General features: G+C 42.4%; 7 protein-coding genes across 15 annotated transcripts; all 7 read right to left on the bottom strand.

Moving 5' to 3' along the window:
* Positions 1–26119: 26119 nt before the first annotated feature.
* LOC146972721 (tripartite motif-containing protein 16-like) lies at positions 26120–27839 on the bottom strand. 2 transcript variants are annotated; one of them, XM_085803435.1, is made up of 2 exons: positions 27342–27818; positions 26120–27308 (listed from the first exon to the last, which is right to left on the bottom strand). In XM_085803435.1, exons 1-2 carry the CDS (start codon positions 27816–27818, stop codon positions 26151–26153), a joined length of 1635 nt encoding a protein of 544 aa, XP_085659561.1. In that variant the 3' UTR covers positions 26120–26150. The 2 variants fall into 2 exon arrangements, with proteins under 2 accessions (XP_085659561.1, XP_085659562.1); XM_085803436.1 differs by having other exon boundaries at positions 26120–27839.
* Positions 27840–30584: 2745 nt separating this feature from the next.
* On the bottom strand, positions 30585–32285 carry LOC146972720 (tripartite motif-containing protein 16-like). Of its 3 annotated transcripts, none has more exons than XM_085803114.1 (2): positions 31185–32273; positions 30585–31154 (listed from the first exon to the last, which is right to left on the bottom strand). In XM_085803114.1, exons 1-2 carry the CDS (start codon positions 32271–32273, stop codon positions 30600–30602), a joined length of 1644 nt encoding a protein of 547 aa, XP_085659240.1. In that variant the 3' UTR covers positions 30585–30599. The 3 variants fall into 3 exon arrangements, with proteins under 3 accessions (XP_085659240.1, XP_085659241.1, XP_085659242.1); XM_085803115.1 differs by having other exon boundaries at positions 30585–31763; positions 31797–32273; XM_085803116.1 differs by having other exon boundaries at positions 30585–32285.
* Positions 32286–34197: 1912 nt separating this feature from the next.
* LOC146972719 (tripartite motif-containing protein 16-like) lies at positions 34198–36141 on the bottom strand. Its single transcript, XM_085803113.1, has one exon. It carries the CDS (start codon positions 36139–36141, stop codon positions 34486–34488), a length of 1656 nt encoding a protein of 551 aa, XP_085659239.1. The 3' UTR covers positions 34198–34485.
* A 4377-nt stretch (positions 36142–40518) lies between these two features.
* LOC146972718 (tripartite motif-containing protein 16-like) lies at positions 40519–46373 on the bottom strand. Of its 3 annotated transcripts, none has more exons than XM_085803110.1 (2): positions 45146–46373; positions 40519–41716 (listed from the first exon to the last, which is right to left on the bottom strand). In XM_085803110.1, exons 1-2 carry the CDS (start codon positions 46371–46373, stop codon positions 41280–41282), a joined length of 1665 nt encoding a protein of 554 aa, XP_085659236.1. In that variant the 3' UTR covers positions 40519–41279. The 3 variants fall into 3 exon arrangements, with proteins under 3 accessions (XP_085659236.1, XP_085659237.1, XP_085659235.1); XM_085803111.1 differs by having other exon boundaries at positions 40519–41759; positions 45150–46373; XM_085803109.1 differs by lacking the exon at positions 40519–41716 and having other exon boundaries at positions 44070–46373.
* A 1118-nt stretch (positions 46374–47491) lies between these two features.
* Positions 47492–49847, bottom strand: LOC146972717 (tripartite motif-containing protein 16-like). Of its 2 annotated transcripts, XM_085803108.1 has the most exons (2): positions 48759–49847; positions 47492–48728 (listed from the first exon to the last, which is right to left on the bottom strand). In XM_085803108.1, exons 1-2 carry the CDS (start codon positions 49845–49847, stop codon positions 48177–48179), a joined length of 1641 nt encoding a protein of 546 aa, XP_085659234.1. In that variant the 3' UTR covers positions 47492–48176. The 2 variants fall into 2 exon arrangements, with proteins under 2 accessions (XP_085659234.1, XP_085659232.1); XM_085803106.1 differs by having other exon boundaries at positions 47492–49847.
* A 4588-nt stretch (positions 49848–54435) lies between these two features.
* LOC146972716 (tripartite motif-containing protein 16-like) lies at positions 54436–55978 on the bottom strand. 2 transcript variants are annotated; one of them, XM_085803105.1, is made up of 2 exons: positions 55697–55978; positions 54436–55663 (listed from the first exon to the last, which is right to left on the bottom strand). In XM_085803105.1, exons 1-2 carry the CDS (start codon positions 55958–55960, stop codon positions 54506–54508), a joined length of 1422 nt encoding a protein of 473 aa, XP_085659231.1. In that variant the 5' UTR covers positions 55961–55978; the 3' UTR covers positions 54436–54505. The 2 variants fall into 2 exon arrangements, with proteins under 2 accessions (XP_085659231.1, XP_085659230.1); XM_085803104.1 differs by having other exon boundaries at positions 54436–55978.
* A 3371-nt stretch (positions 55979–59349) lies between these two features.
* Positions 59350–61026, bottom strand: LOC146972715 (tripartite motif-containing protein 16-like). Of its 2 annotated transcripts, XM_085803102.1 has the most exons (2): positions 60538–61014; positions 59350–60504 (listed from the first exon to the last, which is right to left on the bottom strand). In XM_085803102.1, the coding sequence occupies exons 1-2, from the start codon at positions 61012–61014 to the stop codon at positions 59350–59352; spliced, it is 1632 nt and encodes a 543-aa protein (XP_085659228.1). The 2 variants fall into 2 exon arrangements, with proteins under 2 accessions (XP_085659228.1, XP_085659229.1); XM_085803103.1 differs by having other exon boundaries at positions 59350–61026.
* Positions 61027–70398: the final 9372 nt, after the last annotated feature.

The raw sequence follows: 70398 nt of genomic DNA, 5'->3' as shown, positions 1-70398 counted from the left end.
AAAACAGAGTGATAGTTGTTGTTGATGATGGTGGCGGTGGCGGCCATCTTGGACTGTGGGCCTGTTTCCTGCTGAGACACGTTCATGGCTGTTTCCACGGTGACATGAGCAGCTGATAAAGTTATATAGTACAACATAAAAACTTTATTATAATGTCGTAAAAACTCATTGATCCAAACAATAAAACAATAAAAACTAGAAGCTGTTAATAAACAAACTGAACCGCAGCTTGATTATGACACACACACACAAACACACACACACACACTCATGCACACACACGTCTTCAAGGAGCGGCTGTAAACATTACTGTAACACACACACACACACACACAGAGTTTACACAGCAGCAGCCTCAGGGTCCAGTCTGCGCTCTGATTGGCCGGCTGCTCCTCTCTTCCTGCGACGCCATTGGCTGCTATAGGAGCTGGAAATACTGGAAATGTGTTGGCTGCATGTGCTGTGGTCGTTCTGCTGCACACACACACACACACACACACACACACACACACACACACACACACACACTGTAGGGAAGTTACAGAGATGTTTTGAGTTTCAGAAGTAAAAGTATCTCATGTTAATGCAATGCTTGTGCAATTTTGCTAATAGTTTATGTTTATGAATTACTTCTTTTTTATATCTATGTTGAGTTTAAGTTATTTTATTTTTATTTTTTATTGGTTTTTAAGCAATAAAAAGAAAGACAGACAAATGTACAGGATGATCTTTAAAGGTTGAGTTCATCTATATTACAATAAAAGACCTCATCTCATGACATATCCACTATATAATGTACAATACACATATAAACACTATATACACTATATAATATACAACTAATGATACTACTATAACTACCACTACTAATAATAATAATAATATTTGCTGATAAACTGTTAATAACAGCTGAGTAGACTGTTTTTGAGACGCTGCTGTACCACCATCTGCCACAGGGGGGCAGCACCAGTACATGATATATATATATATACATATTGTATGTAGGAGCTATATAAAGTCTACATCTGTGTGTGTGTGTGTGTGTGTGTGTGTGTGTGTGTGTGTGTGTGTGTGTGTGTGTGTGTGTGTGTGTGTCTGTGTCTGTGTGTGTGTGTACATCATTCTTGTGTCATTTCTTGGAAACTCTTGACTGATGTTGTGGCTGCTACAGTTACACTCTGTTATGTAACATGTTAAAACATGTGGAGGCAGTGTGTATAGTGTGTAGTGTAGTGTGTGTGTGTGTGTGTGTGTGTGTGTAGTGTGTAGTATATGCATGTCTTTGTATTGTTGTGAGGACACGACTCCAAAAGGCCTTAGCGAGGGTTCAGACCTGGATCAAGGTTCAGGTTTTGTTTAGAGTCAAACTACCAGGTGAAGTGTTTTGATCCAAAGGTTTTAGAAAAAGAACTTAAAGGGATAGTTCAACATTTTGTCAAATTGGCCCATTGCCATAATCCCTATAGTCATAGCAGTAGGTTTGTTACCTTTAATTGTCGGTGCAAGATGTTTTTAGAACGGCGGAGCAGAGCCGTGAGCTGCTCAGAGCTACGCTACGGAGGCTCATTATGGGATTTCTTGGTTTCCCTCATCAAACTCATCAAATACACAATCCAACAACTCCACAACGCTCTGGTGGACAAGTTGTGACCTGCACATTCACCACGCTATGAGATAATAACACAACGTTACCAGACAGAGTTGTTTTAGAGGGAAATACAGAGACTGCTTGATGAAAAACTGTCCCTTTGCATGAATTTACCTATAAAAATCTCATTATACTTAAAATAAGACTCATCACATTAAAAGTAGCTTGTTTTTAGACACGTTTTATTTCTTTCAAGCAGATTTTCACTTAAAACAAATAGAAAAATCTGATAGTGGAGCAAGTTTTTCTTCCTTATTACAAGCACAAAACAACTTGCTTTCACTGGCAGATTTTTCTACTCATTTCAAGTGAAAATTAGTTTGAAACAAGTGAAAATGATCTAAAAACAAGTTAATTTTTAGGTGATGAGTCTTATTTTTAGTGGAAAAAGATTAGTTTTGACTAGAAATTAGACATTTTGACAAGAAAGAAGACAAATATTCTTGGAAAGATTTTGAGTTTTTGCTGTGAATTAAAACGGAGACTAAGACCAAATAAAAACTGGAGCTGAAATAAAAAAGCAAACTGAAAAACTAAATAAAAATCAAAACTATAATGAACATTTTAAAACTATAATGACCTTGGTCAGAGCTGAATGTGAACATAGATTGTGTCTGTGCAGCTTTAATGTGAGTTTGTCAGAATAAACTCTGAGCGAAGTGAGAACACGACGACGTCTCTGCAGACAAATCTGAGTTTTCTGACGTGAAGGACGAACTTGAAAACAGGTTGAGATGAATTCAGACCAACACAATGTGTGCGCTCCGACCTCAGGGTCACTGCTGCTGCTGCTGCTGCTTCTCCCTCCACGGCGCTGTGATTCACGGCGGCGGTGGATGTGGAGGAGAAGTGACTGCTCTCCTTGATAAGTTTTACAAGCTGCTCTCAAAGCCTGTTTCATCTGAATGTATAAATCTGTGTGAGTGGCAGTAAACACGTCACATAAAGGAGCGAGTGAAGCAGCTGATGGCTCGGGCAGCTGGCCAGATGTTTACTGAGGAGCTCACACAGTCTCCAGGTGTCTGAGCTGAAGGTTACACACCATTTCATTACAGGAAGCACGTGAGATTTATATAAAAAGCTCCGGATATATAAAGGTAGATGTTTGTGTTAAAGCTCCTTCAAAATAAAGGTAGATGTTAGTATTGTAGCTCCTTCAAAATAAAGGTAGATGTTAGTATTATAGCTCCTTCAAAATAAAGGTAAATGTTTGTGTTAAAGCTCCTCCAAAATAAAGGCAGATGTTTGTGTTAAAGCTCCTCCATAATAAAGGTAGATGTTTGTGTTAAAGCTCCATACAGTATAAAGGTAGATGTTTGTGTTAAAGCTCCATACAGTATAAAGGTAGATGTTTGTGTTAAAGCTCCATACAGTATAAAGGTAGATGTTTGTATTAAAGCTCCATACAGTATAAAGGTAGATGTTTGTGTTAAAGCTCCATACAGTATAAAGGTAGATGTTTGTATTAAAGCTCCATACAGTATAAAGGTAGATGTTTGTGTTAAAGCTCCATACGGTATAAAGGTAGATGTTTGTGTTAAAGCTCCTTCAAAATAAAGGTAGATGTTTGTGTTAAAGCTCCTTCAAAATAAAGGTAGACGTTTGTATTAAAGCTTCAACAACTTTGCTGGATTCGGTTTCTCTGGGTGTTTTATTCTGAAATCTTCTCTTTTTTTAAATTGGATCACTTTAGAAAACAGTCAGCCAATCAGAAGAGAGACTCAGAGGCTCCTCCTCCTCACTCTTGATTGGCTGATTGGATCCATTCTCTTCTGAAGATCAAAAACATCCCAGATGTGACGTCCTCTGATTCTTTTGGATGATCTGTATCAGAGATTTGAAAACATGCCAAACACTGATTCATTTTCTGGTTGTAAATGTTTTGTTTTGTTTTGTTTTTTTCAAAATAAAATTTCATGTTTAAAACTTTTATTGTGAAAGCCCAGATCACACCTGAGCAGGTGAGTCATCACCTGTCAGTCAGGTGGACCAGGAGGCTGGAAATGAAGAAGCAGAAACTCATGTTGATGTATGTAAACCACTGTATGTATTGATGAGCGCTGCCTCCTATTGGATGAGGAGTGAAACTGCCACAGTGACTCAGGGGCAGTGAAGCGCCACCGCCGCCTGGTGGAGCAAACAGGAACTGCAGGACGGGGGTGAACCAGGTTAAAGGTGGAAAAGAAACAAAACAAAACTGGAGAACATTTTTGTTTTTAAGGTTGCCGAACTTGCCGTGGCTACAGATGCTGTGAAAAAAATGGAAAACAGGAACACTCTCCTTGTCCTTTTTCTTCTTTTTCTCTTCCTTCTCCTTCTTCCTTTTTCTTCTTTTTCTCCTCCTTCTCCCTTTTCTCCCTCTTCTCCTTCTCCTTTTTCTTCTTTTTCTCCTTCTCCTCCTTCTCCTTTTCCTCCTTCTTCTCCCTCTCCCTTTTCTTCTTTTTCTCCTTCTTCTCCTTTTTCTTCTTTTTCTCCTTCTCCTTTTTCTCCCTGTCCCTTTTCTTCTTTTTCTCCTTCTTCTCCTTTTTCTTCTTTTTCTCCTCCTTCTCCTTTATCTCCTTTTCTTCTTTTTCTCCTCCTTTTTCTCCTTCTCCTTTTTCTCCTTGTCTTATTTCTTCTTTTTCTCCTTATTCTCCTTTTTCTCCCTTTTCTCCTTCTCCTTTTTCTTCTTTTTCTCCTCCTTCTCCTTTTTCTCCTCCTCCTCCTTTTTCTCCCTCTCCATTTTCTTCTTTTTCTCCTTCTTCTCCTTCTCCCTTTTCTTCATTTTCTCCTTCTTCTCCTCCTCCTTCTCCTTTTTCTCCTTCTCCTTTTTCTTCTTTTTCTCCTTCTTCTCCTTCTCCTATTTCTTCTTTTTCTCCTCCTTCTCCTTTATCTCCTTCTTCTCCTTTTCTTCTTTTTCTCTTTCTCCTTCTTCTCCTTTTTCTTCTTTTTCTCCTTCTCCTTTTTCTTTTCCTCCTTCTTCTTGTTTTACAGCGGCGGCTCGTTCCTCCATCACGTTGCATCTTCTTCATCGTTGTCCAGTCAGTCGTCGTCTGCGTCGCCGTCGCCGGGTCGATGGCCGTGAGACGGGGCTGATGGGTAACGAGACGAGGGGGTGAATCATGGCGCTAACACACACACACACACACCTTTATGCTCACATTCATGAATTCACTAATTCCCCCTCAGGCAAAACTCACACTCAGGTTTTCACAACATGAACATATTCACAAAGGCAATTACGTGAAGCACACACACACACACACACACACACACACACACACACATGACTGATGCTGCGTTCAAAACAACTCAGAGGTCGGAATTCAAAACAACTCGGAAATTTCTGACTTCCGACATCTTTGCGTTCACGCTGCAGGAACTCGGAAGAGAAAAAACATGGATACCTGAAGGAAGTTTGGCATGTTGTGGCTCATCGTTGAAAATACGGAAAATAAATGCAGCAGCAAATGATGTTTATTATGGAGACGCACATATAACGTTATAGCCGTTTATAAAACAGAAAGGTGAAATCCGGCGATCTGATTGGTTGTTAACCGTGGTATAATGAGCATATACCACGGCTACTATTCTAAAGCCTTATCACAGCGTAGGCTATCACTCCGCCTCAGGCAACGTATGACTGGTATGAATGGAAGTTGTTGTCATGTATCCATGACAACGGACTGTTGCAGTCCGTAGCAAAAGACAGTTGATGTTTTTACGATGTTAAAAAACTGACTAAAGTAGTTGAATTGACGTGTTTAAGGTGAACTTTCACCTCCAGAGGGTTAACAATGGTAGAGGGGACTGAGCAGTGACAGAGGAAAAGACCAGATGCAGAACTACTAGGAGCTAACGTCTGGAGAGGTGGGACTAGTTTTTCCACAGTGAGGCTATTTTATTGGATAATATGTATTTCTGGTTGAATAAAACTACATGAAATTGATTGCGTATCCCTCTTTCATATTTCCTTTATTGGTAACCGTTTTATAAATGCTTCGCGTCGGGCCGAACAACGCCCCTTAGCCGTGGTGTAATGAGCATATACCACGGACTGGAGTGATATGTTGCTTAAATAACCGTTAAACGTTATTTCCGTTACATACGAGGAACCACAATTTCACACAATACAACAATCACAGCTTAATATAAACGTATTTCATATAGGCTACTGCAATAATACACAAAAATATGCATTAAAACCTCAACAAATAACTTAAAATGTCTAAATTCTAACCGTTTAAGACGAGGGCCGCCATGTTTTGATGTTGTCGTGACGTCAAGTCGGAAAGTCGGAGCTCTGAAATGATACCCGAGTTTCCGACCTGTAATTTCCGAGTTCCACGCCGTTCAATTTGTTTTCGACGACCCTGAGCTTGTTTTGTCCGACTTACGAGATGTCTTGAACGCAGCATGAAGCTCCTCGTTTTCAGGTTTTGAGGTTTACTCAATAAAAACTTTTATTTCCTTTTAAAATTTAATTTTGAGAACTGAGGGGGCGTGGCCTCTTTGATTGACAGGTGGAGAGGAAATGAGTTACCAAAATAAAAGACTGACAAACATAAATTATCACAATAAGTTACAATACGTCTGTTTTTATTTGTCGAAAACAGGGAAAAATAACGAGCTGTTGACACGGAGATGTACAGTAAACACACACATATGCAGGATGACTCACACACACACACACACACACACACACACACAGACTTGCAGCTGACTTGACAAATTTCTCTCTGATCTGGATTCGTCTGCCTCAGTGTGTCACATTGGAAACACACACACACACACACACACACACACCCACACAGTAAGCGACCATGCGTGTAGTTCAGATGGCTGATGTGACAAATGTACGTGATGTGTGTGTGTGTGTGTGTGTGTGTGTGTGTGTGTGTGTGTGTGTATAGCCGTCTGTCTCTTCTCATCGCACAGATTCGATGCTTCTGCTCTCAGATTCATTTCTGTCAGTTTCTAACATCTGAGTTTGGATGAAGCCTCAGTGTGTGTGTGTGTCTGTGTGTGTCTGTGTGTGTGTGTTCATGTGTGAATATTCCCCCATGTGTTTGTGTGTCGTTTGTACAGGAAGCCTCCCGTCTGTCCCTCCAGAATAAAAGACTTTAACAGCCACTGGACGTTCATGATCCAGGAGAAGATCTAAAAAAACCCATCTCAGTGTAGTTTTCCATCTCCTCTCTCTCTCAGCTTCTCTCTGGAGCTCTAGAAACAACAGGTCGGTGTCTGTCAGCCAATCAGAAGAGAGGAGGGGGCTCTGAGTCTCGCTTCTGATTGGCTGACTGTTTTCTAAAGTGATCCAATAAAAAAAAAAGTAGTAGATAGAGTAGATTTCAGAAGAAAACACTCAGAGAAACCAAATCCTGCAAAGTTGTTGGATGGTGTTGTCCAGGTGGTGGTGAGGGGGCGGGGCTTAGTTGTGACATCACAAAGTGACAGGAAGTCCTGACGGCTGGTTTTAAAGCAGAAGTAAGTGGCCCCGTCGTTTTGGCTAATGCTGCGTTCCAGGCAGGCTTTTGAAATTGTAAATTACAGCTTCAAGTCACAACTTACGACTTTGTAGCGTTCCAGGCAACCCACTCGTGTTTTTCCGACCTGTTTTACCGGTGAAAGTCACTATAATGGCCACTCGTAACTTCTGACCCGTGAACTCGTACCAGATCGAACTGGTACCACTTCACGGTCGGAAAAATACGAGTTTCCTTGAACGCACCATAACAGTCCTCGTCCCTACGTCGCCACATTCACGGCGTCCCTTGGCTGCACACACATGCCGTTCTCTCTCCTCATTGGATAAAAACTGTAGGATACGAGAAAAGTTTTCTCCTCGGCTCAGAGCAGAGCAGAGTGACTGACAGACCCGTGTTTCAGACCAAACACTCTATGTAAGTGATTGCTGTCGGAAGATACAACTATTTAAGACTTATATTAACACAAATATATCACTTACTTCTGCTTTAAGGCTCAGTTTCTGAATACAGGCTGTGTGCATTTCTCTGTGGACTGAGGCTTTGATACTTTCACAGTATTAATATAGAACCTAGAGCTGCTTTATAATCACACTACACATGGACATCTACCTTTATACTGTATGGAGCTTTAATACAAACATCTACCTTTATACTGTATGGAGCTTTAACACAAACATCTACCTTTATACTGTATGGAGCTTTAACACAAACATCTACCTTTATACTGTATGGAGCTTTAACACAAACATCTTTATTTTCATTAACGACTTATTTAGTGATTTAGTTTAATGGGAACACAGTTTGTCTGCCCCTTTTGGTGTGAGCAATGGTGTCAGACAGGGGAGTATACTGTCCCCCTTTCTCTTTAACTTGTATATGGACGACCTATCACGGCAAATCACCGACTGTAGGACTGGCTGTATGATTGGTGATAAAAAAGTAAACCATCTGATGTATGCCGATGATTTGGTTGTGCTTTCCCCGAGCAGTGCTGGTTTTCAACAGTTGCTGAATGTCTGCTCTGTATATGGTGCTGAACATGACATAAAATATAATGCCAGCAAGAGTCACGTTCTAATCTGCCGCACTAAAGAGGACCAAAAAATGTCTTTTCCTGATTTCAATCTGTCTAATCATAATATTGTTCCCTGCAAAAAGGTAAAATACCTCGGCCATTTTCTTACAGAGGATATGACAGATGATGATGATATTAGAAGGCAGTGCTGCAAAATGTATGCGCAGGCGAATACTCTTGCTCGCAGATTTCATTCGTGTACAGATGACGTTAAAATATCTTTGTTTAAAGCGTACTGTACACCACTGTACACCGCATACCTGTGGATTAACTACAAGAAAGCAAGTATGAAAAAGTTACAGGTTGCGTATAATGATGCATTAAGAATCCTACTTAAAAGACCTCGATGGTTAAGTGCGAGTGAAATGTTTGTAAATGCACGTGTCAACACCTTTAATGCAGTACTCAGAAACCTGATGTATAGATTTATGTGTCGGCTTGATGCCTCAGAAAACCAGATAGTTAACAGTCTGACCCACATCAACTGTAGTTCCATCAGGTATCAATCTCTGTTCTGGAGACACTGGTACAGTTGTCTCTTTTTAACTTTATAGTCATTCTATTTTTGATATAAGTGGTGTAAATTTCTATTTCTATGTTTTAGCTTTTTTTATTGTCTGTGTTGTGTTGTCTGTTGTTGTGCTGTATTGTGTCTTGTGTTGTGTTCTTTTTGCTATGGACCCAGAGTCTGAAATAAAGAAATATATATTTAACCCTTTAAAATCCTGTGATGAGTCTCCTTCACCTTCACTTCTCTCTCTCCGTCTGTAGGTGGAGCTGATGTCTCTCCGTCTCCTCCTCTGTCCGTCATCCAGAGAGGACGATAAACCTGACTGATGGAGGACGATGCAGCACACACACACACACACTGTCCCTGAGTGAAGCTCTGATGGCGACGTAAAAATCCAACAGTCTGTAATCTATGTGGAGCTGCACACACACAGACACACACACACACACACACACACACACACACACACACACACACACACACACACACACACACACACACACACAGAGGCCTGACACCGGCCGTCTGTCAGTGATTACTCTGACTGAAGGTCAGGGTGTGTTGATGCAGAGAGCGCTGTTGCCGCGGTGACCTCAGCTCTGACTGACAGGTGTGTGTACAGTCTGATCAGAGGTCAGCAGTGTGTCTTTGCCTCACATACACACACACACACACACACACACAACCACATACGCTCTGATTTGAACGTGATTGTATATAGACGTTACGTTTCTCAGCTGTGTGTGAATCACGTCGGCCCTCGTCCGGCCCAACGCCGGCTGACGATGATCCACCTGAACACATCGTATCTATAGGTTTAATGTAACTGTACTGTAGAATAAACACACATTTTACTGTAAAAAGATCATGATTGTGTTAAAACAGAGAAATACGTTTATTTATATTTTTATTTATGACATAATTTAATGGAAATGAATCTAAAGAGGAGCTGACATCTCCATCCAGGCCAAAGAGACGAGGTCAGAGAGGAGACGGACCAGGTGAGTTGACTCTCGGCATTATCTGCAGAGAAACTCCTTCATTTCACCAATATTTAGTTGTGATAGGCTAGTGCTATTCCCCTCTGAGTCCGGGGTTAGCTGTTATCAACATCCGGGGTCTGTAGGTTGACCTACTGACCTCTGACCTGGATGATGTCATCTCCGAGCGCCGCCCGGCTCATTCTGATAATAATCATTCTGCTTCGGCATTCGGGTCCATTTTTATCTCAACTAGCCGGAGCTTTAGTGAGTCCAGGTTGAGGAGAGGAAGCCTGTGGAAGCTGAACTTCATCCAGCTGCTCATTTTGTTCTGACAAGTCAGAAACACGCAGAAACGAACCGTAGCATTAGCGGTAGCAACAAGCTCAGAGATGACATCATCCAGGTCAGAGGTCAGTAGGTCAACCTACAGACCCCGGATGTTGATAACAGCTAACCCCGGACTCAGAGGGGAATAGCACTAGCCTATCAGAACTAAATATTGGTGAAATGAAGGAGTTTCTCTGCAGATAATGTGTTATTTAGAGGCTGCATTCTGCTGCCCTGTAGACTCCATTATACGGATATACGCGCCTCTCGGCTGGAGCTCATTTCATCACAACCACTTGTAATGACACCAAAGTTATCTGGGGGAGGAAATGATCGGAGTTTATGCTAGAAATACGGTCCAGATTGTAAAAAATGGCAATTATCCTTTAAGAGCACAACCCCAAAAGCAGTGATCGCCAGTTCAATTTCCTATTGTGCTGAATATAATATAATATAATTATTGATTTACAAACTGAACAAATGAAAGGTGGCCTGAGCTCTTCACCTGACAGATGTTTTTACACCTTCATCACATGAGGCATCGACGCTGAGATCAGAGGGTGAAGGTGAGACTGAGCTGAGACAGGTGAGAACACACACACACACAGACACACACACACAGACTTGTGAAGCAGCTGATAGTGACTCTGTAGTGTTTTAGAAAGCGGAGCTGAGTGACTCTGAGCTGCAGCCATGCAGACTGATCATTCAGCTCAGTCCAGTTCACTCCACTTCCTTCAGACATGAACCCACCTGATCCTGCTCACGGTCACACAGGAAACCAGAGCCTCCACGCTCCCTCCCGTCCCATGATGCACTGGGGTTGGACGGAGCAGAGCTGCGTTTACAACACAACAACATAACAACAACAGCACAATGCAACACTTCTTCTCCTCCTCCTCTTCTTCCTCCTTTCTTCAGTATATTTTGAGGCGTTTGTTGCCTGTATAGAGAGACAGGAAATGTGGAGGGTTGGGATGCAGTAAGTGGCCGCTCGATGCGGGATTCGAACCGGGGGCCGATTGCAGTGAGGACTGTAGCCTTAAAGCAGAAGTAAGCGATCCGGTGGTTTTGGCTAACTTCTTGTCAGCAGATGGAGTTAGCAGTCCCCGCCCTCGTCCCTACGTCACCACATTCACGCGCATCCCTTGGCTGCACACACAGAGAGGACTGCCCCTTTATGCCGTTCTCTCTCCTCATTGGATAAAGGTTGTAGGATACAAGGAAAGTTTTCTCCTGGGCTCAGAGCAGAGCAGAGTGACTGACAGACCCGTGTTTCAGTCCAAACACTCTATAGAAGTGATTGCTGTCGGAAGATATAACTATTTAAGACTTATATTAACACAAACATTCCACTTACTTCTGCTTTAAAGGAGAATTCCGGTCATTTTTGACCCCTAAATCGTTGTCCTGATGGTCACCTAGTGTTGGTTGGAGCAAAAAACGCGACTAAAACTGACTAACCCATGGGGGCAATTCTTTCAACCACAACAAACAGTCAGAAAACAATCACATATCTATGGTACATGACTGGAATCCTTAGAGACACCACTGAACTCATATAGTGTAGAGTATAAACAGTATAAACTTTGTGTTTTTGCATGTAGCCACTCACCTCAGATAGCCGAACTCTGAAACATCCTGGAAAGACATTACTATCCCATCGCAGAGCGCCTGCTCTCCCCGCCACAGAAACAAACACTTTTTCCTTGTTGTGATGATTTCTTTACTAAAATAAACGGTCTGAGATATTTTGGACATTACCACTGCACTGCTCCACCGTTTATTTTAGTAAAGAAATCATCACAACAAGGAAAAAGTGTTTGTTTCTGTGGCGGGGAGAGCAGGCGCTCTGCGATTATCTGTGGTTTCCACAAAGCTTATGGATTCGCACCACCAGAAACCGTGGGGGCGGTGTTGCTGCGACTACCCGATACGGAGCCTAGAGCCAGTGTGAGACAGAAGAAGAAGAAGACACGATGGCTGAACTTTTCGAGGAGAAACCGTGCGAGTTGGTGAGGAACTATACCACCAAACAATTACTCCAAAACAGCTGGAAGGAAATAGGAAAAGAATTAAACGTAACGTGGACATAAACTTTTGACTCTGCGTTGCCCCCTGGTGGATGTACTGGTTAACATCCATGCCAACGTAAAGGACGCATGAAAGTATGTGGGCAGTGATGGTAACAACGTTTGAACGTTTGAAAAGCACTAGATATAGATATTTTCAATATATGAACATAAACAAATCAATATACAACAGTATGTTCATATGTGATGATAATAAACTCTGTTCTATATATTATATTGCTTTGTGGGCACTAGTTTCAGAGAAATTAAAGAAGTAAAGAAGTTTGTTATGCAAAGTAATAAAAGTAAAACAAGATAAAAATGTCTGAAAGTTTCTTTTTTAGTGACAATGAGAGTTTGAGGTTGTTTCTTCAGTAAAAAGCTCTTTGTATTATATAACGTTAGAAAAGACACAGGGACCCAATTTCCCCGCAGGGATCATTAAAGTTTCATCTAATCCTGAGTCGTTGTGGCAGCAGCAACCGAGAAGATACAGATAAAAATACAATAAATGGAGAAATGAAGATTTTTAGCTGAGCTCTGTGATGGTGGTGTGATGTCTTTTTTTTTTTCTTACACTGGTCAAAGACCAAAAACTTTTACAGAGTTTTAAAGTAAAGAAGTTATTTTGGGTGATTCTCACTCTTTATGATAAAGACGGAGTCGGAGCAGCTCAGGTAGAACATCAAATCAGAAACTAAATACAAACTGAATGTAGCGCTGAAGTTGCTCTAAAAATGTAAAAACCCAATTTTCTTGCTCAACAGTGTTTGGAGCTATAGGCCTGTTTGATTTATATCATATTATTTTTTATACGGATCGTTTAGCCTTACCTGTCTCCAACATTAATATCATCCTGTTACTGGGTAAATACCTCTTCAATTGTGCAAAATGGAGGAACTACAAACCCTCCTTCCCTGGTTTTGTTAATGAATTTAGTTTTTTTTTTTTTTGTCTCTACAAAGCAAAAATCCCAAGAAATTCCCAGTTATTTTGCTGCTCCGATTTATGTTGAATTAAAATCAGTTGACTCCGCCCCCTTTAGGAGCCCAGCAGACCATGACTCCGCCCCCTTTATGAGCCCAGCAGACCGTGACTCCGCCCCCTCTAGGAGATCAGCAGACCGTGACTCCGCCCCCTTTAGGAGACCAGCAGACCGTGACTCCGCCCCCTTTAGGAGGCCAGCATGACTCCGCCCCCTTTAGGAGACCAGCAGACCGTGACTCCGCCCCCTTTAGGAGACCAGAGCATGACTCCGCCCTCTTTAGGAAACAGCAGACCGTGACTCCGCCCCCTTTAGGAGACCAGCAGACCGTGACTCCGCCCCCTTTAGTAGACCGGCAGACCGTGACCCCGCCCCCTTTTGGAGACTAGCAGACCGTGACTCTGCCCCCTTTAGGAGACCAGCAGACCATGACCCCGCCCCCTTTAGGAGACCAGACCATGACTCCGCCCCCTTTAGGAAACAGCAGACCGTGACTCCGCCCCCTTTAGGAGACCAGCAGACCGTGACTCCGCCCCCTTTAGGAGACCAGCAGACCGTGACCCCGCCCCCTTTAGGAGACCAGCAGACCGTGACTCCGCCCCCTTTAGGAGACCAGCAGACCGTGACTCCGCCCCCTTTAGGAGACCAACCGATCATGACCCCGCCCCCTTTAGGAGACCAATCGATCATGACTCCGGCCCCTTTAGGAGACCAGTAGACTGTGACTCCGCCCTCTTTAGGAGACTAGCAGACCGTGACTCCGCCCCCTTTAGGAGACCACAGCATGACTCCGCCTCCTTTAGGAAACAGCAGACCGTGACTCCGCCCCCTTTTGGAGACCGGCAGACCGTGACTCCGCCCCCTTTAGGAGACCAGCAGACCGTGACTCCGCCCCCTTTAGGAGACCAGCAGACCGTGACTCCGCCCCCTTTAGGAGACCAACAGACCGTGACTCCGCCCCCTTTAGGAGACCAGCAGCAGCAGCAGGTCTTGAGTCTATTGACTCCAATGGGAGAAGTGAACGTGAGCTCAAAGTATAGTCAGTTCTTTTGCTCCATAGTCACTGTAGTAAATATTGGACTCATTTTTCACAAGATACAAATCGCGTCACCAACACAAATTCCCGTCTTTGCATTGACTTTGTGTGCAATCTCGTCGCACGAAAAATCTGCATCACGTCCGATTTGAACGCACCATAAACATGGACTGTTGGACTCTTTACATTTTTTATTTTGGGGTCCTTTTTCACCATTTCCATCTTCTCTGCAAACTAACTTTTCTGTACAAAAAGAGATTCAGAAATCACTGAATGGTTTTCTTTTGTGCATTTAGATATTACAACTTTGTCAGTAAAGATTGTTTTTGGTCCCTGGTCCAGCCGGTCCTGTACTTGTACCTCCTGTGATCGACACTAAACTGAGAGTAAATGAGTGTCACCTGAGTGACCTGGTGATGGCGCTGGAGTCAAAGTCACCACACAAAGAGAACCTGGACCTGTTTTTGCATGAATGTTTATTTATATTATATTCCATTGCTTTTATTCCATTTAATTACATTATTTTAGTCCAGCACCAAATCAAAATCAACAAACTTACAAATCGACAGTTCTCACAAAGAGGAATTCATCAGTATAACACTCCAAAGATGAAGAAAATATATTTTATTTATACTATTCATATTATTAATATAAATTCTGACATTTTACATTGTATCTTGTTGTTTTTATGTATTGTGACATAACAAAGACAACACTCTGTAGTTTCTGCATATTTTTTTGTGCTCATCTATAAAGAAATTGTCATTGTGGTATTTGATTAAAAATGTATGAATAGATATATATTTTTTAAAAGAACAATGAAAATCTTAATATTCCTTCTACATCTTGTCAAAAACTCCTCAGGGTTTAAAACGTTTTTATTATTTATTTTCTCACCAGTGCCTGTGAAATATGTTTTAACTGTTTAAAGTGACTAACTAATGAAGCATTTTAAAGGGGTAGTTCAGCATTTTGTCAAATTGGCCCATTGTGATAAGCCCTATAGTCATAGCAGTAGGTTTGTTACCTTTATTTGTCGGTGCAAGCTATTTTTAGAACGGCGGAGCAGAGCCGTGAGCTGCTCAGAGCTACGCTACGGAGGCTCATGGGATTTCTTGGTTTCCCTCATCAAACTCATCAAATACACAATCCAACAACTCCACAACGCTCTGGTGGACAAGTTGTGAGCTGCACATTCACCACGCTATGAGATAATAAGACAACGTTACCAGACAGAGTTGTTCTAGAGGTAAATTCATGCAAAACCGCTGATGCACGTTGCCTTCAGGGACAGTTTTTCATCAAGCAGTCTCTGTATTTCCCTCTAAAACAACTCCGTCAGCCAATCAGAAGAGAGGCTCAGAGCCCGACAATTAACGAAGCTACTGCTATGACTATAGCGATTATGGCAATGGGCCAATTTGACAAAATGTTGATGGTTCACTCACATTTACCTGTGGCCCCTCTCAGCCAATCAGAGAATGATGGACAGCTGCAGCGACCAATCACAGCTCTGCTTAACTGACTGATCAATATTCACTTCTCAGAGCTTCTACATGTGTGTGTGTGTGTGTGTGTGTGTGTGTGTGTGTGTGTGTGTGTTATGGAGATATGCGACGCTGTAAATCCTCGTCCTGCTTTAGCATTTCACTTATAAGCCTCGTCATGTGTCACACTGTGTGTTGTGACTGTGTGTGTGTGTGTATGTTGTGTGTGTGTTTTAGCATGTTTGCAGTTGAGTGTGTGAGTTAAAAAGCAGTTTTAAGCTTCATGAATGTGTGTGTGTGATAATAATAATCCCCTTTTGTATGTGTGATGTGTGTGTGTGTGTGTACATGTGTGTTGGATGCATGTACTATGTGTGTGTGTGTTGGTAGGAGGCTGCATCCCTCCTGGAGGCACACTTTGAGGACAAAATCCCTTGTATCATATCAACCCTGTGTGTGTGTGTATATGTGTGTGTGTGTGTGTGTGTGTGTGTGTGTGTGTGTGTGTGTGTGTGTGTGTGTGTGTGTGTGTGTGTGTGTGTGTGTGTGTGTGTAAACACATGCCTGTCTGTCCTCCTCGGTGGGAATCTGAGCTGGAAAATCCCGACGCTCCGACACAGAAATCCAGGTTTATGATGACGAGAAGCAGCCGACACATCACAGACCTGGATAATCAGATCAGGAGGAGGAGGAGGAGGAGGAGGAGGAGGAGGAGGAGGAGGAGGAGGAAGAAGAGGAGGAGGAGGAGGAGGAGGAGGAGGAGGAGGAGGAGGAAGAGGAGGAGGAGGAAGAAGAGGAGGAGGTCTGATTGTCAGTCCCTCATTTTTTTGTGTCCTCTGCAGGATTTTCACCTTAACTCTGCTACACATTAAAGGTCCAGTCTGTAAAATTCATGGGTAGTATATTCAGATTTTAACAATAAACCTTGACAATTATTACAGACTGGACCTTTAACTCCCAGCTGCAGAGTCCTAGTGCTGGTTAAATCAATGCCTTTTAACTAGTTAAGTTAACCAACCTTGTAAGATCAGAGCCTCCGACCCGGTGTCCCAGCTCTCGTCTCCATGGCGACACCGCCACACAAACGTAACGCGCCCCATAACGCGTGGTCTCTTGATGATGACAGATAAGACTACACATGGTAACATGGTAGATGATAAATAACCTTATCCACCGCTCCATGGATTCATCTCTCACCGGCTTCGTTGTTGTAAACAGATGCACATGGAGGAGAGGAGGGATAGAGACACAGAGGAGGAGACACCAGACCTGGAGAGGAGGGTTTAATGTCGAACCTTTGTGGCACATTCAGGCCTCCGTAGGCATCACTTCACTTCACCTCCCGCTGTTTCTGGAGGACGGGAGGTGGTGGAGGTTTGACAAAGGTCAGGTGAGGGGAGGTGAGGAGGAGAGGAGACGAGGAGGAGGAGGAAGAGACGAGGAGGAGGAAGAGGAGAGAGGAGGAGGAAGAGAAGGAAGAAGAGAAGGAAGAGAGAGGAGGAAGAGGAAGAGGAGAGAGGAGGAAGAGGGGGAGCAAGAAGATGAAGACAGGGAATAGGAGGAGGAAGAGGAAGAAGAAGAGGAGGAGGAGGAAAAAGAGGAGGAGAGAGGAAGATCAGGGGAGGAGAGAGGAGGAGGAGTAAGAAGAGGAGGAAGAGGGGGAGGAGGTAGAGGAATGATGATCTGGTTGTAGAATAAAAGGTGTGTCTGGTTCTGACAGCTGCTGCAGGTTCATCAACCATCTGCAGAGTCTGCACACACACACACACACACACGCACACGCACACACACACACACACACACACACACACACACACACACACACACACACACACACACACACACACCTCCTGTCACATCACGTCAGCTTTTTACCCACAGATCCCCAAAGTTCAGGACAGGTCTGTGTGTGTGTGTGGATCTGGAGACAGCTTGAGTTGCATATTTGCAAAGTGAAGGTACAAGAGCAGCAGTGTGTGTGTGTGTGTGTGTGTGTGTGTGTGTGTGTCTGTGTGTGTGTGTCTTCACAAGAGAGTTAAAGACAGATTGAGAGCTTGTGTGTGTGTGTGTGTTTGAGGTATTACTTTATGCAGTCTCTCAAGTCTAAGTGTGTGTGTGTGCAAGAGACAGAGAAGGAAATCGAGAGCTTGAGTGTGTGTGTGAGGTATTACTTTGCCTTTACGCGTGTGTGTGTGTGTGTGTGTGTGTGTGTGTGTGTGTGTGTGTGTGTGAGCTGTCGTCCAGGATTTACCCTCACTGAGAGTTAATCTGAGCGTCGGCAGGATTCTCTAAAGGTTAGAGAGAGAGAGACGGAGGAAACACTGCAGCTGACCTCATTTTGAGACACACACACACACACAGACACATACACTCACACACACACACACACACACACACACCTTCGCTCGTCTTTAATGCTGCGTGTGTTTGATGGTGAGTTTGGTTTGTAGATGTGTGTGTGTCTGTACGCACAAAAACAAAAAACTTTCACTCCTCCTCTGAACTGAAGCTGTTGTCGACGCTGCGTTCACTGACGCTCCGGGAATCGAACCGCTCCGGGGAACGAGGAGGGAAAAAACAACCTCCTCCTCTTCATCTTCATCATCATCATCCTCATCATACCTCTAAACTGTAGCAAAAGTAAAGTTTATCTCTGTTAAAGGTAATAATTAATGTATGAATTAATCAAATGTGAAAAAATTAATTGTTTTATTAAAGGGATAGTTCAACATTTTGGCAAATTGGCCCATTGCCATAATCCCTATAGTCATAGCAGTAGGTTCGTTGCCTTTAATTGTCGGTGCAAGCTATTTTTAGAACGGCGGAGCAGAGCCGTGAGCTGCTCAGAGCTACGCTACGGAGGCTCATTATGGGATTTCTTGGTTTCACCTCATCAATCTCATCAAATACACAATCCAACAACTCCACAACGCTCTGGTGGACAAGTTGTGAGCTGCACATTCACCACGCTGTGAGATAATAACACAACGTTACCAGACAGAGTTGTTTTAGAGGGAAATTCATACAAAACCACTGATGCACGTTGCCTTCAGGGACAGTTTTTCATCAACAGTCTCTGGATCTGGAGTTTTGCAGTGTAGCCTAACAACTGCACAACATGATCCAAACAAACAAACCAAACAACCAGCAGTAAAGCAACAACAACATGTGAAGACCGTGACTTTTTACGCGCAGACAGACAGAGAGAGAGAAGGGGTGCAGATCCGATGTCAGGATTAGGGGGGACATCGAAGCGATTTTTTACTTTTTGCACGTATGCAGCTCACACCATGCATGCCACCATAAATCACAACTTCGTAGAGGTTTGCCATATCATTCAAAAAGTACTGCATAGCGAATCATTTATTGTGCTCACCTTTCTATAGATATTTGTCTTAAACAGCCAACAGAACGTATCACAGCTTACTCAACTGTTATATCTTATTTTAAGTGTAAAGAGATTAGTTTTGAGTAGAAATGAGACATTTTGACAAGAAATAAGACAAATATTCTTGGAAAGATGTTGAGTTTTTGTGGAAATAAGTAGAGAAATCTGATAGTGGAGCAAGTTTTTCTTTCTTATTACAAGAACTTGCTTTCACTGGCAGATTTTTCTACTTATTTTAAGTGAACATTTGTTTAAAACAAGTGAAAATGATCTAAAAACAAGTTCATTTTTAGGTGATGAGTCTAATTTCAAGTGGTAAGAGATTAGTTTTGACTTTTGACTATTTGACTATTTGACTATTCTTGGAAAGGTTTAGAGTTTTTGCGGTCTGTGCTGCTCGGTAACTGACGACCTTCAGGTGAGGAGGATGAAGCGTTCGTCCGTTGGCTCGCGGCTCCGTTTGAACCCGGTTCGGGTCGACACCCTTCATCCGCCCGGTGCTTTTTTTGAAGGGAAGCCAAATGGCTCGGCTCCACCGCGCTGAGCTCATCCACTCTTTGCAAACTCTGAATATTAAAACACATAATGCATGCTGTTTCCCCCTCTCTTGCATTTTTTCTCCCCCCCCTCCCTCCCTGTAGTTCTTTGTCGTGTACCGGTGCTTAACACGCTGATTTAGATGTTGGGTGTCAGCCAAGCTGCCCTCAGGCGCTTTTACCCTCTGCGACCCAGTTTATGGAGGCTCCCGCTTCCCCCTCTGTCAGCCCGATGCCGAGCCCACCACAGAGCAGTCAGGTGGCTCCGTGCACCGGGCCGAGCCCCCAAATTACTCTGCTGCTCGCAAAGTGCTGCTCTTCTTCTTATTCTGCTCCATTTAAAGGAGTTTATCTCCGAGTTCTTCAACCAGAATCTGTGAGAACGGGAAGATGGAGGTCGTGACTCAGTGGCTCATTCAGTCAAACAGAAGCTGATGTTGTTGGTTAAATCTGGAGGATTTGTGTAGTTTATTGCCATTTAAATACTAATAAAACCGCTAACGATCAATATCAGTCAACTGTCACTATAAAGGTAGATGTTTGTGTTAAAGCTCCTTCAAAATAAAGGTAGATGTTTGTGTTAAAGCTCCTTCAAAATAAAGGTAGATGTTTGTGTTAAAGCTCCTTCAAAATAAAGGTAGATGTTTGTATTAAAGCTCCTTCAAAATAAAGGTAGATGTTTGTGTTAAAGCTCCATACAGTATAAAGGTAGATGTTTGTGTTAAAGCTCCATACAGTATAAAGGTAGATGTTTGTGTTAAAGCTCCTTCAAAATAAAGGTAGATGTTTGTATTAAAGCTCCTTCAAAATAAAGGTAGATGTTTGTATTAAAGCTCCATACAGTATAAAGGTAGATGTTTGTATTAAAGCTCCATACAGTATAAAGGTAGATGTTTGTGTTAAAGCTCCATACAGTATAAAGGTAGATGTTTGTGTTAAAGCTCCATACAGTATAAAGGTAGATGTCCATGTGTAGTGTGATTATAAAGCAGCTCTAGGTTCTATATTAATACTGTGAAAGTATCAAAGCCTCAGTCCACAGAGAAATGCACACAGCCTGTATTCAGAAACTGAGCCTTAAAACCAGCCGTCAGGACTTCCTGTCACTTTGTGATGTCACAACTAAGCCCCGCCCCCTCACCACCTGGACAACACCATCCAACAACAACTTTGCAGGATTTGGTTTCTCTGAGTGTTTTATTCTGAAATCTACTCTGTGTTTTTTTTATTGGATCACTTTAGAAAACAGTCGGCCAATCAGAAGAGAGGCTCCGAGCCTCCTCCTCTCTTCTGATTGGCTGACACCGACCTGTTGTTACTAGAGCTCCAGAGAGACTCAGACGACCTCTGTTTCCAAACTACCAGCCAATCACACATTTTCTGAAACAATGACGACTGAGCACTGATATTTTATTTTACTGTTAATATTTTAAAGATGGAAATAAAACACGGAGAGTCAAATCTCTGCCTTCAAATCTGCATTGGACTGAAAATGAAAAGTTAAAAAAAAGAGACAAACGGCCGATGATGAGAGAGGATGTGACGTGTGCCATGGCTCCATCCGTACGAATGAAAGTGATGATTCCCTCTGTGTGTGTGTGTGTGTGTGTGTGTGTGTGTGGTTTTGGGCTGCAGTGCGGAGGACGGGCGGTGATGTGTTCAGGGACCCCTGGGTTTCAGTGTCACCCAGTCTGTCTAGTGCGTTCAGGCCTGCTGCAGAGATGAAAGACTGAGCTCTGATAAAACAGACTGCCTGAGTGTCAGCACACACACACACACACACACACACACACACACACACCCTCATTGACATAATGCATTCCCCCAGCGCTAACCTAAAGCTAAGCTAACCAAGCTTTAACCCTGAAGAGTCTCTTTGAAGAAACAAAAGAAATGTCGTCACTCACAATGTCTGAAACTCACAGCGGCCCCCTCAAGAGATAAAAGACCGCACACACACACACACACACACACACACACACACACTCCACATTTCATGTAGATGTGATAATGTATATAAATGAATGGCGCTTCCCACTCAGACCTGTGTCGACCTTAAACCAAACCTCCACCTTCACTCGTTACTTCTGCTTCGTCTGGTGAGTTCTCACATTAATTTTTTAGAAGAACTTGGTTCTTATTTTAGAAAAAAGAGAGAAAAGCAGCTTCTTGATTATTATTTTTCTTCCAGGTGACGTTAAAAATGTTAAAACTGTGATATCAGTCACATATGATCCACAGTTAACACAGTGACACAACTATGCAAAGCAGTGAAGCTAAAATTAATCTAATCTCATTAAATACAAAATATTATGTACTTTATTGTCTTCCCATTTAAGTTAAAAGGATAGTTCAACATTTTGGCAAATTGGCCCATTGCCATAATCCCTATAGTCATAGCAGTAGGTTCGTTAACTTTAATTGTTGCAAGCTATTTTTAGAACGGCGGAGCAGAGCCGTGAGCTGCTCAGAGCTACGCTACGGAGGCTAATGGGATTTCATGAGATAACAACATAACAAGGTAAATTTGTGCAAAACCACTGATGCGCGTTGCCTTCAGGGACAGTTTTTCATCAAGCAGTCTCTGTATTTCCCTCTAAAACAACTCTGTCTGGTAACGTTGTGTTATTATCTCATAGCGTGGTGAATGTGCAGCTCACAATTTGTCCACCAGAGCGTTGTGGAGTTGTTGGATTGTGTGTTTGATGAGGGAAACCAAGAAATCCCATAATGAGCCTCCGTAGCGTAGCTCTGAGCAGCTCACGGCTCTGCTCCGCCGTTCTAAAAATAGCTTGCACCGACAATTAAAGGTAACGAACCTGCTACTGCTATGACTATAGGGATTATGGCAATGGGCCAATTTGCCAAAATGTTGAACTATCCCTTTAAGAGTTTGTGTGGACAGAGAAACAGAAGCAGGACGGGTTCATGTGGCGTCGACAGTGCGATTAGAAATGAGAGCAGGATGTGAGTCTATGCAGATAATGTGTTAATGTATTTATGTATTTATGTGTGTGTGACCTGCAGCGAGCCCATATCATGTGTATATATGTATATGTATATTTTTGTGTGTGTACTCAGTGATGCGTGGGCGTTTTTTCTTTTTTCTTTTTCTTTTTTTTTTAGCCCCCGTGGCCCGGATAAACGCTTGCAGTCCAGTGCATCGCCGTGACAACAGGTATTAGGGTATAATTTAAGCGTAAAGCTTAATGGAGCTCGAGTAACGAGGCCCAGAGCTGGTGTCCTGCCTGTCTCTCCCATCACGTCAGCCGGGCCGGTGGCTCCATCACCGCCCGCCGACACCAGCAGCCTCTCCATAATGTGGAGGAGGAAACGCCTCTCCGCCTCTTCCACCTGGCTGCCCGCGAACAATAGGGCCAAAGTTTAACTCGTGCACATCGCGGAAAAAAACAGCAGAGAAACAACAACAGCAGCAGCAGAGAGAGAGAGAGAGAGAGGGTGAATCTTTATAATGCGATTACGGCCGTTTGATGGTGATGAGCAGTGGTGGACAGTAACGGAGTAAATGTACTTGAGTATTAGATTTATTTGGTACTTATTACTCTTACTTGAATACATTTCCAAGACAAATATTTTCACTTTTACTCTAGTTAATTCCTAGGAAGGCTGAAAAGTGCTGGTTACTTTCAGGTCTGCTCTTTTTTTCTTAAATACTATTGGACAAAACGTGAAAATGACAATTGCTGCTTATGATCCCATTCATTTTATTTGTTTTTATAGGTGTTTCTAAAAGCAGCACATCAGTGCAGCTGGTTTCAAAGAGTTCATTCTCAGAAACAAGAGTTAAAAGGTCCTTAAAGGGACAACGAGGAGTTTCTATTCGGTTATAAAAAAGTCTCACGTGGATGAATCTCCGCTACCCACACTTGTTAATGGGCCCATTTTCGATAAATATATGGTTCTGTCTCTATCGTTATTTTGTTATTATTAGTGGTGGTGAAGTGGCGAGTCATGAGAATAACGCCGCCGAATCGGAGTTTATGGTGGGAACTACGACGGTATGTGATCGTCTTCCAACCTCTGACTTTAATTCTTGATGAATGAAAACATGAGTCTGTCTTGCGCCGGTCAAAGAATTTCACGGTGGCTCATAAATGTAGTGAGAAAACACTTCGCTTTTCCAAAACTCCTCGTTGTCCCTTTAAATTAATTAAGAAAAAATTATAGTAATTCATTGATGTGAAAAATAAGAAATTTACTCTTACGGCGCAAGACGGACTCATGTTTTCATTCATCAAGAATTAAAATCAGATGTTCAAAGAGGTTCACATACCGTCGTAGTTCCGACCATGAACGGCGATTCAGCTGCGTTATTCTCATGACTCGTTGCGAAACCGAAAGTAAAAAACGCTGGTCGGCTCGACCAGCATCTCCGCCACCACTAATAATAACAAAATAACGATAGAGACAAAACGATATATTTATCGAAAATGGGCCCATTGACAAGTGTGGGTAGCGGAGATTCATCCACATTAACATGAGACTTTTTTATAACCGAATAGAAACTCCTCGTTGTCCCTTTAAAGTAAATTTAAAAGCATGTACTTTTGGATACTTAAGTACCTTTAGAAGCAAGTACTTTTTTTACTCTTACTCGACTGAACTACTTTTACTTGTAACAGATCTTATGACCAGTAGAATTTGTACTCTTACTCAAGTACTGGGGTGGAGTACTCTGTCCATCTCTGGTTGTATTATTGTTACCTTATAGACTCAAGAAAACATCCATTCCAGACATGGAAGATGCTGCTCAACATATTTATTTTCAGTTCCCACACACCATATACATACAAAGTGCAAAAATATAAATCACACAAAGTTTATTGTCAACAACATTAACTATATATTCAAACATTTCACTCAGAGAATGCAAACATTGGTCTGTTAGCTGTCACACATCATTCTCTGTAGTGTAATGATCTCATCTATTGATACCTGGAGTTCAACATACACTGATTGTTTCTGTAAAGTTGGGACAAGAGCAACAAAAGGCTGGAAAAGTAAATGATAGGAATAATAAACAGCTGGAGGAGCAACTAGTTAGGTTCATTAGTAACATGGATATGATTATAATCATGATGTTTACACTTTGATTAAAGCTCATAGACCTTATTAGTGAGTGGATTTTAACAACAACAACATTTGATCTGACAAACACATCAATGTAAATGTGATTGTAGATTTCTTAGTTTCCACAGTGAGAACAAAGCTCAGTGATACAGGAAGGTCAAACAACAACAACAACACAAACACATCAACACAAATATCCAACAAACATTTAGAGCTCAGAGAAGTTTCTATTTCCATGTGGAGAAATGTGAGTTTAGGTAAAGAAACATCATCATGAGCAGTGATCTCCTCCACGGCTCCAGCTCCACCTCAACAAACTCAAACATCAACACAACAAGAGAAATGACAACAAGAGGTCAAAGTCCCGCCCACAATGTTTAATGATTGACAGCTGATCTCTGTGCAGTGCAGAGACACAACAGCAATGAGCTATTAGCAACAAACATGGATGCTGTGTCAGAAATCACTCCCTCATTCTCTCCTCCCTACTCACTATATAGTGAATTCAATATAGTGACTATATAGTGACTCACTAGTGAAATAAAAAAACACTTTCGGACACTACTACGCCGCACAGTTAATGATGTATTAAGTTGCGTAATTAAAACGTTCCGACCACGATCGTAACGGCCAGCGTAGGTACCATGGATACAACCATGGTAACGGCCGGTATAGCATAGACCTACGCGTGTATATGTAGTATGTACCAACATAAAAAGAGGAGTAAAGCAATATATTACGCGGTAATATATATATTTACGCATCAAAGATGTTCAATCAAACCCACATAGTTTGAAACAACGTTCAAAACACACACAGCCAGTTTCACAACTAAGCATAAAGTCCGCTAGCTTAATGCTAACGTATAATGTAAAACACCATAGATGGGCTAACAGAAATTAGCCTCCCTATCCAGAGCCTGTGGTCAGTTTATAAGGCTTGTTAGGAAATTTGCTTCGACGTTTGTTTTGGGAGTCTGTGGAAGCCGCGACCGGACAACTCTGACAGCCTGGACACATTTATTGAGAGGCTTCTGTACAACTTGCATTTATTTGGTAGCTACACCGCTCACTACTGCATTTATTTGGTAGCTACACCGGTCACTACTTCATTTATTTGGTAGCTACACCGGTCACTACTTGCATTTATTTGGTAGCTACACCGGTCACTACTTCATTTATTTGGTAGCTACACCGGTCACTACTTCATTTATTTGGTAGCTACACCGGTCACTACTTCATTTATTTGGTAGCTACACCGGTCGCTCTGGGCCGGTGTGGTAACGGCGAACCGTGACCGCAATGCATGATGGGATATCTTGCTCCGGTTAGTGACCATCAGATGTTCACTACATTTCGCGGTGAATTGTGGGATAGATCAGTGCACTATTTAGTGAACATTAATAATCACTAAACATTCGGACACCACTACAGAATGGCCTGGTCACTATATAGAGAGTAGGGGGGGATTTAGGACACAGCCAGAGGCTAAAGAAAGTGATACAATACAGATTTTAACCAACTGCTCCTTCAATGATCTTTGTCTATTTGAGTTTACACAACTCAGCTGTGGCTCCATAACCAATACCAAATCCAGCATGTAGAGGCTGAGTGAATGTGGTCTGGACTCTGTGGAGGAGAGTCATGGTTTCAGAGACGCTGTAGAAGGACAGAATACCTGCTCTGTGATCCAGATACACTCCTACTCTGGAGGACTGAGGACCTGAGACTGGAGTCTGGATGCTGTTGAACCAAGATGTGAAACTGTTGTTTGAACAAACTAATGCCCAAGATTTGTCGTTACCTCCAAACCAACTTTCTCTCCCTGCTCTGCTGATATTCTTGTATGCGACTGCTACATCAACTCCTCCTCCTCTCTTCTCCACCTCCCAGTAACAACGTCCAGTCAGACTCTCTCTACTCAGGACCTGAGCCCATGTAGTGAATCTGTCTGGGTGACTAGAATAAGACTGAACTTTACTCATGATTGTTACTTTCCTGTTTCCCTCAGATAATAACAGTTCTCTGAATGCTGTGTTTGGATCCAGTGTGATTTCCTGTGAATATCTTAAGAAGTCAGCTCTGGTCCTGGGCTCTGGTGGTGGTGACAGTAAAACATCCACTTGAGTCACAGTCAGTGAGACGTTTGTCCACGTGTCTCTCAGAAGGTCCTGTAGTTTGTCTCTGAGCTCTGACACAGCTGCTGTCACGTCCTCAAAGTGTCTGAGAGGACGGATGTTGATGCTGGATGAGTGTGTAGATGGACTGAGTGCTGACAGTGAGGGGTAGTTGTGTAGAAACTGGGTGTGATCCTCTGTGTGCGACAGCAGCTTCAGCTCAGCGTCTTTCCTCTTCAGCTCAGTGATCTCCTGCTCCAGCTTCTTCTCAAGCTCTTTGACTCCACTCACTTGAGTTTCCTGCTGGGATCTGATCTGCTGCTTCAGCTCAGAGCTTCTTTTCTCCATCAGACGGATCAGCTGAGTGAAGATCTTCTCACTGTCCTCCACTGCTTTATCAGCAGAGCCATTGATGGCCTCCACCTCCTGTTGAAGCACCTTCACGTCTTTCTCTCTGAGCTGGATTCTCTGCTGGATGTTTTGTCGACTCAGCTCCAGCTCTCTCTGCCTCTCAGTCCTTTCTGCTGCAGCTGAGACTGTGTCATGGCCTTTATGTTCATCCACAGAGCAGAGATAACAGATACACTGCTGATCGGTGCGACAGAACATCTTCATCACCTCATTATGACGAGAGCAGATGTTCTCCTGGAGCTTCTTGGAGGGCTCCACCAGCTTGTGATTCTTAAATGAAGGAGATTCATAATGAGGCTGCAGGTGTTTCTCACAATAAGAGACCAGACATACCAGACAGGACTTGACAGCTTTGAGTTTCCTCCCAGTGCAGACATCACAGGCCACATCTTCAGGTCCAGCATAGCAGTGATCAGCAGCAGCAGCTTGGAGTCCAGTCTTCTTCAGCTGCTCCACTACAGCTGCTAACATGGTGTTTTTCACCAGAGGAGGCCTCGGTGTGAAGGTCTGCCTACACTGAGGACAGCTGTAGATTTTCTTCCCATCCTCTGCATCCCAGTGGGTTTTAATACAGCTGAAGCAGTAGCTGTGTCCACAGGGAATAGCCACTGGATCCTTCAGTAGATCCAGACAGATGGAACAAGAGAAGGTCTCCTGGTCCAGATGAACTCCTTTCTGCGCCATTTCACCTCTCACAGACGACGACGACGACTGTCTGAGTTTCTGTTGCTCAGAAGTGAAACTAGTCTGAGCTCTGATCTCAACAACATGTGTCTGTGCGGTGAACGGGGCCTGTCGGCTCCTCCTCTTCACCACATGTTGGTTCCACCCATCTTCAAACTGTAGATCTGAAGGGGAGGGAACAAGGAAACACATGATCAGGGAGCAGCAGCTCAGTGTGTTTGAGAGCAGATAATCAGATATTTCCTCATTCCAGTGCGAGGAGCAGCAGCTGTAAATCTCAACTTCTCCTATTTACAATGAAGTCTGGTTATATTCAGTGGTGGACAGTAACAGAGTAAATTCACTTGAGTACTATATCCAGAGGATTTGTATTTTACTTGAGTATTAGATTTCTTTGGTACTTATTACTCTTACTTGAATATATTTCCAAGACAAATAATTTTACTTTTACTCGAGTTAATTTCTAGGAAGGCTGAAAAGTACTTGTTACTTTCAGGTATGCTCTTTTAGTGTTCACACTATTTTTCTTCTGTTCGGCCATTTACTTCCGCCTTTTTACGGTCTTCTTCTAGTCCTTCATACTGTGTGCTATTTCAACAATTCATACATCAAATCGTGTAGCTTTTTCTGGACATTATCGGAATTACTTTTCTCTTTTCAAATATTCATACTTTTTGCAATATTCAACTATTTCTGATTTTTTTTTCCCCGTAGAGAATGCATTGGAACAGTCTTCAAACTCTTCAAATCTTCTTACTTCTTTCAGCCACTAAAGCTTCACCATACTTTCTGCTAGAGACTTCATTCAAATTCTAAGTGGATTCTAAGGAGAAGGAGCTCAACTTTGTAACTTGCTGTTAAGTGCTTTTTAATTTGTTTTAATTCACCAAAAAATAGTCACAGGTCACAAAAAAGTCCTCTTCTTACTTGGTGTGGCTAATTTCTGCACTTTCCTTACTTTTTTTTTTAAAGCAGAAGCCAGTGATCCTCTTATTAAAGGTTTTCTTTGCTTCTCACATACTGTCTGTGTCTGTAGCCTAGTGGTTAGCTCACTGGGCTGAAGACCTGATGATTGTTGGTTCCAATCTTGCCTCAACAACAATTATAGTGAATTATTTTCCCAGTCGTCCTATGTTGACTTCTGATAACTTTCTTCATGTTGAACCTGCTGCTCTCAGCCTGAAATTCACAGAAATTTTAATTGTAAGTCATTCAAGCTTGACTCTCAAGCTTTCTTGGTGTTGACACAGTGTGTTTCCAACAGGTGCAGCTTTGGACTCATTAACTTCAGAGTGACACAGAGTGCAGTTCATCAACAGACAACAGTCTTTGCAACTGTGTGTGCACTGTGGCCTAGAGGCAGAGTGAAAGCCTACTGACCATGAGGTTGTGGTTTTGATTCCTACCTTGGTCAAACATTTGTATGGTGATCACTGCTTGTACTATTTGCTAATTCTGCAATAGCGTCCAGCTGCTTTCAGCATTCACCATCAGGAAATGCTACTTTATCTAGTTTTTTCGAAAATCCTATTGAACACAAGCTGTGTTTGTCAAAGAAGGAAACCCTAACCCCTAAAAGCAGCACATCAGTGCAGCTGCTTTTACAGAGTTCATTCTCAGAAACAAGAGTTAAAAGGTACTTAAATTCATTTAGAAAAAAATATAGTAATTCATTGATGTGAAAAATAAGAAATTTACTCTTACTTTTACTTAAAGTAAATTTAAAAGCATGTACTTTTGGATACTTAAGTACCTTTAGAAGCAAGTACTTTTTTACTCTTACTCGACTGAGCTACTTTTACTTGTAACGGAGTAAATTTTGACCAGTAGTATTTGTACTCTTACTCAAATACTGGGGTGGAGTACTCTGTCCATCTCTGGTTGTATTATTGTTACCTTATAGACTCAAGAAAACATCCATTCCAGACATGGAAGATGCTGCTCAACATATTTATTTTCAGTTCCCACACACTATATACATACAAAGTGCAAAAATATAAATCACACAAAGTTTATTGTCAACAACATTAACTATATATTCAAACATTTGACTCAGAGAATGCAAACATTGGTCTGTTAGCTGTCATACATCATTCTCTGTAGTGTAATGATCTCATCTATTGATACCTGGAGTTCAACATACACTGATTGTTTCTGTAAAGTTGGGACAAGAGCAACAAAAGGCTGGAAAAGTAAATGATAGGAATAATAAACAGCTGGAGGAGCAACTAGTTAGGTTCATTAGTAACATGGATATGATTCTAATCATGATGTTTACACTTTGATTAAAGCTCATAGACCTTATTAGTGAGTGGATTTTAACAACAACAACATTTGATCTGACAAACACATCAATGTAAATGTGATTGTAGATTTCTTAGTTTCCACAGTGAGAACAAAGCTCAGTGATACAGGAAGGTCAAACAACAACAACAACAACACAAACACATCAACACAAATATCCAACAAACATTTAGAGCTCAGAGAAGTTTCTATTTCCATGTGGAGAAATGTGAGTTTAGGTAAAGAAACATCATCATGAGCAGTGATCTCCTCCACGGCTCCAGCTCCACCTCAACAAACTCAAACAAACATCAACACAACAAGAGAAATGACAACAAGAGGTCAAAGTCCCGCCCACAATGTTTAATGATTGACAGCTGATCTCTGTGCAGTGCAGAGACACAACAGCAATGAGCTTTTAGCAACAAACATGGAGACTAAAGAAAGTGATGAACTAAAATACAGACTTTAACCAACTGCTCCTTCAATGATCTTTGTCTATTTGAGTTTACACAACTCTGCTGTGACTCCACTATAATGCCAGTAAAGCCGAACTCCAGCGTGTAGAGGCTGAGTGAATGTGGTCTGGACTCTGTGGAGGAGAGTCATGGTTTCAGAGACGCTGTAGAAGGACAGAATACCTGCTCTGTGATCCAGATACACTCCTACTCTGGAGGACTGAGGACCTGAGACTGGAGTCTGGATGTTGTTGAACCAAAATGTGAAACTGTTGTTGGAGCAAATTAATGCCCAAGATTTGTCGTTACCTCCAAACCAACTTTCATCCCCTGCTCTGCTGATATTCTTGTATGCGACTGCTACACAAACTCCTCCTCTCCACTCCACCTCCCAGTAACAACGTCCAGTCAGACTCTCTCTACTCAGGACCTGAGCATATGTAGTGAATCTGTCTGGGTGACTAGAATAAGACTGATCTTTACTCATACATGTTACTTTCCTGTTTCCTTCAGATAATAACAGTTCTGTGCATGCTGTGTTTGGATCCAGTGTGATTTCCTGTGAATATCTTAAGAAGTCAGCTCTGGTCCTGGGCTCTGGTGGTGGTGACAGTAAAACATCCACTTGAGTCTCAGTCAGTGAGACGTTTGTCCACGTGTCTCTCAGAAGGTCCTGTAGTTTGTCTCTGAGCTCTGACACAGCTGCTGTCACGTCCTCAAAGTGTCTGAGAGGACGGATGTTGATGCTGGATGAGTGTGTAGATGGACTGAGTGCTGACAGTGAGGGGTAGTTGTGTAGAAACTGGGTGTGATCCTCTGTGTGCGACAGCAGCTTCAGCTCAGCGTCTTTCCTCTTCAGCTCAGTGATCTCCTGCTCCAGCTTCTTCTCAAGCTCTTTGACTCCACTCACTTGAGTTTCCTGCTGGGATCTGATCTGCTGCTTCAGCTCAGAGCTTCTTTTCTCCACGAGACGGATCAGCTGAGTGAAGATCTTCTCACTGTCCTCCACTGCTTTATCAGCAGAGCCATTGATGGCCTCCACCTCCTGTTGAAGCACCTTCACGTCTTTCTCTCTGAGCTGGATTCTCTGCTGGATGTTTTGTCGACTCAGCTCCAGCTCTCTCTGCCTCTCAGTCCTTTCTGCTGCAGCTGAGACTGTGTCGTGGCCTCTATGTTCATCCACAGAACAGAGATAACAGATACACTGCTGATCGGTGCGGCAGAACATCTTCATCACCTCATCATGACGAGAGCAGATGTTCTCCTGGAGCTTCTTGGAGGGCTCCACCAGCCTGTGATTCTTAAATGAAGGAGATTCATAATGAGGCTGCAGGTGTTTCTCACAATAAGAGACCAGACATACCAGACAGGACTTGACAGCTTTGAGTTTCCTCCCAGTGCAGACATCACAGGCCACATCTTCAGGTCCAGCATAGCAGTGATCAGCAGCAGCAGCTTGGAGTCCAGTCTTCTTCAGCTCCTCCACTAAAGCTGCTAACATGGTGTTTTTCACCAGAGGAGGCCTCGGTGTGAAGGTCTGCCTACACTGAGGGCAGCTGTAGATTTTCCTCCCATCCTCTGCATCCCAGTGGGTTTTAATACAGCTGAAGCAGTAGCTGTGTCCACAGGGAATAGTCACTGGATCCTTCAGTAGATCCAGACAGATGGAACAAGAGAAGGTCTCCTGGTCCAGATGAACTCCTTTCTGCGCCATTTCACCTCTCACAGACGACGACGACTGTCTGAGTTTCTGTTGCTCAGAAGTGAAACTAGTCTGAGCTCTGATCTCAACAACATGTGTCTGTGCGGTGAACGGGGCCTGTCGGCTCCTCCTCTTCACCACATGTTGGTTCCACCCATCTTAAAACTGTAGATCTGAAGGGGAGGGAACAAGGAAACACATGATCAGGGAGCAGCAGCTCAGTGTGTTTGAGAGCAGATAATCAGATATTTCCTCATTCCAGTGCGAGGAGCAGCAGCTGTAAATCTCAACTTCTCCTATTTACAATGAAGTCTGGTTATATTCAGTGGTGGACAGTAACGGAGTAAATTCACTTGAGTACTATATCCAGAGGATTTGTACTTTACTTGAGTATTAGATTTCTTTGGTACTTATTACTCTTACTTGAATACATTTCCAAGACAAATATTTCAAAGCGCCTTCAGACTGGAATAATCTTCCTTTAAATTTACGCTCATTGACCTCTTTTCATAGGTTTAAATATTCTCTGTCTTCTTATTTTGAGTTAAATTGCACATGTTTCAGATGATTTACATCAATATATTTTTTTTTGTAACACACTGTAATTTCAATTTGAATATTATGTTATTATTTTACATTTCTCTTAGTTTATTTAGGCTATTGCTATGGCCATTTGTGGCCATCGAGAGGTTGTGTCCATTGTTTGTACTCATTTATTTTATGTCTGTGTTGATGTCTGTTGTCTTTGTTGTATGTTTGTAGATTGTTGATTGTGTCTTGTCTCTTTTTGGTTCGTAATGCATATTAGGACCCCCTCGAAAACGAGAGGATTCCTGTCAAGGGGTTTATCCTATTAAATACAATTTCTGAATGAATGAATATTTTTACTTTTACTCGAGTTAATTTCTAGGCAGGCTAAAAAGTACTCGTTACTTTCAGGTCTGCTCTTTTTTTTTTTTTTTTCTAAAATCCTATTGGACACAAGCTGTGTTTGTCAAAGAAGGAAACCCTAACCCCTAAAAGCAGCACATCAGTGCAGCTGCTTTCAAAGAGTTCATTCTCAGAAACAAGAGTTAAAAGCTCCTTAAATTCATTTAGAAAAAATTATAGTAATTCATTGATGTGAAAAATAAGAAATTTACTCTTACTCTTACTTTTACTTAAAGTAAATTTAAAAGCATGTACTTTTGGATACTTATGTACCTTTAGGAGCAAGTACTTTTTTACTCTTACTCGACTGAGCTACTTTTACTTGTAACGGAGTAAATTTTGACCAGTAGTATTTGTACTCTTACTCAAGTACTGGGGTGGAGTACTCTGTCCATCTCTGGTTATATTATTGTTACCTTATAGACTCAAGAAAACATCCATTCCAGACATGGAAGATGCTGCTCAACATATTTATTTTCAGTTCCCACACACCATATACATACAAAGTGCAAAAATATAAATCACACAAAGTTTATTGTCAACAACATTAACTATATATTCAAACATTTCACTCAGAGAATGCAAACATTGGTCTGTTAGCTGTCATACATCATTCTCTGTAGTGTAATGATCTCATCTATTGATACCTGGAGTTCAACATACACTGATTGTTTCTGTAAAGTTGGGACAAGAGCAACAAAAGGCTGGAAAAGTAAATGATAGGAATAATAAACAGCTGGAGGAGCAACTAGTTAGGTTCATTAGTAACATGGATATGATTATAATCATGATGTTTACACTTTGATTAAAGCTCATAGACCTTATTAGTGAGTGGATTTTAACAACTACAACATTTGATCTGACAAACACATCAATGTAAATGTGATTGTAGATTTCTGAGTTTCCACAGTGAGAACAAAGCTCAGTGATACAGGAAGGTCAAACAACAACAACAACACAAACACATCAACACAAATATCCAGCAAACATTTAGAGCTCAGAGAAGTTTCTATTTCCATGTGGAGAAATGTGAGTTTAGGTAAAGAAACATCATCATGAGCAGTGATCTCCTCCACGGCTCCAGCTCCACCTCAACAAACTCAAACATCAACACAACAAGAGAAATGACAACAAGAGGTCAAAGTCCCGCCCACAATGTTTAATGATTGACAGCTGATCTCTGTGCAGTGCAGAGACACAACAGCAATGAGCTTTTAGCAACAAACATGGAGACTAAAGAAAGTGATGAACTAAAATACAGATTTTAACCAACTGCTCCTTCAATGATCTTTGTCTATTTGAGTTTACACAACTCTGCTGTGGCTCCAAATTCAAGCCGAACTCCAGCATGTAGAGGCTGAGTGAATGTGGTCTGGACTCTGTGGAGGAGAGTCATGGTTTCAGAGACGCTGTAGAAGGACAGAATACCTGCTCTGTGATCCAGATACACTCCTACTCTGGAGGACCGAGGACCTGAGACTGGAGTCTGGATCTTGTTGAACAGAAATGTGAAACTGTTGTTGTAACAAACTAATGACCAAGATTTGTCGTCACCTCCAAACCAACTTTCTCTGCTGATATTCTTGTATGCAACTGCTACATAAACTGCTCCTCCTCTCCACTCCACCTCCCAGTAACAACGTCCAGTCAGACTCTCTCTACTCAGGACCTGAACATACCCAGTGAATCTGTCTGGGTGACTAGAATAAGACTGAACTTTATCCATGTATGTTACTTTCCTGTTTCCCTCAGATAATAACATCCATGTGTCTGCTGTGTTTGGATCCAGTGTGATTTCCTGTGAATGTCTTAAGAAGTCAGCTCTGGTCCTGGGCTCTGGTGGTGGTGACAGTAAAACATCCACTTGAGTCTCTGTCAGTGAGACGTTTGTCCACGTGTCTCTCAGAAGGTCCTGTAGTTTGTCTCTGAGCTCTGACACAGCTGCTGTCACGTCCTCAAAGTGTCTGAGAGGACGGATGTTGATGCTGGATGAGTGTGTAGATGGACTGAGTGCTGACAGTGAGGGGTAGTTGTGTAGAAACTGGGTGTGATCCTCTGTGTGCGACAGCAGCTTCAGCTCAGCGTCTTTCCTCTTCAGCTCAGTGATCTCCTGCTCCAGCTTCTTCTCAAGCTCTTTGACTCCACTCACTTGAGTTTCCTGCTGGGATCTGATCTGCTGCTTCAGCTCAGAGCTTCTTTTCTCCATCAGACGGATCAGCTGAGTGAAGATCTTCTCACTGTCCTCCACTGCTTTATCAGCAGAGCCATTGATGGCCTCCACCTCCTGTTGAAGCACCTTCACGTCTTTCTCTCTGAGCTGGATTCTCTGCTGGATGTTTTGTCGACTCAGCTCCAGCTCTCTCTGCCTCTCAGTCCTTTCTGCTGCAGCTGAGACTGTGTCGTGGCCTCTATGTTCATCCAGGCAAAGGTGACAAATACACTGCTGATCAGTGCGGCAGAACATCTTCATCACCTCATTATGACGAGAGCAGATGTTCTCCTGGAGCTTCTTGGAGGGCTCCACCAGCTTGTGATTCTTAAATGAAGGAGATTCATAATGAGGCTGCAGGTGTTTCTCACAATAAGAGACCAGACATACCAGACAGGACTTGACAGCTTTGAGTTTCCTCCCAGTGCAGAAATCACAGGCCACATCTTCAGGTCCAGCATAGCAGTGATCAGCAGCAGCAGCTTGGAGCCCAGTCTTCTTCAGCTGCTCCACTAAAGCTGCTAACATGGTGTTTTTCACCAGAGGAGGCCTCGGTGTGAAGTTCTGCCTACACTGAGGACAGCTGTAGATTTTCTTCCCATCCTCTGCATCCCAGTGGGTTTTAATACAGCTGAAGCAGTAGCTGTGTCCACAGGGAATAGCCACTGGATCCTTCAGTAGATCCAGACAGATGGAACAAGAGAAGGTCTCCTGGTCCAGATGAACTCCTTTCTGCGCCATTTCACCTCTCACAGACGACGACGACTGTCTGAGTTTCTGTTGCTCAGAAGTGAAACTAGTCTGAGCTCTGATCTCAACAACATGTGTCTGTGCGGTGAACGGGGCCTGTCGGCTCCTCCTCTTCACCACATGTTGGTTCCACCCATCTTCAAACTGTACATCTGAAGGGGAGGGAACAAGGAAACACATGATCAGGGAGCAGCAGCTCAGTGTGTTTGACAGCAGATAATCAGATATTTCCTCATTTCAGTGTGAGGAGCAGCAGCTGTAAATCTCAACTTCTCCTATTTACAATGAAGTCTGGTTATATTCAGTGGTGGACAGTAACGGAGTAAATTTACTTGAGTACCGTACTTAAGTAGGCTACATATCCAGAGGATTTGTACGTTACTTTAGTATTAGATTACTTTGGTCCTTATTACTCTTACTTGAATACATTTCCAAGACAAATATTTTTACCTTTACTCGAGTTAATTTCTAGGAAGACTGAAAAGTACTGGTTACTTTCAGGTCTGCTCTTTTTTTCTGTAAAACCCTATTGGACACAAGCTGTGTTTGTCAAAGAAGGAAACCCTAACCCCTAAAAGCAGCACATCAGTGCAGCTGCTTTCAAAGAGTTCATTCTCAGAAACAAGAGTTAAAAGCTCCTTAAATACATTTAGAAACAATTATAGTAATTCATTGATGTGAAAAATAAGAAATGTACTCATAGGGCCGGATTTACTAAATTCCCAGATAGCGGGCGCTATATTGTTTGCGCCCGCTATAATATTGCGAGTTTGGTTAGTGCACGCAAAACAGGTGATCTTCTAAGAGTAACCCGCTAAATGAAAACACGTGCAAACCGCAATATGTAAATGAGGGTTTTGCGCATGGTAATCGTTTCCGCCATGGAGAGAGTGGACAGAGAGCTGGACGGACGAAGGGACAGAATGATATTTGATCCGATGCAGACAAAGACAGCATGTGTGTTCATCTCTCTCGCGCTCTGTTTAGATAAATGAACACAAATCGCTACAGGGCCCAACTCGTCATAGTGACTAACAGGCAGCAGCTGCAGCGACAATCACACACCTGTAATATGTGTGTGTGTGTGTGCCGCCCATGATCCAGTGGATTAATAGAGAGCTCAGGAGGGGCACACGGATCTAAACACTCTGACCACTGACCAGAGGGATCAAAGACGGGTGAAGGCAGCGGTGACGTGTCTCAGTCCGGGACCGGGACTGAGAGACGGAGCTGAGCAGCCAGGTACTGGAGAGGAGAGGAGAGGAGCACGCTGCAGGACAGACGTGCCCCGTGCGTAACGGCGTGTAAATGACTTTTAACACGGCTGAAAAACTGTTACAGAATTACCCAGACGTGAGGAAATGCAGAGATGTAAGATCACGGGGCTCTGACAGGTATCAAATCAATAAACGCATACGTTTTGGCAAAGTTGTATCAGTTAGTACATGGTTTTCAGACGTGGTAAATAAAGACGCAAAAACAGACACCGCAATCTCTTCCTGGTTTGGTAAATCACATTGCACGCGCTAAGGGACCGTTCGTTATTTATGGAATGGGCCACCGGAGGAAAATGGGGGGGGGGTCATGTCATAATATTCTTTGTTGAGGGGTGGGTCCACTAAAAAAAAAAAGGTCAGCGAGGGGGGGGTCATTCAACATTTTGTCTGGAGGACACTGCAATTAATCTAAACAAAACAAACAAACAAAAAAACGGGACATGTCAAAGCTGCAAGCACAGAGCAACGGCCCCCAAATCACTTCGCCAAGGACTTAATGAGGACTTTGCACGCGGGTTAGCACGTCTTTTATGGGTGAAAGAGTTTAACTTCAGTACCGTACAGAGGCTACGCTGCCTGCCTGCCTCATTGCGTAACTCTACATAGTCTGAGCGGCACGTACGTTCACGTTGCTTTCGTGAATTGTAAACAAACAGACGCCCCCTCGGTTTTAGCGTCCAGCAGTTTAGCGGCTAATTCAACTGCAGTGATGGATAACTGTACCGGAGACAACTTCATGAACTATTTGAGGAATAAACAGCAGCTTTTACCTGACGGGAGACCGACGCCTGAGCTACGGTAGCTAACAGTTAGCTGGTTTTACCTACTTTCTCTCACTCTCTCACTCTCTTTCTTACACACGCAGGCACACACGCACACACACACACAGTTGTCTGTCATCTGTTGTAAACCTTGTAATAATACGTTGTTGAGTGCAGTTCCCATTATTGTTGCTTCGGTTTGAGTGTGGATTAATTGTTAATGGCTTGTTGTGTAATGTGAGCTGGTCCAAAATCGCGGTTATGTTATTGATGAGTTGGGTTTTAATAACAAATGGCATTGTGATGAAAAGGTGCTGCACACATGGTTGTCAAAATGAAATAATGTAGTGTCACGCGCTACGTGATGCGATGTCACGTGTCGATGGCTGGGGGGGGGGGGTCATGTATCTTTTGATAAGGCTTAATGCAGGGTCATGTTAAAATTTACTGACTCCGACAGGGGGGTCATGTAAAAAAAAAAAAAAGTCCCGTGAATCCCTCCGGTGGCGCTGATGATAAATAACGAACAGTCCCTAAATAAATCGATTTGCATCTACTCCTCCCAGTATTCTGCATGTTCTGGCTGAAACGCCCATATTTACATATGCATCAAGGCAAACACGCTAAATGGATCGCACGTGCTATTCTGCCCGTGTGAGGGACGCAATCCTCGGTGCGTCCGGTTAGTAGATTTGGTTCGGGCGCATGACGTCCGCCCGACTACCCATTTCTCCGACCATACATTTCTTTATTTTTGCGTCCATTAGTCTGACCTCCCATTTCTCCGACTTAAGTAGCCCTAACCCTTAACCTTACCCTAAACCTAACCTTAACACTGTAGAATGGGTAGTCGGAGAAATGAGCTGTCGGACTTATGGGCAGTCAGACTGATGTATGCTCCCCATTTGGTTCCACGTGTGTTTGCGCGTGCAATAACGTTTGCACACGTTTTAATACACGCAAACCTTTAGTAAATCCGGCCCTTACTCTTATTTTTACTTAAAGTAAATTTAAAAGCATGTACTTTTGGATACTTAAGTACCTTTAGAAGCAAGTACTTTTTTTTACTCTTACTGGAGTAACATGTTGACTGAGCTACTTTTACTTGTAACGGAGTAAATTTTGACCAGTAGTATTTGTACTCTTACTCAGTGGCGGCTGGTGGTCAAATTAGTTGGGTGGGCTAATAAATAAATTATACGGTTAACACAGCTAAAAGTTAGGGTTATCCCATCTCACAAAAGTATAGCAACTAACTAGGCCTACACACTGCATTAAGTAAGGGTCTAGTCCAAAAAAAACAAACAAACAAAAAACTTCACCTGGTTATCTCACACATACACAGTCTCTCTCTCTCTCTCTCTCCCTCTCTCACGCACGCACGCACGCACGCACGCACACACACACACACACACACACGTACGCACGCACACACACACACGCACGCACGCACACACACCCGACGATATTGCTCAATTAAAAAAAAAAAAAAAAAGACGATATATGCAGCTCATATCGACGGCCTTTCTGGTCTGTTATCACCATGTCATTTAAGTCTGGTGCTCCCGGTGAGTTTAGAAACTAGATTCTCCACTTCGTTCATGTTAGCAAAGACAGTTTAGAGCAGTAAAGTAATGCTACCTGTGATGCTAGCGCCTAGCGCCGCTGTTTTGTCTTCTCCCTCCCACAACAACACAACTTTTCCTCCGGTTCCTGTCATTGGTCTGAAAACAGCCCAATGACAAGTGAACCAAGGGGGCGGGACATGACGCCTGTCAATCACTGACCCTGCGTCAGCCCGCTGCTGATTGGTCAGAACCGCTCGGCCTGTGGGCTGAATGAAATTAGCCCCAACAGTCGGTCAATGGCGAGGGCGGGACCTGGCACCTGTCAATCATCCACAGTCGGAAAATGAATGAGAGCAGACTCGGTGAGCTCGGGCTGATTAAAATTAGCCCATTTAGAGATATATCCTGTGTTTTTCTTGAAACTATTTAATATTGTTGCCAGTTCCGATTTTACTAAGACTTAGAACAATCTTTTGTATGTTATTTAGAGAATATAATGTAGGCTATATAATATTTTTTCCTCATCTTTTGTTGTGTAATGCAGGGAGGGCTTAGCCCCACTAGCCCATTGATACCAGCCGTCACTGCTCTTACTCAAGTACTGGGGTGGAGTACTCTGTCCATCTCTGGTTATATTATTGTTACCTTATAGACTCAAGAAAACATCCATTCCAGACATGGAAGATGCTGCTCAACATATTTATTTTCAGTTCCCACACACCATATACATACAAAGTGCAAAAATATAAATCACACAAAGTTTATTGTCAACAACATTAACTATATATTCAAACATTTCACTCAGAGAATGCAAACATTGGTCTGTTAGCTGTCATACATCATTCTCTGTAGTGTAATGATCTCATCTATTGATACCTGGAGTTCAACATACACTGATTGTTTCTGTAAAGTTGGGACAAGAGCAACAAAAGGCTGGAAAAGTAAATGATAGGAATAATAAACAGCTGGAGGAGCAACTAGTTAGGTTCATTAGTAACATGGATATGATTATAATCATGATGTTTACACTTTGATTAAAGCTCATAGACCTTATTAGTGAGTGGATTTTAACAACTACAACATTTGATCTGACAAACACATCAATGTAAATGTGATTGTAGATTTCTTAGTTTCCACAGTGAGAACAAAGCTCAGTGATACAGGAAGGTCAAACAACAACAACAACACAAACACATCAACACAAATATCCAACAAACATTTAGAGCTCAGAGAAGTTTCTATTTCCATGTGGAGAAATGTGAGTTTAGGTAAAGAAACATCATCATGAGCAGTGATCTCCTCCACGGCTCCAGCTCCACCTCAACAAACTCAAACATCAACACAACAAGAGAAATGACAACAAGAGGTCAAAGTCCCGCCCACAATGTTTAATGATTGACAGCTGATCTCTGTGCAGTGCAGAGACACAACAGCAATGAGCTTTTAGCAACAAACATGGAGACTAAAGAAAGTGATGAACTAAAATACAGATTTTAACCAACTGCTCCTTCAATGATCTTTGTCTATTTGAGTTTACACAACTCTGCTGTGACTCCAAAATCATTGAGCCGAACTCCAGCGTGTAGAGGCTGAGTGAATGTGGTCTGGACTCTGTGGAGGAGAGTCATGGTTTCAGAGACGCTGTAGAAGGACAGAATACCTGCTCTGTGATCCAGATACACTCCTACTCTGGAGGACTGAGGACCTGAGACTGGAGTATCGATGTTGTTGAATATAAATGTGAAACTGTTGTTGGAACAATCTAATGACCAAGATTTGTCGTTACCTCCAAACCAACTTTCATTCCCTGCTCTGCTGATATTCTTGTATGCGACTGCTACATAAACTCCTCCTCTCCACTCCACCTCCCAGTAACAACGTCCAGTCAGACTCTCTCTACTCAGGACCTGACGATATGAAGTGAATCTGTCTGGGTGACTAGAATAAGACTGATCTTTACCTCGTGTTACTTTCCTGTTTCCCTCAGATAATAACAGACATGTGTGTGCTGTGTTTGGATCCAGTGTGATTTCCTGTGAATATCTTAAGAAGTCAGCTCTGGTCCTGGGCTCTGGTGGTGGTGACAGTAAAACATCCACTTGAGTCTCTGTCAGTGAGACGTTTGTCCACGTGTCTCTCAGAAGGTCCTGTAGTTTGTCTCTGAGCTCTGACACAGCTGCTGTCACGTCCTCAAAGTGTCTGAGAGGACGGATGTCGATGCTGGATGAGTGTGTAGATGGACTGAGTGCTGACAGTGAGGGGTAGTTGTGTAGAAACTGGGTGTGATCCTCTGTGTGCGACAGCAGCTTCAGCTCAGCGTCTTTCCTCTTCAGCTCAGTGATCTCCTGCTCCAGCTTCTTCTCAAGCTCTTTGACTCCACTCACTTGAGTTTCCTGCTGGGATCTGATCTGCTGCTTCAGCTCAGAGCTTCTTTTCTCCATCAGACGGATCAGCTGAGTGAAGATCTTCTCACTGTCCTCCACTGCTTTATCAGCAGAGCCATTGATGGCCTCCACCTCCTGTTGAAGCACCTTCACGTCTTTCTCTCTGAGCTGGATTCTCTGCTGGATGTTTTGTCGACTCAGCTCCAGCTCTCTCTGCCTCTCAGTCCTTTCTGCTGCAGCTGAGACTGTGTCGTGGCCTCTATGTTCATCCACAGAGCAGAGATAACAGATACACTGCTGATCAGTGCGGCAGAACATCTTCATCACCTCATTATGACGAGAGCAGATGTTCTCCTGGAGCTTCTTGGAGGGCTCCACCAGCTTGTGATTCTTAAATGAAGGAGATTCATAGTGAGGCTGCAGGTGTTTCTCACAATAAGAGACCAGACATTGCAGACAGGACTTGACAGCTTTGAGTTTCCTCCCAGTGCAGAAATCACAGGCCACATCTTCAGGTCCAGCATAGCAGTGATCAGCAGCAGCAGCTTGGAGTCCAGTCTTCTTCAGCTGCTCCACTAAAGCTGCTAACATGGTGTTTTTCACCAGAGGAGGCCTCGGTGTGAAGGTCTGCCTACACTGAGGACAGCTGTAGATTTTCCTCCCATCCTCTGCATCCCAGTGGGTTTTAATACAGCTGAAGCAGTAGCTGTGTCCACAGGGAATAGCCACTGGATCCTTCAGTAGATCCATACAGATGGAACAAGAGAAGGTCTCCTCGTCCAGATGAACTCCTTTCTGCGCCATTTCACCTCTCACAGACGACGACGACTGTCTGAGTTTCTGTTGCTCAGAAGTGAAACTAGTCTGAGCTCTGATCTCAACAACATGTGTCTGTGCGGTGAACGGGGCCTGTCGGCTCCTCCTCTTCACCACATGTTGGTTCCACCCATCTTCAAACTGTAGATCTGAAGGGGAGGGAACAAGGAAACACATGATCAGGGAGCAGCAGCTCAGTGTGTTTGAGAGCAGATAATCAGATATTTCCTCATTCCAGTGCGAGGAGCAGCAGCTAATCTCAACTTCTCCTATTTACAATGAAGTCTGGTTATATTCAGTGGTGGACAGTAACGGAGTAAATTTACTTGAGTACTGTACTTATTAAGTACATATCCAGAGGATTTATACTTTACTTGAGTATTAGATTTCTTTGGTACTTATTACTCTTACTTGAATACATTTCCAAGACAAATATTTTTACTTTTACTCAAGTTAATTTCTAGGAAGGCTGAAAAGTACTCGTTACTTTCAGGTCTTTTTCTAAAATCCTATTGGACACAAGCTGTGTTTGTCAAAGAAGGAAACCCTAACCCCTAAAAGCAGCACATCAGTGCAGCTGCTTTCAAAGAGTTCATTCTCAGAAACAAGAGTTAAAAGCTCCTTAAATTCATTTAGAAAAAATTATAGTAATTCATTGATGTGAAAAATAAGAAATTTACTCTTACTCTTACTTAAAGTAAATTTAAAAGCATGTAGGCTACTTTTGGATACTTAAGTACCTTTTTTACTCGTACTCGACTGAGCTGCTTTTACTTGTAACGGAGTAAATTTTGACCAGTAGTATTTGTACTCTTACTCAACTACTGGGGTGGAGTACTCTGTCCATCTCTGGTTATATTATTGTTACCTTATAGACTCAAGAAAACATCCATTCCAGACATGGAAGATGCTGCTCAACATATTTATTTTCAGTTCCCACACACCATATACATACAAAGTGCAAAAATATAAATGACACAAAGTTTATTGTCAACAACATTAACTATATATTCAAACATTTCACTCAGAGAATGCAAACATTGGTCTGTTAGCTGTCACACATCATTCTCTGTAGTGTAATGATCTCATCTATTGATACCTGGAGTTCAACATACACTGATTGTTTCTGTAAAGTTGGGACAAGAGCAACAAAAGGCTGGAAAAGTAAATGATAGGAATAATAAACAGCTGGAGGAGCAACTAGTTAGGTTCATTAGTAACATGGATATGATTATAATCATGATGTTTACACTTTGATTAAAGCTCATAGACCTTATTAGTGAGTGGATTTTAACAACTACAACATTTGATCTGACAAACACATCAATGTAAATGTGATTGTAGATTTCTTAGTTTCCACAGTGAGAACAAAGCTCAGTGATACAGGAAGGTCAAACAACAACAACAACAACACAAACACATCAACACAAATATCCAACAAACATTTAGAGCTCAGAGAAGTTTCTATTTCCATGTGGAGAAATGTGAGTTCAGGTAAAGAAACATCATCATGAGCAGTGATCTCCTCCACGGCTCCAGCTCCACCTCAACAAACTCAAACATCAACACAACAAGAGAAATGACAACAAGAGGTCAAAGTCCCGCCCACAATGTTTAATGATTGACAGCTGATCTCTGTGCAGTGCAGAGACACAACAGCAATGAGCTTTTAGCAACAAACATGGAGACTAAAGAAAGTGATGAACTAAAATACAGATTTTAACCAACTGCTCCTTCAATGATCTTTGTCTATTTGAGTTTACACAACTCTGCTGTGTCTCCATAGCAGTAAAGACGAACTCCAGCATGTAGAGGCTGAGTGAATGTGGTCTGGACTCTGTGGAGGAGAGTCATGGTTTCAGAGACGCTGTAGAAGGACAGAATACCTGCTCTGTGATCCAGATACACTCCTACTCTGGAGGACCGAGGACCTGAGACTGTCGTCTGGGTGTTGTTGAACCAAAATGTGAAACTGTTGTTTGAACAAACTAATTCCCAAGATTTGTCGTTACCTCCAAACACACTTTCTCTCTCTGCTCTGCTGATATTCTTGTATGCGACTGCTACACAAACTCCTATTCCTCTCCACTCCACCTCCCAGTAACAACGTCCAGTCAGACTCTCTCTACTCAGGACCTGATAATATGTAGTGAATCTGTCTGGGTGACTAGAATAAGACTGATCTTTACTCATGTATGTTACTTTCCTGTTTCCTTCAGATAATAACAGAGATGTGTATGCTGTGTTTGGATCCAGAGTGATTTCCTGTGAATATCTTAAGAAGTCAGCTCTGGTCCTGGGCTCTGGTGGTGGTGACAGTAAAACATCCACTTGAGTCTCTGTCAGTGAGACGTTTGTCCACGTGTCTCTCAGAAGGTCCTGTAGTTTGTCTCTGAGCTCTGACACAGCTGCTGTCACGTCCTCAAAGTGTCTGAGAGGACGGATGTTGATGCTGGATGAGTGTGTAGATGGACTGAGTGCTGACAGTGAGGGGTAGTTGTGTAGAAACTGGGTGTGATCCTCTGTGTGCGACAGCAGCTTCAGCTCAGCGTCTTTCCTCTTCAGCTCAGTGATCTCCTGCTCCAGCTTCTTCTCAAGCTCTTTGACTCCACTCACTTGAGTTTCCTGCTGGGATCTGATCTGCTGCTTCAGCTCAGAGCTTCTTTTCTCCATCAGACGGATCAGCTGAGTGAAGATCTTCTCACTGTCCTCCACTGCTTTATCAGCAGAGCCATTGATGGCCTCCACCTCCTGTTGAAGCACCTTCACGTCTTTCTCTCTGAGCTGGATTCTCTGCTGGATGTTTTGTCGACTCAGCTCCAGCTCTCTCTGCCTCTCAGTCCTTTCTGCTGCAGCTGAGACTGTGTCGTGGCCTTTATGTTCATCCAGGCAGAGGTGACAAATACACTTCTGATCAGTGCGGCAGAACATCTTCATCACCTCATTATGACGAGAGCAGATGTTCTCCTGGAGCTTCTTGGAGGGCTCCACCAGCTTGTGATTCTTAAATGAAGGAGATTCATAATGAGGCTGCAGGTGTTTCTCACAATAAGAGACCAGACATACCAGACAGGACTTGACAGCTTTGAGTTTCCTCCCAGTGCAGAAATCACAGGCCACATCTTCAGGTCCAGCATAGCAGTGATCAGCAGCAGCAGCTTGGAGTCCAGTCTTCTTCAGCTGCTCCACTAAAGCTGCTAACATGGTGTTTTTCACCAGAGGAGGCCTCGGTGTGAAGGTCTGCCTACACTGAGGGCAGCTGTAGATTTTCCTCCCATCCTCTGCATCCCAGTGGGTTTTAATACAGCTGAAGCAGTAGCTGTGTCCACAGGGAATAGTCACTGGATCCTTCAGTAGATCCAGACAGATGGAACAAGAGAAGGTCTCCTCGTCCAGATGAACTCCTTTCTGCGCCATTTCACCTCTCACAGACGACGACGACTGTCTGAGTTTCTGTTGCTCAGAAGTGAAACTAGTCTGAGCTCTGATCTCAACAACATGTGTCTGTGCGGTGAACGGGGCCTGTCGGCTCCTCCTCTTCACCACATGTTGGTTCCACCCATCTTCAAACTGTAGATCTGAAGGGGAGGGAACAAGGAAACACATGATCAGGGAGCAGCAGCTCAGTGTGTTTGACAGCAGATAATCAGATATTTCCTCATTCCAGTGCGAGGAGCAGCAGCTGTAAATCTCAACTTCTCCTATTTACAATGAAGTCTGGTTATATTCAGTGGTGGACAGTAACGGAGTAAATTCACTTGAGTACTGTACTTAAGTACATATCCAGAGGATTTGTACTTTACTTGAGTATTAGATTTCTTTGGTACTTATTACTCTTACTTGAATACATTTCCAAGACAAATATTTTTACTTTTACTGGAGTTAATTTCTAGGAAGGCTGAAAAGTACTCGTTGCTTTCAGGTCTGCTCTTTTTTATTTTTTTTCTAAAATCCTATTGAACACAAGCTGTGTTTGTCAAAGAAGGAAACCCTAACCCCTAAAAGCAGCACATCAGTGCAGCTGCTTTCAAAGAGTTCATTCTCAGAAACAAGAGTTAAAAGCTCCTTACATTCATTTAGAAACAATTATAGTAATTCATTGATGTGAAAAATAAGAAATGTACTCTTACTCTTACTTAAAGTACATTTAAAAGCATGTACTTTTGGATACTTATAAGTACGTTTAGAAGCAAGTACTTTTTTACTCTTACTGGAGTAACATGTCGACTGAGCTACTTTTACTTGTAACGGAGTAAATTTTGACCAGTAGTATTTGTACTCTTACTCAAGTACTGGGGTGGAGTACTCTGTCCATCTCTGGTTGTATTATTGTTACCTTATAGACTCAAGAAAACATCCATTCCAGACATGGAAGATGCTGCTCAACATATTTATTTTCAGTTCCCACACACTATATACATACAAAGTGCAAAAATATAAATCACACAAAGTTTATTGTCAACAACATTAACTATATATTCAAACATTTCACTGAGAGAATGCAAACATTGGTCTGTTAGCTGTCATACATCATTCTCTGTAGTGTAATGATCTCATCTATTGATACCTGGAGTTCAACATACACTGATTGTTTCTGTAAAGTTGGGACAAGAGCAACAAAAGGCTGGAAAAGTAAATGATAGGAATAATAAACAGCTGGAGGAGCAACTAGTTAGGTTCATTAGTAACATGGATATGATTATAATCATGATGTTTACACTTTGATTAAAGCTCATAGACCTTATTAGTGAGTGGATTTTAACAACTACAACATTTGATCTGACAAACACATCAATGTAAATGTGATTGTAGATTTCTTAGTTTCCACAGTGAGAACAAAGCTCAGTGATACAGGAAGGTCAAACAACAACAACAACAACAACACAAACACATCAACACAAATATCCAACAAACATTTAGAGCTCAGAGAAGTTTCTATTTCCATGTGGAGAAATGTGAGTTCAGGTAAAGAAACATCATCATGAGCAGTGATCTCCTCCACGGCTCCAGCTCCACCTCAACAAACTCAAACATCAACACAACAAGAGAAATGACAACAAGAGGTCAAAGTCCCGCCCACAATGTTTAATGATTGACAGCTGATCTCTGTGCAGTGCAGAGACACAACAGCAATGAGCTTTTAGCAACAAACATGGAGACTAAAGAAAGTGATGAACTAAAATACAGATTTTAACCAACTGCTCCTTCAATGATCTTTGTCTATTTGAGTTTACACAACTCTGCTGTGTCTCCATAGCAGTAAAGACGAACTCCAGCATGTAGAGGCTGAGTGAATGTGGTCTGGACTCTGTGGAGGAGAGTCATGGTTTCAGAGACGCTGTAGAAGGACAGAATACCTGCTCTGTGATCCAGATACACTCCTACTCTGGAGGACCGAGGACCTGAGACTGTCGTCTGGGTGTTGTTGAACCAAAATGTGAAACTGTTGTTTGAACAAACTAATTCCCAAGATTTGTCGTTACCTCCAAACACACTTTCTCTCTCTGCTCTGCTGATATTCTTGTATGCGACTGCTACACAAACTCCTATTCCTCTCCACTCCACCTCCCAGTAACAACGTCCAGTCAGACTCTCTCTACTCAGGACCTGATAATATGTAGTGAATCTGTCTGGGTGACTAGAATAAGACTGATCTTTACTCATGTATGTTACTTTCCTGTTTCCTTCAGATAATAACAGAGATGTGTATGCTGTGTTTGGATCCAGAGTGATTTCCTGTGAATATCTTAAGAAGTCAGCTCTGGTCCTGGGCTCTGGTGGTGGTGACAGTAAAACATCCACTTGAGTCTCTGTCAGTGAGACGTTTGTCCACGTGTCTCTCAGAAGGTCCTGTAGTTTGTCTCTGAGCTCTGACACAGCTGCTGTCACGTCCTCAAAGTGTCTGAGAGGACGGATGTCGATGCTGGATGAGTGTGTAGATGGACTGAGTGCTGACAGTGAGGGGTAGTTGTGTAGAAACTGGGTGTGATCCTCTGTGTGTGACAGCAGCTTCAGCTCAGCGTCTTTCCTCTTCAGCTCAGCGATCTCCTGCTCCAGCTTCTTCTCAAGCTCTTTGACTCCACTCACTTGAGTTTCCTGCTGGGATCTGATCTGCTGCTTCAGCTCAGAGCTTCTTTTCTCCATCAGACGGATCAGCTGAGTGAAGATCTTCTCACTGTCCTCCACTGCTTTATCAGCAGAGCCATTGATGGCCTCCACCTCCTGTTGAAGCACCTTCACGTCTTTCTCTCTGAGCTGGATTCTCTGCTGGATGTTTTGTCGACTCAGCTCCAGCTCTCTCTGCCTCTCAGTCCTTTCTGCTGCAGCTGAGACTGTGTCGTGGCCTTTATGTTCATCCAGAGAGCAGAGATAACAGATACACTGCTGATCGGTGCGGCAGAACATCTTCATCACCTCATCATGACGAGAGCAGATGTTCTCCTGGAGCTTCTTGGAGGGCTCCACCAGCTTGTGATTCTTAAATGAAGGAGATTCATAATGAGGCTGCAGGTGTTTCTCACAATAAGAGACCAGACATACCAGACAGGACTTGACAGCTTTGAGTTTCCTCCCAGTGCAGACATCACAGGCCACATCTTCAGGTCCAGCATAGCAGTGATCAGCAGCAGCAGCTTGGAGTCCAGTCTTCTTCAGCTGCTCCACTACAGCTGCTAACATGGTGTTTTTCACCAGAGGAGGCCTCGGTGTGAAGGTCTGCCTACACTGAGGACAGCTGTAGATTTTCCTCCCATCCTCTGCATCCCAGTGGGTTTTAATACAGCTGAAGCAGTAGCTGTGTCCACAGGGAATAGCCACTGGATCCTTCAGTAGATCCATACAGATGGAACAAGAGAAGGTTTCCTGGTCCAGATGAACTCCTTTCTGCGCCATTTCACCTCTCACACACGACGACGACTGTCTGAGTTTCTGTTGCTCAGAAGTGAAACTAGTCTGAGCTCTGATCTCAACAACATGTGTCTGTGCGGTGAACGGGGCCTGTCGGCTCCTCCTCTTCACCACATGTTGGTTCCACCCATCTTCAAACTGTAGATCTGAAGGGGAGGGAACAAGGAAACACATGATCAGGGAGCAGCAGCTCAGTGTGTTTGAGAGCAGATAATCAGATATTTCCTCATTCCAGTGCGAGGAGCAGCAGCTGTGAATCTCAACTTCTCCTATTTACAATGAAGTCTGGTTATATTCAGTGGTGGACAGTAACAGAGTAAATTTACTTGAGGACTGTACTTATATCCAGATGATTTGTACTTTATTTGAGTTTTAGATTTCTTTGGTACTTATTACTCTTACTTGAATACATTTCCAAGACAAATATTTTTACTTTTACCCGAGTTAATTTCTAGGAAGGCAAGGCAAGGCAAGGCAATTTTATTTGTATAGCCCGTTTTTACAAACAGTTTGTCTCAAAGGGCTTTACATGGCATCGTAACAACATCCTCTGTCCTTAGACCCTCACATCGACTGAGGAAAAACTCCATGGAAAACCCTTTTAACAGGGAAAAGTCGGAGAAACCTCAGGGTGAGCAACAGAGGAGGGATCCCTCACCCAGGACAGACAGACGTGCAATAGATGTTGTTACAGACAAGAAAACAGTTTACAGTTTGTCACAGAATGTGCGAAATATGGAAATGTTAGCAGGAGTTGATGAAGGCAGTCTCTGGTGAGGGGGGGGGGGGGGGGGGCAGGGAGAGCTGGCCAGCTCGATGGGAGGGCTGGGTGGCAGACTGGTCCATGGGAAGGAAGGGGAGGCCGGTCTAACAGCAGGGGAAGGGGTGGGAGGGGGGGGGCGATGCAGGCGGCGGCTGGTGCAGAGAGATGGAGCTCCGGTGGATCTGCGGAAACACAGAGAGAGTGCGAGACACCAAGGCCAAACTACAAAGTACAACAGAAAATGACAGTTCAAAAATATACTGAGGAGAAGAGAGGAGAGGAGAGGGGAGGGGAGGGGAGGAGAGAAGAGAAGAGAAGAGAAGAGAAGAGAAGAGAAGAGAAGAGAAGAGAAGAGAAGAGAAGAGAAGAGAAGAGAAGAGAAGAGAAGAGAAGAGAAGAGGAGGAGAGAGGAGAGGGCTCTGTGTAACCAGATGTGTCCCCAGCAGTCTAAGCCTATAGCAGCGTAGCTATAAAATGGTTCAGAGCTACCTGAACCAGCCCTAACTAAAAGCCCTGTCATAAAGGAAGGTCTTCAGTCTAGACTTAAATGTAGTTAGAGTGTCTGCCTCTTTGACCCATGGAGAGAGCTGGTTCCACAGTAAAGGAGCCCGGTAACTGAAGGCTCTACCTCCCAGTCTGTTTTTAGAGATACTGGGAGTCACTAACAGACCTGCATTCTGGGAGCGGAGTGCTCTGGTAGGACAGTAAGGAATGATTAGTTCTTTCAGATAGGTTGGAGCTTTATCATTAAGAGCCTTATAAGTCAGCAGAAGGATTTTGAAGTCTATTCTAAATCCCACAGGAAGCCAGTGGAGAGAAGCTAAGGTGGGAGAGATGTGCTCTCTCTTCCTAACTCCTGTCAAAACCCTCGCTGCGGCATTCTGGACCAGCTGGAGACTCTTTAGAGAGTTTTTCGGACATCCTGACAGGAGAGAGTTGCAGTAGTCTAGCCTAGAAGTGATAAATGCATGCACCAGTTTCTCAGCATCACTCTGGGAGAGGATATTCCTAATCTTAGTGATACTGCGCAGATGGAAGAAGGCGGTCCTAGTCACGTGCTTTATGTGGGAGCTAAGGCTCGTTACTTTCAGGTCTGCTCTTTTTTGTGTGAATGCTGAAACACTATTGTTCTTCTGTTCGGCCATTTTCTTTATTAGTGTGAATGCTGAAATTTTCTTTATACTTATTCCGAGTTCTTCTTCCCTTTTTTGGTCTCTAACTAGTCCTTCATACTTTGTGCTATTTCAACAATTCATACATCAAATCATGCAGCTTTTTCTGGACATTATCAAAATGACTTTTCTCTTTTCAAATATTCATACTTTTTGCAATATTCAACTATTTCTGATTTTTTTTTTGGCCCATAGAGAATGCATTGGAACAGTCTTGAAACTCGTCAAATCTTCTTACTTCTTTCAGCCTCTAAAGCTTCAGCATACTTTATGCTAGACTTCATTCAAATTCTGATCTGTAGACAAACTTTTAATGTATTCAACCGGTGTACAACTTTTTCATATCTTGTAGAGTTTTTGAGATAAATCCTTTAAAAGCACATGAGGATTTCTGACAAATTTCACACTTTTCAATGAGTGCGTATTGCGTTGGCTAGAGTGAGTGACGTCGTCATCAGAGTGCAGGAGATCCAAAAAAGCGACTGGAACTTTTCTTCTGAAACTGCCAGCAAAGCTACAAATGACACTCTACACTCAAGAATTGGCCACAGTTTGTAGCCACACTTGTCTTCTGGCATACAATCTGGTCAAAAATGCAAAGAGATTTAGAGAATGATTTAAAATATGTTTTAAATGCAGCCTGGGTGCTCTCTCTCTGCCATTCAGCCCATTTTTTTTCAAAGCAGAGTAGAAGGAGCTCAACTTTGTAATTCACTGGAATGGGCCTTATACTTCGTTTGATTTCATCAAAAAAATAGTCACAGGTCACAAAAAGTACCTCTACTTACTTGTTGTGGCTCATTTATACTCTTTTCTTTTTTTTAAGCATAATTGAAAAATCTCACATTCATCAAAGTCTCAACCTCTACTTCACCAGAAGTGTTTGAATATCCCAGTGGTTAGGGTTCCTGCTTTCCAACCACAAGGTCACGGGTTCGAATCCAAGGGAACCATTCTGTTATGTTGAATTCTGCTCCCCTCCCCCACCTTCAATTGATTACAGGTGTTCGTTAAGAGACTCACTGATTGCTCGTGCCACAGTTTGCAGCACATCATCACATTACAATCAATGACAACATGCTTATGTGTGTGCTCTCTGTGGCGAAGCAGCAGAGTAAAGGTTTAGTGATCATGAGGTCATAGGTTCTATTCCGGCCTCAGTCATGTCACGTCATTGCTTGACTTTTGATTCCAACTATTCAGCTGTCATTGGACAGTCTTTAATTCCTCATAGTATAAAGCTCATTGTAACTTGGGTCCTCTGTGGCCATATGGTTAGTGTGTCAGGTTACCACTCGTGAAGTTGTGGGTTCAATTCCTGCCTGGGACATGTTTGCGTGTCATTCTGTGTGTCTTTGTCAATTTATTCAGCATGGTTCAGCAATGGCTTTCAGCATTCCCACGTATTTCCTTCAGGAAATACCAATTCTATTTTTTTTCTAAAATCCTATTGAACACAAGCTGTGTCTGTCAAAGGAAACCCTAACCCCTAAAAGCAGCACATCAGTGCAGCTGCTTTCAAAGAGTTCATTCTCAGAAACAAGAGTTAAAAGCTCCTTACATTCATTTAGAAAAAATTATAGTAATTCATTGATGTGAAAAATAAGAAATTTACTCTTACTCTTACTTTTACTTAAAGTACATTTAAAAGCATGTACTTTTGGATACTTAAGTACCTTTAGAAGCAAGTACTTTTTTTACTCTTACTCGAGTAACATGTCGACTGAGCTACTTTTACTTGTAACGGAGTAAATTTTGACCAGTAGTATTTGTACTCTTACTCAAGTACTGGGGTGGAGTACTCTGTCCATCTCTGGTTATATTATTGTTACCTTATAGACTCAAGAAAACATCCATTCCAGACATGGAAGATGCTGCTCAACATATTTATTTTCAGTTCCCACACACTATATACATACAAAGTGCAAAAATATAAATCACACAAAGTTTATTGTCAACAACATTAACTATATATTCAAACATTTCACTCAGAGAATGCAAACATTGGTCTGTTAGCTGTCATACATCATTCTCTGTAGTGTAATGATCTCATCTATTGATACCTGGAGTTCAACATACACTGATTGTTTCTGTAAAGTTGGGACAAGAGCAACAAAAGGCTGGAAAAGTAAATGATAGGAATAATAAACAGCTGGAGGAGCAACTAGTTAGGTTCATTAGTAACATGGATATGATTCTAATCATGATGTTTACACTTTGATTAAAGCTCATAGACCTTATTAGTGAGTGGATTTTAACAACTACAACATTTGATCTGACAAACACATCAATGTAAATGTGATTGTAGATTTCTTAGTTTCCACAGTGAGAACAAAGCTCAGTGATACAGGAAGGTCAAACAACAACAACAACACAAACACATCAACACAAATATCCAGCAAACATTTAGAGCTCAGAGAAGTCTCTATTTCCATGTGGAGAAATGTGAGTTTAGGTAAAGAAACATCATCATGAGCAGTGATCTCCTCCACGGCTCCAGCTCCACCTCAACAAACTCAAACATCAACACAACAAGAAATGACAACAAGAGGTCAAAGTCCTGCCCACAATGTTAAATGATTGACAGCTGATCTCTGTGCAGAGCAGAGACACAACAGCAATGAGCTTTTAGCAACAAACATGGAGACTAAAGAAAGAGATGAACTAAAATACAGATTTTAACCAACTGCTCCTTTAATGATCTTTGTCTATTTGAGTTTACACAACTCAGCTGTGGATTCATAACCAAGCAGAACTCCAGCGTGTAGAGGCTGAGTGAATGTGGTCTGGACTCTGTGGAGGAGAGTCATGGTTTCAGAGACGCTGTAGAAGGACAGAATACCTGCTCTGTGATCCAGATACACTCCTACTCTGGAGGACCGAGGACCTGAGACTGGAGTCTGGATGTTGTTGAACCAAAATGTGAAACTGTTGTTGGAACAATATAACGCCCAAGATTTTTCGTTAGCCCCAAACCAACTTTCTCTCTCGGCTCTGTTGATATTCTTGTATGCGACTGCTACATCAACTCCTCCTCCTCTCCTCTCCACCTCCCAGTAACAACGTCCAGTCAGACTCTCTCTACTCAGGACCTGAGGACATTTAGTGAATCTGTCTGGGTGACTAGAATAAGACTGAACTTCTCTCATGAATCTTACTTTCCTGTTTCCCTCAGATAATAACAGAGATGTGTATGCTGTGTTTGGATCCAATGTGATTTCCTGTGAATATCTTAAGAAGTCAGCTCTGGTCCTGGGCTCTGGTGGTGGTGACAGTAAAACATCCACTTGAGTCTCAGTCAGTGAGACGTTTGTCCACGTGTCTCTCAGAAGGTCCTGTAGTTTGTCTCTGAGCTCTGACACAGCTGCTGTCACATCCTCAAAGTGTCTGAGAGGACGGATGTTGATGCTGGATGAGTGTGTAGATGGACTGAGTGCTGACAGTGAGGGGTAGTTGTGTAGAAACTGGGTGTGATCCTCTGTGTGCGACAGCAGCTTCAGCTCAGCGTCTTTCCTCTTCAGCTCAGTGATCTCCTGCTCCAGCTTCTTCTCAAGCTCTTTGACTCCACTCACTTGAGTTTCCTGCTGGGATCTGATCTGCTGCTTCAGCTCAGAGCTTCTTTTCTCCATCAGACGGATCAGCTGAGTGAAGATCTTCTCACTGTCCTCCACTGCTTTATCAGCAGAGCCATTGATGGCCTCCACCTCCTGTTGAAGCACCTTCACGTCTTTCTCTCTGAGCTGGATTCTCTGCTGGATGTTTTGTCGACTCAGCTCCAGCTCTCTCTGCCTCTCAGTCCTTTCTGCTGCAGCTGAGACTGTGTCGTGGCCTTTATGTTCATCCACAGAGCAGAGATAACAGATACACTTCTGATCAGTGCGGCAGAACATCTTCATCACCTCATTATGACGAGAGCAGATGTTCTCCTGCAGCTTCTTGGAGGGCTCCACCAGCTTGTGATTCTTAAATGAAGGAGATTCATAATGAGGCTGCAGGTGTTTCTCACAATAAGAGACCAGACATACCAGACAGGACTTGACAGCTTTGAGTTTCCTCCCAGTGCAGAAATCACAGGCCACATCTTCAGGTCCAGCATAGCAGTGATCAGCAGCAGCAGCTTGGAGTCCAGTCTTCTTCAGCTCCTCCACTAAAGCTGCTAACATGGTGTTTTTCACCAGAGGAGGCCTCGGTGTGAAGGTCTGCCTACACTGAGGACAGCTGTAGATTTTCTTCCCATCCTCTGCATCCCAGTGGGTTTTAATACAGCTGAAGCAGTAGCTGTGTCCACAGGGAATAGCCACTGGATCCTTCAGTAGATCCAGACAGATGGAACAAGAGAAGGTCTCCTGGTCCAGATGAACTCCTTTCTGCGCCATTTCACCTCTCACAGACGACGACGACGACGACTGTCTGAGTTTCTGTTGCTCAGAAGTGAAACTAGTCTGAGCTCTGATTTCAACAACATGTGTCTGTGCGGTGAACGGGGCCTGTCGGCTCCTCCTCTTCACCACATGTTGGTTCCACCCATCTTCAAACTGTAGATCTGAAGGGGAGGGAACAAGGAAACACATGATCAGGGAGCAGCAGCTCAGTGTGTTTGACAGCAGATAATCAGATATTTCCTCATTCCAGTGCGAGGAGCAGCAGCTGTTAATCTCAACTTCTCCTATTTACAATGAAGTCTGGTTATACAGTATTCAGTGGTGGACAGTAACGGAGTAAATTTACTTGAGTACTATATCCAGAGGATTTGTATTTTACTTGAGTATTAGATTTCTTTGGTACTTATTACTCTTACTTGAATACATTTCCAAGACAAATATTTTTACTTTTACTCGAGTTAATTTCTAGGAAGGCTGAAAAGTACTTGTTACTTTCAGGTCTGCTCTTTTTAGTGTTCACACTATTGTTCTTCTGTTCGGCCATTTTCTTCCGCCTTTTTACGGTCTTCTTCTAGTCCTTCATACTTTGTGCTATTTCAACAATTCATACATCAAATCGTGAAGCTTTTTCCGGACATTATCGGAATTACTTTTCTCTTTTCAAATATTCATACTTTTTGCAATATTCAACTATTTCTGATTTTTTTTCCCCCATAGAGAATGCATTGGAACAGTCTTCAAACTCTTCAAATCTTCTTACTTCTTTCAGCCACTAAAGCTTCACCATACTTTCTGCTAGAGACTTCATTCAAATTCTAAGCTGTAGACAAACTTTTTAAGTGTTCCTCTATGACTCAGCTTATTGATATCTTCAACAGTTTCTGATATTTGGCAGTTTTAAAATCATTAAGTTTTTTGACAAAATCCAGCTTTATAATGGGTGAATGTTGCGTCTAACGAGCAGAGCTAGAGTGGTGACATCGTCAGCCAGAGTGGAGAGAGGCAAAAAAACATTCTCGAATTGTTCTGGCTAAACTGTCAGCACGGCCACAAATTAAACTCTAGACACATTATTTTCTCCAGTTTTGTAGCCACACTTGTCTTCTGGCTAAAATTCTGGTCAAAAATGCAAAGAGACTTAGATAATAATTTAAAATATTTTTAAATGCAGCCAGGGAGCTCTCTGCTCTCATTCAGCCCAATGCATTTTTTTCACAGCAGCAGGAGAAGGAGCTCAACTTTGTAACTTGCTGTTATGTGCTTTTTAATTTGTTTTAATTCACCAAAAAATAGTCACAGGTCACAAAAAAGTCCTCTTCTTACTTGGTGTGGCTAATTTCTGCACTTTCCTTACTTTTTTAAAAAGCAGAAGCCAGTGATCCTCTTATTAAAGGTTTTCTTTGCCTCTAACATACTGTCTGTGTCTGTAGCCTAGTGGTTAGCCCACTGGGCTGAAGACCTGAAGATTGTTGGTTCAAATCTTGCCTCAACAACAATTATAGTGAATTACTTTCCCAGTCGTCCTATGTTGACTTCTGATAACTTTCTTCATGTTGAACCTGCTGCTCTCAGCCTGAAATTCACAGCAATTTTAATTGTAAGTCATTCAAGCTTCACTCTCAAGCTTTCTTGGTGTTGACACAGTGTGTTTCCAACAGGTGCAGCTTTGGACTCATTAACTTCAGAGTGACACAGAGTGCAGCTCATCAACAGACAACAGTCTTTGCCACTGTGTGTACACTGTGGCCTAGAGGCAGAGTGAAAGTCTACTGACCATGAGGTTGTGGTTTCGATTCCTACATTGGTCAAACATTTGTATGGTGATCACTGCTTGTACTATTTGCTAATTCTGCAATAGCGTCCAGCTGCTTTCAGCATTCACACGCATTTCCATCAGGAAATGCTATTTTATCTAGTTTTTTCTAAAATCCTATTGAACACAAGCTGTGTTTGTCAAAGAAGGAAACCCTAACCAATAAAAGCAGAACATCAGTGCAGCTGCTTTCACAGAGTTAATTCTCAGAAACAAGAGTTAAAAGCTCCTTAAATTCATTTAGAAAAAAATATAGTAATTCATTGATGTGAAAAATAAGAAATTTACTCTTGCTCTTACTTTTACTTAAAGTAAATTTAAAAGCATGTACTTTTGGATTCTTAAGTACCTTTAGAAGCAAGTACTTTTTTACTCTTACTCGACTGAGCTACTTTTACTTGTAACGGAGTAAATTTTGACCAGTAGTATTTGTACTCTTACTCAAATACTGGGGTGGAGTACTCTGTCCATCTCTGGTTGTATTATTGTTACCTTATAGACTCAAGAAAACATCCATTCCAGACATGGAAGATGCTGCTCAACATATTTATTTTCAGTTCCCACACACTATATACATACAAAGTGCAAAAATATAAATCACACAAAGTTTATTGTCAACAACATTAACTATATATTCAAACATTTCACTCAGAGAATGCAAACATTGGTCTGTTAGCTGTCACACATCATTCTCTGTAGTGTAATGATCTTATCTATTGATACCTGGAGTTCAACATACACTGATTGTTTCTGTAAAGTTGGGACAAGAGCAACAAAAGGCTGGAAAAGTAAATGATAGGAATAATAAACAGCTGGAGGAGCAACTAGTTAGGTTCATTAGTAACATGGATATGATTCTAATCATGATGTTTACACTTTGATTAAAGCTCATAGACCTTATTAGTGAGTGGATTTTAACAACAACAATATTTGATCTGACAAACACATCAATGTAAATGTGATTGTAGATTTCTTAGTTTCCACAGTGAGAACAAAGCTCAGTGATACAGGAAGGTCAAACAACAACAACACAAACACATCAACACAAATATCCAACAAACATTTAGAGCTCAGAGAAGTTTCTATTTCCATGTGGAGAAATGTGAGTTTAGGTAAAGAAACATCATCATGAGCAGTGATCTCCTCCACGGCTCCAGCTCCACCTCAACAAACTCAAACAATAAGAAATGACAACAAGAGGTCAAAGTCCCGCCCACAATGTTAAATGATTGACAGCTGATCTCTGTGCAGTGCAGAGACACAACAGCAATGAGCTTTTAGCAACAAACATGGAGACTAAAGAAAGAGATGAACCAAAATACAGATTTTAACCAACTGCTCCTTCAATGATCTTTGTCTATTTGAGTTTACACAACTCTGCTGTGGATCGATAACCAACCCAAACTCCAGCGTGTAGAGGCTGAGTGAATGTGGTCTGGACTCTGTGGAGGAGAGTCATGGTTTCAGAGACGCTGTAGAAGGACAGAATACCTGCTCTGTGATCCAGATACACTCCTACTCTGGAGGACTGAGGACCTGAGACTGGAGTGTTGGTGTTGTTGAACCTAAATGTGAAACTGTTGTTGGAACAATATAACGCCCAAGATTTGTCGTTACCTCCAAACAAACTTTCATTCCCTGCTCTGCTGATATTCTTGTATGCGACTGCTACATAAACTCCTCCTCTCCACTCCACCTCCCAGTAACAACGTCCAGTCAGACTCTCTCTACTCAGGACCTGAAGATATGAAGTGAATCTGTCTGTGTGACTAGAATGATACTGATCTTTATCCACATATGTTACTTTTCTGTTTCCTTCAGATAATAACAGCCATGTGTGTGCTGTGTTTGGATCCAGTGTGATTTCCTGTGAATATCTTAAGAAGTCAGCTCTGGTCCTGGGCTCTGGTGGTGGTGACAGTAAAACATCCACTTGAGACTCTGTCAGTGAGACGTTTGTCCACGTGTCTCTCAGAAGGTCCTGTAGTTTGTCTCTGAGCTCTGACACAGCTGCTGTCACGTCCTCAAAGTGTCTGAGAGGACGGATGTCGATGCTGGATGAGTGTGTAGATGGACTGAGTGCTGACAGTGAGGGGTAGTTGTGTAGAAACTGGGTGTGATCCTCTGTGTGCGACAGCAGCTTCAGCTCAGCGTCTTTCCTCTTCAGCTCAGTGATCTCCTGCTCCAGCTTCTTCTCAAGCTCTTTGACTCCACTCACTTGAGTTTCCTGCTGGGATCTGATCTGCTGCTTCAGCTCAGAGCTTCTTTTCTCCATCAGACGGATCAGCTGAGTGAAGATCTTCTCACTGTCCTCCACTGCTTTATCAGCAGAGCCATTGATGGCCTCCACCTCCTGTTGAAGCACCTTCACGTCTTTCTCTCTGAGCTGGATTCTCTGCTGGATGTTTTGTCGACTCAGCTCCAGCTCTCTCTGCCTCTCAGTCCTTTCTGCTGCAGCTGAGACTGTGTCGTGGCCTTTATGTTCATCCACAGAGCAGAGATAACAGATACACTGCTGATCGGTGCGGCAGAACATCTTCATCACCTCATTATGACAAGAGCAGATGTTCTCCTGGAGCTTCTTGGAGGGCTCCACCAGCTTGTGATTCTTAAATGAAGGAGATTCATAATGAGGCTGCAGGTGTTTCTCACAATAAGAGACCAGACATACCAGACAGGACTTGACAGCTTTGAGTTTCCTCCCAGTGCAGACATCACAGGCCACATCTTCAGGTCCAGCATAGCAGTGATCAGCAGCAGCAGCTTGGAGTCCAGTCTTCTTCAGCTGCTCCACTAAAGCTGCTAACATGGTGTTTTTCACCAGAGGAGGCCTCGGTGTGAAGGTCTGCCTACACTGAGGGCAGCTGTAGATTTTCCTCCCCTCCTCTGCATCCCAGTGGGTTTTAATACAGCTGAAGCAGTAGCTGTGTCCACAGGGAATAGCCACTGGATCCTTCAGTAGATCCAGACAGATGGAACAAGAGAAGGTCTCCTCGTCCAGATGAACTCCTTTCTGCGCCATTTCACCTCTCACAGACGACGACGACTGTCTGAGTTTCTGTTGCTCAGAAGTGAAACTAGTCTGAGCTCTGATCTCAACAACATGTGTCTGTGCGGTGAACGGGGCCTGTCGGCTCCTCCTCTTCACCACATGTTGGTTCCACCCATCTTCAAACTGTAGATCTGAAGGGGAGGGAACAAGGAAACACATGATCAGGGAGCAGCAGCTCAGTGTGTTTGACAGCAGATAATCAGATATTTCCTCATTCCAGTGCGAGGAGCAGCAGCTGTAAATCTCAACTTCTCCTATTTACAATGAAGTCTGGTTATATTCAGTGGTGGACAGTAACAGAGTAAATTTACTTGAGTACTATATCCAGAGGGTTTGTACTTTACTTGAGTATTAGATTTCTTTGGTACTTATTACTCTTACTTGAATACATTTCCAAGACAAATATTTTTACTTTTACTCGAGTTAATTTCTAGGAAGGCTGAAAAGTACCTGTTACTTTCAGGTCTGCTCTTTTTTTTTTTTCTAAAATACTATTGGACAAAACGTGAAAATGACAATTGCTGTCCTCTTATGATCCCATTCATTTTATTTGTTTTTATAGGTGTTTCTAAAAGCAGCACATCAGTGCAGCTGGTTTCAAAGAGTTGATTCTCAGAAACAAGAGTTAAAAGCTCCTTAAATTCATTTTATTCATCAAAAAAATTATATTAATTAATTGATGTGAAAAATAATTACTCTTATTTTTACTTAAAGTACCTTTAAAAGCAAGTACTTTTTTACTCTTACTCGAGTAACATGTCGACTGAGCTACTTTTACTTGTAACAGAGTAAATTTTGACCAGTAGTATTTGTACACTTACTCAAGTACTGGGGTGGAGTACTCTGTCCATCTCTGACAACCTGCAGAGAGAAGAGAAGAGATGAGCAGCGACACTTAGACTTAATTCTCCAGGAACACACGTTCACAGGATTTATTACCAAACAGTAAAGAGGAGGAGATTAAAGCTGTAACAGACCAGACTCTTAAGATAAAAGGAATAGTTCACCAAAAAAATGAAATTCAGTCATTAGTGACTCCCCCTCATGCTGATGAATACTCCGGAGAACTATTGGTGAACTATTCCTTTAAAGAGTCAAAGTAAAGAGACGTTTACAAAGTTTAGATGACTCTGAGGTTGTGTCCGAAATCCCTCCCTCATTCCCTCCTCCCTACTCACTATATAGTGAATTCAATATAGTGACTATATAGTGGACTCACTGGTCAAATAAAAAAAACACTTTCGGACACTACTCCGCCGCACAGTTAATGACGTAGTACGTCGCGTAATTAAAACGTTCCGACCGCGATCGTAACGGCCGGTGCCGGTACCATGGATACAACCATGGTAACGGCCGGTGTAGAGGAGTAAAGCAATATATTAAGCGGTAATATATATATTTAAGCATCAAAGATGTTCAATCAAACCCACATAGTTTGAAACAACGTTCAAAACACACACAGCCAGTGTCACAACTAAGCATAAAGTCTGCTAGCTTAATGCTAACATTAATGTAAAACACCATAGACCGGCTAACAGAAATTAGCCTCGCTATCCAGAGCCTGTGCTCTGACATTTGTCTGTGGAAGCCGCGGCCGGACAACTGCATTTATTTGGTAGCTACACCGGTCACTACTTGCATTTATTTGGGAGCTACACCGGTCACTACTGCATTTATTTGGTAGCTACACCGGTCACTACTTCATTTATTTGGGAGCTACACCGGTCACTACTGCATTTATTTGGGAGCTACACCGGTCACTACTTCATTTATTTGGGAGCTACACCGGTCACTACTTCATTTATTTGGGAGCTACACCGGTCACTACTTCATTTATTTGGGAGCTACACCGGTCACTACTTGCATTTATTTGGGAGCTACACCGGTCACTACTTCATTTATTTGGTAGCTACACCGGTCGCTACTGCATTTATTTGGTAGCTACACCGGTCACTATTTGCATTTATTTGGGAGCTACACCGGTCGCTCTGGGCTGGTGTGTTAACGGCGTCGATCCGTGACCGCAATGCATGATGGGATATCTTGCTTCGGTTAGTGACCATCAGATGTTCACTACATTTCGTGGTGAATTGTGGGATAGATTCAGTCACTATAGTGAACATTAATAATCACTAAACATTCGGACACCACTACAAAATGGCCTGGTCACTATATAGTGAGTAGGGGGGGATTTCAGACACAGCCTCAGAGTGAAATATGACGATGATGATGATGCTAACGTTGCTTAGTCGCCTGTAAAAAAGTCCTGGTTTGTCACCTCATGGTGTCGTTGAGCAGCCGATGGAAACAGCTGCAATGTTTATATAATGTTCTGTCTGTGTTTTAAATCAATATCCAGCAAACTGGCTCATGAAAGTTGAATCCAACTGCTGTAAAGCTACAATGCTAATGGACTACCTGTTGTTGCAGCAAAGGATTGTGGGAAGGCCTTCTGTTTTCTTTCTCAGAAGAAGGTGTGGAAGACAAGAATCTTTAATTCCATTTTAGTCTTATTAGTCACTCACCAAAGACTGGATTTAGTTAAAGTCACATTTTAGTCTTTTAGTTCAGTTTTGTTTTAGTTAAAATTTTGTCCATGGAAATCAGGAAGTGTTTCTGTGGGGACACACTAAAGTGAGGGACCAGGCTAAAGGCTAAAGGCTAATGCTAAGCTAACAGTCTGTGTGGTCAATAACATGTGATATTGACGTTCTAATGGACCAAACAAACTCAGTTTACTGTCAAACCCACTAACAGGAAGCTGTCTGCACAACCCAGACCGGTCCCTCACTTTATCGTGTCCCCAGAAACACTTCCTGATTTCCATGGACTAAATCTGAACTAAAACTAACCCTAAACTAAAAGACTAAAATGTGACTTTAATCTTGGGCATCACACCTGTTGTGTTGTTGAAATTCTTTTCTGAATCTGTGGTAGGCTACGTTTAGTACTGAGTTGACCCCTCGGGGCCACCGTAGAAAAGAGTCATCAGGAAGAAGTCTGTTATTGTATAGCAGTTCCATAACCGCTGTAACCATGACAACACGGATCATCTATAATGGTGAGGAAACAAAGACCTCAATTCTTTTTTTTCTCCTAAAACCCCGACAAAGCCGTGACCGTTTCATTTATTAATGTCGTTACCACGGCGACAGAGGTTTAGCTGTGCTCTGTAGGATGAAGGTCCCTCCGAGAAAAGATAAACACAAACTGATGTTTTCTTGTTCTTGTTGTCATGGTGAAACTCTTCTTCTTCTTCTTGGTTCGTCCGTCGTGTTGCAACAACTTCAAAGCTGCGTTCAACAACTTATTGAAAATATTAGTGTTAGTCAGTGACACGGTCCTGCTGCTGAACACATGCTAAGGATTTAAACATCTGATTATCTGCAGCTGGAGGAGGAGGAGGGAGGAAGAAGCAGAAGAGGAGGAGGAGATGACAGAAGGATTGAGAGGAGGAATTACTGTAAGAGTTTAGAGTTTAAAGTTTATTTATTCAGCACACATTTAAATTCAATGGTGCACGGAGGGAACAAAGCCGGTTGGCTTGTAGCTACATAAGTTCCACCCCTGTAACAAATTACAACAAGACAAATTTCTATGGCTAACAAATAAACATAGAAAAAAAAGGAGATAAAGTGCATACATAATCAACGTTAGCCCATAAAAGTAAAAAGAACAAAAATGAGAAGAAAAAAATTGAGAAATAAAGAGCAAAGTGATTCAGTAACGAATACAGACAATAGAAAAGAAGGACAAAAAGAAGGAGAAGGAGAAGAAGAGAAGAGAAGAGGAGAAAAGGAGGTGAGGAAGGAAGCGAAGCGACAAGGTGAATACTGAGGGGAGAAGAAGGAAACGGGGGGGAGAAGAAAAGCAGAATAAAAAGAGAGTGAGAGGAAGATAAAAGATAAACGAAGGAGGTGAAGATGGACAAAGGAGGAGAATTTGAGAAAAGAAAAGGAGAGGGAGTGTGTGTGTGTGTGTGTGTGTGTGTGTGTGTGTGTGTGTGTGTGTGTGTGTGTGTGTGTGTCAGTGAGAAACAACATGACAACGTCAATAAAGTTTATTCAAGTGACGACAAAATTATGACCCGGAGAGAAAATGAGGAGAAGATGGAAACAGATGTTGGAGAGTGAAGAGGAAGAAGAGGAAGGAGAAAGGGAGGAGGTGAAGGTGAAGGTGAGTGAAGAAAAAGAGGTGAAGCTGAGAGGAGGAGGAGGAGGAGGAGGAGGTGAAGGTGAAGGGATGGAAGAGTTTAGAGGAGGTGAAAGATTAACAGTCTGTCAGTCAGAGAGTCACACATGTGTTGGTGATTCACACACACACACATGCTAACGAGCTGCTGTGTAACGTCTTTCGGGCAGAGCATATGTTATATGAGCGTGTGTGTGTGTGTGTGTGTGTGTGTGTAGTGACAGATGTGTGGTTTTGTGTTTCTCTCTCTGTTAAACTGTCACTCAGTTTAATCTCTGTCACTTTTTCCAACGGTCAAACTGACTCCAGCTATTGTCTGCTTGTTTTACATAAGAGGGGGCGGAGCCTGTTTTATACATTTAGTCTATTTATTCCTGAAAGTATTTATATATTATTAAAAATAAACATATTTATTTTATAAACACTTTAATTAGTGAGAGTTGTTTCATGCTGTTTGTGTGTAAATCCATTTTTAAATCCTCAGTATTTGTTCATTAAAGCCTATTAAAATGAATGAAAAGCTATAATACGTTTCCATGACGTCACTCATGATGTCATTTTTTATTATTTGTTCATTTATATTATCAGTATGTTAATATTATTATCAGTATGTTACGACGGTGTATTAGGGCCACATTGACAAATTAAACAATCACAAATTCATAAAACTAAATTTACGACTTTATTCTCGTATATTACGACTTTATTTCATAATGTTATGACTTTTTTCTCATAGGAAATGTACGACTTTATTCTCGTAAATTTACAACTTTATTCTCGTAAATTTACGACTTTATCTCGTAATGTTATGACTTTTTTCTCGTAGGAAATGTACGACTTAATTCTCCTAAATTTACGACTTTATTCTCGTAAATTTACAACTTTATTCTCATAAATTTACGACTTTATCTCGTAATGTTATGACTTTTTTCTCGTAGGAAATGTACGACTTAATTCTCCTAAATTTACGACTTTATTCTCGTAAATTTACGACTTAATTCTCGTAAATTTACGACTTTATCTCGTAATGTTATGACTTTTTTCTCGTAGGAAATGTACGACTTAATTCTCCTAAATTTACGACTTTATTCTCGTAAATTTACAACTTTATTCCCGTAAATTTACGACTTTATCTCGTAATGTTATGACTTTTTTCTGTAATATATTGTGAACATGTAAGGTCACACAACATATAATAATATAGAAACATACATGTGTTGTGTGTGTACATACATGTTAATACATATGTTAATGTTTTGGTCTTTAATCGCTGGTTTGTGAGTGAATCTGTTGGTTTTAGTGGATTTGTCTTCTCCTTCTGCTACTAATCACATTAACGACTGCGACACAAACAAACAAAAAACTACATGAAACACTCTCCCAGTGAGACGCACACACACACACACACACACACACTGGCTTTAATCCCTTTACTACATGTAATTGAAGTTCCTGATTTAACAGCCTTGGATTGAGGACATCAAATACATTTATAGTAAAACTCACAACAACCAATTTTCAGAGCTGGTAATTGTGCGATCGCTCTTCTTGTCTGGTCGCCGGCCGACACACAAGGTTTTCTTTTTATTAATTTTTTTACAGTAATTCGGCCTCGCTAATACCCACCCGGCTTCCCGCCCACCTCCACTCTTCTTCTCCTTCTTCTTCCTCTCTTCTCTCCTTCTGTTGTGGTGGATGAAATGATCAAACACAGTGGATGTAAAAAAAAAAAAAAAAGACGGGAACATTAATCCGCTGGGAGTTAATGGAGGAAAAGTGTTTGTGGTTGATTGTTCAGGCGTTTTCAGTGTGAGGATAACAGAGAAGAAGGAGGAGAAGGAGGAGGAGGAGGAGGAGGAGGAGGAGGAGGAGGAGAAGAAGGAGGAGGAGGAGGAGGAGGAGGAGGAGAAGAGGAAGTGGTGGAGTTTCTGTTTTTCTTCTCCATCCTCCAGTTGAACGACGTCGACTCGGCCGTTAAACCCGTCGAGACTCAGACGAGCTCTGAGGCCCAGAGAGAAGTTTTAAAGGGATAGTTCACCCAAAATTGAAATTTGAAACTCATTATCTTACTCCCCCTCATGTGGACTAAGGGCTGGGAGAAGTTTCAGAGTCCTCCGTGGCTTCTCTGAGTTACAGGGGGTCTCGGCGTAGCAGTGCATGTCCATATGACGGTTGTCAATGGATACCAACTGTCTTCGTAACAAAAAGACACACCAAAAAACATCCAAATACCTCCATGCTGCTCGTATGTAATGTCCGTCTTGTATTGAAGCCTCGAAATGCGAAATTGTCCCGAAAAAAATTAAATAAGTCTATTTTTCAAGCTTGTTTTGAATCGGAAGCTTCTCGAAGCTCCTCTTCCTGGTTCGTCCAAATTTGATGAACCGGGAAGAGGAGCATGGAGGTATTCGGATGTTTTTTGGTGTGTCTTTTTGTTACGAAGACAGTTGGTATCCATTTGCAACCGTCATATGGACATGCACTGCTACGCCGAGACCCCCTGTAACTCAGAGAAGCCACGGAGGAATCTGAAACTTCTCCCAGCCCTTAGTCCACATGAGGGGGAGGAGATGAGTGAAATTTCAATTTTGGGTGAACTATCCCTTTAAACGTCCGTTCATACATGACAGAGAGGAAGTCCACATTCTTTCCCACACGCCTCCTCCTCCTCCTCCTCCTCCTCCGGCAGATAAAGGAGTTCACTGCTGATTTAAAACTGTTCAAACTCATCACAGACGCTTTGAGCGGAGAAAATTCCCGACATCTGTAACGTGACAGTGAAGGGAACTCGTGTGTGTGTGTGAGTGTTGGAGCTGAGTTTGTGTTAACGTCACATCTCTGTCCAAGTAGCTGTGAGCTGAGGAGGCCAAGACCAACAGACTGACTGACGACCCCCCCGAGCCCCCCGACACCTCCTCCACTAATCAACGTCTTCTGACATTAACAGTAGATCAGATGACAGAGTTGTGTAAAGAGTCAGCGCTTCACCTGAGGAACCACACAGGTCGTTTTTTAACGTGACCTTTTGACCTCCGGGACAGTGAGTCAGTTCTCCATTGACTCAACATGTTAAAATGTCCTTTAACTTTACAGCAGAAATTAAAAAAAAAAAAAGGCTGCAGCCTGCAAAACAGAGCGGAGTTAAACATTTATTTGGATTTCATTGACGCATAATTATTTGACTGTCTTTTAACACTGCCTACATTTTGTTGCATTGATTCAACTGACTTTCAACTTTGCTTATATCCGTTTTCATTGGTTTAACTGACTTTCAACTTTGCTTATATCTGTTTTTATTGGTTTAACTGACTTTTGACTACACCCACATTTGGTTTCATTGATTTAATGGACAATCAACCTCTCCCACAGATGGTTAACTGACTTTTAACAACGCCCACATCTGGTCTCATTGATTTAACTGGCTTTTAACTCCGCCCACTATTTGTTGCATCGATTTATCTGACTTTTAACTTCGCCCATATCCGTTTTCGTTGGTTTAACTGACGTTTGACTCCGCCCACATCTGGTTTTACTGGTTTAACTGACTTTTAACTCCGCCCACATTTGGTTTCATTGATTGAACTGACGTTTGACTCTGCTCACAGCCAGTTTCATTGATTTAACTGACTTTTAACTTCGCCCATATCGGTTTTCGTTGGTTTAACTGACGTTTGACGCCACCAACATTTGGTTTAATTTTTACCCCACCCATATCTGGTTTCATTGATTTACCTGACTTTTAACTCCACCCACATTTTGTTGCATCGATTTAGCTGACTTTTAACTTCACCCATATCTGTTTTCAGTTGTTTAATTGATGTTTAACGTCGCCCATATCTGGTTTCATTGATTTACCTGACTTTTAACTCCACCTACATTCCGTTTCATTGATATAACTGACTCTTAGTTCCGCCCACATTTGGTTTCCTTGGTTTAGCAGACGGTTAACTCCGTCCATATCTGGATTCATTGGTTTGACTGACTTTTAACTCCACCTACTTCTGATTTAATCCCTTTTGCTGTTTCCTATAAAATGAAAGTGTAGTTGCATAAATGCTGCCAAGATGGCGGCGGTGGAGCAGCTTCAGAAACCTTCTTCTTCCATCTTTATTTATGTCTGTGGTCGTCGTGAAGCCGCGGCTCCATGGTTGGTGCCTGAAGCCTGAAGCCTGAAGCCTGTTCTCACTGTAGACGTATTGACACTTGAACACAACCGGAGGCTGAAGCTGCTGTTGAATTTTTCCCTTTAATGCAGCAGGAAATTACTTTTTAAAGGTCACTCATCACCGCTGGTTTAACACCGGAGAAGCTGCTCAGTGACTGCAGAGTCAGTGGGTGGTTAGAGGTGAATCTGTGTGTTGACAGCGCTCAGCTGTTTGATTGTTTCCGTAGCAACGGCTGAGGTTCAGCGTGTTGAAGGCTGTGTCCGAAATCCCCCCCTACTCACTATATAGTGACCAGGCCATTTTGTAGTGGTGTCTGAATGTTTAGTGATTATTAATGTTCACTATATAGTGACTGAATCTATCCCACAATTCACTGCGAAATGTAGTGAACATCCGATGATCACTAACCGGAGCAACCGGTGTAGCTACCAAATAAATGCAGTAGTGACCGGTGTAGCTACCAAATAAATGCAAGTAGTGACCGGTGTAGCTACCGAATAAATGCAGTAGTGACCGGTGTAGCTACCAAATAAATGCAAGTAGTGACCGGTGTAGCTACCGAATAAATGCAGTAGTGACCGGTGTAGCTACCAAATAAATGAAGTAGTGACCGGTGTAGCTACCAAATAAATGCAAGTAGTGACCGGTGTAGCTACCAAATAAATGCAGTAGTGACCGGTGTAGCTACCAAATAAATGCAAGTAGTGACCGGTGTAGCTACCAAATAAATGCAGTAGTGACCGGTGTAGCTACCAAATAAATGCAGTAGTGCAGCAGCCTCAATAAATGTGTCCAGCTGCCAGAGTTGTCCGGTCGCGGCTTCCACAGACTCCCACAACAAATGTCGGAGCAAATTTCCTAACAAGCGTTATAAACTGACCACAGGCTCAATGCAAATTTCTGTTAGCCCGTCTATGAGATTTTACATTATACGTTAGCATTAAGCTAGCGGACTTTATTATTATTAGTTGTGACTGGCTGTGTGTGTTTTGAACAT

This window comes from Trachurus japonicus, chromosome 16 (genome assembly GCF_045865225.1).
Source record: "Trachurus japonicus isolate A0001 chromosome 16, Traja_1.0".
Lineage (NCBI taxonomy): Eukaryota > Metazoa > Chordata > Actinopteri > Carangiformes > Carangidae > Trachurus > Trachurus japonicus.
This window is presented reverse-complemented; position numbering and strand designations above follow the sequence as displayed.

Bases quoted from the DNA above. Each gene is read 5' to 3' on its own strand.
- LOC146972718 (XM_085803111.1), bottom strand. From the start codon at position 46,373: ATGGCGCAGAAAGGAGTTCATCTGGACGAGGAGACCTTCTCTTGTTCC. The intron at 41,760-45,149 runs ATGAGTAAAGAT...AACACAGCACAC, and splicing joins GAAACAGGAAAGTAACATAC to ACATGTCTGTTATTATCTGA.
- LOC146972715 (XM_085803103.1), bottom strand. From the start codon at position 61,014: ATGGCGCAGAAAGGAGTTCATCTGGACGAGGAGACCTTCTCTTGTTCC.
- LOC146972721 (XM_085803436.1), bottom strand. From the start codon at position 27,818: ATGGCGCAGAAAGGAGTTCATCTGGACCAGGAGACCTTCTCTTGTTCC.
- LOC146972720 (XM_085803116.1), bottom strand. From the start codon at position 32,273: ATGGCGCAGAAAGGAGTTCATCTGGACCAGGAGACCTTCTCTTGTTCC.
- LOC146972716 (XM_085803104.1), bottom strand. From the start codon at position 55,960: ATGTTAGCAGCTTTAGTGGAGGAGCTGAAGAAGACTGGACTCCAAGCT.
- LOC146972719 (XM_085803113.1), bottom strand. From the start codon at position 36,141: ATGGCGCAGAAAGGAGTTCATCTGGACCAGGAGACCTTCTCTTGTTCC.
- LOC146972717 (XM_085803106.1), bottom strand. From the start codon at position 49,847: ATGGCGCAGAAAGGAGTTCATCTGGACCAGGAAACCTTCTCTTGTTCC.